Source organism: Boleophthalmus pectinirostris, unplaced genomic scaffold, assembly GCF_026225935.1.
Source record: "Boleophthalmus pectinirostris isolate CB_2022bp ecotype Guang Dong unplaced genomic scaffold, ASM2622593v1 HiC_scaffold_8, whole genome shotgun sequence".
Taxonomy (NCBI): domain Eukaryota; kingdom Metazoa; phylum Chordata; class Actinopteri; order Gobiiformes; family Gobiidae; genus Boleophthalmus; species Boleophthalmus pectinirostris.
Genome location: NW_026571515.1, coordinates 6,912,557 through 6,966,486, shown reverse-complemented (window position 1 = coordinate 6,966,486; position 53,930 = coordinate 6,912,557). Strand labels below are relative to the sequence as shown.

Here is a 53,930-nt window from a genome sequence, read left to right as displayed (position 1 = left end):
TAGAAATAGTTTCCTTTCATTTTGAAGTAATATTAAAGTATTCAGAAGAAAAAAGCGACAAATTATGTAAAATCCTGCACCTTCTACTTGTTTGCACAATTTTCCCTCTGTTACTTTTCCCTCCGTTACCATGAACTTTCTTAATAAAAAATCTCATGACTCAAAAAGTAAGAGGTTTTTCAACCTAATCTTGTACCATATGGTAGAAAACTATATGAAGCAAATATTCAAACCAGTTTGTTAAGGATATGTAAGTGAGAACCAAGAGTTATCACTGTTTGTATTTATTGCCCAAAAAGTGCTGCATATTTCATTCCCTCCGTTACCGACATGAGTTTTTAAATTTTTTGTCAACAACTTGAAAGAATATCACAGGTTTAACTTTACCCTGTTGGAGTGTAACTCTTTCCTACATTCTGATACTTTACTTATTTCAATAGTCCCTCTAGTTTCTGAATAAGAGACATTTGAATGTAAAAAATCTGCCCCTGTTTCCCTCCGTTACCACTTGACCGGATCCAAATGTGTTAAATTAAGCCCTCAGCCTTTTTAGCAGGTCTCAAACTATATTAAAAAAAAATACTTTTACTTTTTAGTCCAGTTCTAAATTGTAGTGGAGTAGAAAGTACAGATACCTGCTCTCAAATGTAGAGAAGTAAAAGTAAAAAGTTTCTACTTCAAAATGTACTCAAACTACAGATACCTATTTATTTATTTTTTTTAACTTAAGTACAGTACTTTATTTTTACTTTGTTATGTCCCACCTCTGCATCTAGGCCAGTCATGATAATTATATTGACTTATCTTTCAATATATGAAAGCTGGTACAGTAATATTTTTGGGTCAATATTTACATTTTCTATGAACTGCTGAGGTCATTTTTTGGCTATACAATAAGATTTAAGCCGTAAATTGTTGAATTAATCACATCTTTGACTCATTACAGATGAAAACTAAGTACGAAAGTTTTTCATTCCGCTGTTTATTTATATATATTTATATTTATAACAATATTGTAGATTTAGAATAGTTTTTGTGGTTGAATTCTGCTTTTTGGTTATTGTGTCAATGGCATAAATTCGTTTCAATATTATTGTTTATCATCTATATTTACTTCAACGATAAATCGAACTTTAAAGGTGCATTGTGTAACTTTTCAGGAGGGTTTGTTAAATGCCTTTCTCCATGGAGATGTTATTGCTTTGCCTGGAATGTTTCACAGTATGGCATTAAACCTTGCTATTTTTATGAAGACCAAACCAGACCAAGTTACAGGTCAGATCTGTGGAGAGGCGACCCCGCTCACCGTCAGAATGTTTGTTTTTCTAGGTATTTTTGAGCTATAAAACCACCTGTAATTGAATAAATGTAATGTAAAGCTGTTTAAAGTCATACTGTGGAACATTCCAGAGCCATGATATATCCATAGAAACAAGCAGAAGATGGACCCACAAACAAAAAGTTACATAGTGCAGCTTTAAAATATGTTGACGCGCTTAATCACATCACACATACAAAAAAAAAACCCAACATCATTATTCAAACATTTCTCATACAGTTTTTATTGCACAGACTTGATTTTGTGTTGCTGGAAAATGGAGTCTTGTCTTGTCTGACACGAAATTCCCGGTTGGCGTTTCCGGATCATAGCAATCCGGGAGAAAACGTGTCATACGAGACAGGGCCCTGATCTGAACCCGCTCGAGTTTACACTGTTCAGAGAGAAACAAAAGTGCAAGAGAACAAACCGGAACATGATGTGTGTCTACTGTAATTAAACAGCGCTGAACATAAACTGAAAGAGTCCATGAGGTTATAGCTTTGCCTGAAATGTCCCACAGCACGGCATTTTGAAACTCTTCTCTTAAATATCTGTAGTAGTTTACTGTTTTATGATGTTGTTACCTCGTCAAAAACATACCTGGAGTTGTGTTTTGTTTCATTCACACTTCAATTCTGTCAACTGGACAAAAGTTTTTAGTTTTTTAGTTGTTTTTTTTTTAATCTAATACGTTTTGCAGCTCATCCACGCTGCTTCTTCTGTTCTGGTTGATGAGCTCCGAAGCGTATTTGATAAAAACTTTTGCCTAGTTGACAGAATTGAATTTCTACTTTGTAATGGATCCTACCTAGTGCCTCTGCTCAGTTTCATTTTTCTCCAGCAACTAGGTCAGCAATTGGAAAACACTAGACCACAGGTGTCAAACATAAGGCCCGGGGGCCAGATCCGGCCCTCCAAGACCTTTAATGTGGCCCTTGGGTCATTTTCTACTAAAATATTTTAATTATATTTTCCATTAAAATATTGTTAATTTTCTGTGGTGTTTATCAGAGCAGCGTCTCCAGCGTCTCTGTACGTGGCCCCTCCCACCAGAGCAGCACAAATGAAGACTTGTCTCTTTCCAAATGCTCTTAAAGGACGATCGTTTTGACTGTTGACCGTGACACCCTCATCAGAAAAATGTCCAACATGAGAAAAGTGGAGCCAAGTGCAGGATTTTCCAAGAAAAACTGACTTATTCCTATTTACATACAAGTTCATGTTAAAACATTATGTTGAAATTGAATTTTTCTCAAAGTTTCAAGTTGTTCATAATATTATAATAAGAAAGAGTTCATTAATTAAAAATGATTTCTGTAATAGATTTGTGTTTCTCTGCACAAATATTTGAACTTATTGTTATTTTTGGGGTTTATATGACATGAGTTTTCTGATCCTGCCCCTTTGGGATCAAAATAGGTTGGATACGGCCCCCGGACCAGTTGACACCCCTGCACTAGACGGTTCGCAAAAACCCTGGAAGTACAAGTTCAGGTACCAGCCAATCAGTGAAGAGCCATACATTCTGTGTTGGCAACGATTCCCAAAATCGAGGATTTAAAGCCAGAACAAAGAGAATGTTTGCTGAATTTCATCAAGGGGAAAGACTTTATTGTCCTCCTTCCTACGGGATTTGGAAAAAGCTTAATATACCAGTTAACCCCGTCAGCGGCGCATTACATACGTCACGACCAAATAGCAGCGATTGGTTAAATAAAAAAATACTCATCTACCGAATTAATCCTAATGCTGCGAGGTCAGACGGATTCCATGAAGTAAAAACAACTAATGAATCAGGCTAGATCAGGGGTGGGCAAACTTTTTGACTCGAGGGCCACAAAGGGTTCTAAAATTTGACAGAAGGGCCGGACCAGGAGCAGATGGATGAAGTTTTTTTGGCAATCCACCTCATAAGCGTATAAATATCCCATGTTATTCAAATATCCCATAACTAAAAATCATTACAAATCATTACAACAAAATATCTGTCTTTCAAGTCCCACGGTACTTGCTATTTACTGAAATTACTTTTAAAACACTGAAAATTATTATTATTATCATTATTATTATTATTTTTCAAGATCGGCGGCCCGGATTTAAAAGATTAAAGGGCCGCGTATGGTCCCCGGGCCTTAGTTTGCCCACCCCTGGGGTAGATCCTACTTGGGCGACGAAGGGATTTCACAAAAATTCATTCACACATGTTTGAGTAATCCTGGTTTAGGAGTCTGTCTACGTCTCCAAAACTCAAATTGCTTTTCATTTTTTTATGTTTATGATTTTCTATTCGCATGATCAATTCTAAAACAGTTCTGTACGTAGTTCTCATCCGTCTTCGTTGATGGATTTGAAAAAGTCATCATCTTCATTACTGATCTCACTCCAGAATTCCTCCACCTCTTCGTCCACTACTTCCTACGTCCTCTTAAAAAGTTCTCTTCATTTTGTTTTAATTGGTTTAATTTCTGTGCATTTAAAGGCCTGTTAAAGCTCGACATTGAACTCATTTCAAATTAGTCTTTAATCTGAGTTTTATTTTAACATAATCTGACCAGAATGCGTTGACTTTTGTGACTTCCTCCTCCTCTTCCCTTCGTTCTCTTCCCGGTTTAAAAACACATTGGAGCAATTTTTGTATTTACCACATGACATTACAAGGTGGAACTGAGTGTTTTCTCCAGGTACAGTATGTTTTTGACCAGGAAACAAGACTATAACAGATCAGAAAATAGCGTAAAATGGGCGCTTTAAACATAGATAAAATATAAAACGTCAATAAAGCCAGAACCACAAAAAATCTGATTCTAAATATCTACAATTTTGATCTTTTAAATTGAATATTGTGATGTTAAATTAGGCTTAAATAGTCTAAAATCCATACTTTACTTCATCTCAAACCAGGGTTCTTGACATATTTGGGTTCTTCTCCTTCTTCTCGCCGATCGGTCCTCCGTCCGCTCCGTCGTCTCTGATTGGCTGCGTTCTCGAGTGGAGCAGTGCACTGTGGGATGGAAACGGAGCTCATAACCAGCCGATGTCTTTCACAGCTGCATTATGGGTTCCGTTACGATCCCACTCACCAGAAAATTACACGAAACGGGGACGACGCGGCGTAGACTTGAGTTAAAAAAACTGTAAAAAAAAAAAACACAAAGAAATACATAAGAAATACAGAAGGGAGAAAATGCAAACTCCACTTCACACAGAGAGAGATTAAGAGTCTAACCCACAACCTCCTGATTCCCTAAAACAACACACATATGTTCACATGTTTAAAAAGCTACACTAACTTTTCTGAGAGCTGATCGGCCACCTGGTCTAGTTACAGGTCAAGTCTGTGGAGAGGCGAATCTGCTGGCAACACAAACATCTATTTTGAAATGCAATATAAATTTAAGTTGGTTTAAAGCTCCGATATTGCACAAAATTGACACAAAATTGAGCTTTAAACCATGTTATAATGTTGTTACCTCCTCAAAAACAGACCTGGAGTTGTCTTTTGTTTTGTTTCATTCACGCAAATTTCAATAAATACTTTAGTCTGTTTATGTTTATGTTCGTCCCACAGTCACCAACCTTGGCGTCACAAGCAGATCAATTGTGTTTTAAAGTCAAGTTTTTATTATCTGTGGCTTTTATCTAAAGTTAAACCATTTTTTATCTTTTAAACTTTGTGAACAGGTCGTGCACGCTTTTATTTCATCACGCCTGGACGACGGTAACGCGCTTTATTCCGGCATTTCACAAAAAGCACTTTACCAATTGAGTCCAAAACTCTGCAGCGCGACTTTTAACAGGAACAAAAAGAAGAGAGCACATCACCCCAATCCAGACATGTCCAAACTGTGGCCCGTGAGCCAAATGCGGCCCTTAGACACATTTTTCTTGGCCCTCAGGCTTCCAGGTGAATTGGCCCAAATGACCTTGCATCAATTAAAAATGAACTTTTTACTGCAAGTTTTTTGAAAATCTACCTCGATACAGCTCATATTTAATATTTAGTGTGTGGTTTTAAGGATCTTAGCAGGAATAAAGACTGATGGTTCATTCTAACGTGTTAAACCTGAACATATTTCAGTTATTCACTGTAATGAGCCCCAGTCTACGGCCCTCGATCGGCCCTCTGCTTTTTCTGTGTTTAGATATGTGGCCCATAATGAAAAAAGTTTGGACACCCCTGCCCCAGTCCTCATGTCTCTGCACTGGCTTCCTGTTAATTTTAGAGTTAATTTTAAAGGGATAGTTTGGAATTTTTGACATAAATCTGTATGTCATCCCCGTGAGCAGTGTCGTGCATCCACACTGACTTACAGCGTCCGGTGAGCCGAGATACTGGCCTTTTTCGGTGCTGACGAAAGTAGTCCGGCAAGTTGGTTGGGGACTGTATAATAAAGCGTTCGCACCATTTTTTTTAGATATATTCATATGGATCTTATACAAGCTTATATACTTATCGCTGTAGCTCTCACGTTAGTTCTCTCACGTCGCGGCGGTCTGCGCGTGTAAACACTGCCGAACAACTGCAGAAAGTGATGGATTCGTGCGCGGCTGTCACCTGGCGGCCATCGCGCAGTGATACGATGGAAAGAAAATAGTGCCAAGCGATAATGAGGTCTGACTTTTTAAGCGACGATGGTTTTGTGATGCAAATGTATCACTCTTTTGAACACAGATTGTTTTGAGAAGAAAAATGCTTTATTATACAGTCCCCAGCCAACTTCAGTGTTGGGGAGTAACAGATTACATGTACCAGAGTTATGTAATCAGAGTACAAATTATGAGTAACTGTATTCAGTTACAGTTACTGTTTCAGTGACTGGTAATTGGATTACAGTTACTTTGTTGAAATAAATGGATTACAAGGCGACATTTTCCCGTTGTCACATTTTGGGCTACATCCCCTTTTTTTGTTTTTTGTTTTCCTCGGTAATTCCACTCATTGCCAGATACTAAACCAGGTCTAAACCTGGTCTGAACCAGGTCTAAAACCAGGTCTAAACCTGGTCTGAACAATTACTAAACCAGGACTAAACCAGGTCTAAAGCAGGACTAAAACCAGGTCTAAACCAGGACTAAACCAGGTCTAAAACCAGGTCTAAACCAGGACTAAACCAGGTCTAAAACCAGGACTAAAACCAGGTCTAAACCAGGACTAAAACCAGGTCTAAACCAGGACTAAACCAGGTCTAAAACCAGGTCTAAACCAGGACTAAACCAGGACTAAAACCAGGTCTAAACTAGGACTAAACCAGGACTAAAACCAGGTCTAAACCAGGACTAAACCAGGACTAAAACCAGGTCTAAACCAGGACTAAACCAGGTCTAAAACAGGATTTAACAGGACTAAATCATGCTGCATGGACGCGTCTCCTCTTCTGTCAATAATATTTTTAATACAGTTAAGTACAAACTGGGCTTTTTATTTTCTTTTAACAGACAAAACTTCTTATGTGAAGATTTCCCAGTCTTTGCTTCTCTACAGCAAATCAAGTAATCCAAAGTATTCAGATTACATTATTCACCTAAAGTAATTTAATGGATTACGTTACAAAGTACGTTTTGGTGAGTGTAATCTGTAATCTGTAGGGGAATTACATTTTAAAAGTCACCTTCCCAACACTGGCCAACTTGCCGGACGACTTTCATCAGCACCGAAAACGGCCAGTATCTCGGCTCACCGGACGCTGTAAGTCAGTGTGGACGCACGACACTGCTCACGGGGATGACATACAGATTCATGTCAAAAATCCCGAACTATCCCTTTAAGATTTTATTGTTTGTTTTTAAAGCTTTGAATGGACTGGCCCCACAGTACGTCTCAGACCTCATCCACGTGCTCTGAGGTCTGAGGTCCAGCTCCAGCTCTTGGTGCCTAAAACTTCAAACCAGGAGGGACAGAACCTTCACTGTGACCCTCCCTCAGCTCTGAAACACTCTGCCCCTTCACCTCCGAACAGCCCCCCTCAGTGGAGAGTTTTAAATCTCGTCTTAAAGGTTGTATGGGAGGATTTTTTGTTTGAAATTGTCATTGAAAGTTTAAAATACCATTACAGAGATGCAGCAGCCTTTTAATTATGATGACCGAAAAAAAAAAAGAAAGAATGAAAATCTATCAGTAGTGGACGTAGTGAGGCCAGATAAACATCAGCCAATAGAAAACGAGGCTCCCTCTTTTTCTATTGGCTGTTAGGTTGTCAGTCAAACTCCCTACATTTTTAGTGTAACTGACTCGCCGGCGCTCGGGGATTATGTGGTTTATGCGGCGGTTCTTTGAAGCTTTTTCAAACTGTAGCTTCCTCGCAATTCGCACAAAGTTTGTTGCGATGGCGGACGAGAATCCGCAAAAGAAAAGTCCGAAGGGTCTAAAAAGTGACGCGTCGGTCGCTAAAATATTTCTAGGCAGGTCACTTCAACAGTAATTCTGAACATGCACTGGATGTAAACAACCTGAGGAAGGTGGTGTCACACATGCACAACATTTGAAAAAGGACGGTCGCTGTATTTCAAAAAATCCTCTATACAAACTTTAAGGCTTTTAAAACCGCGTGAGTTGTGTGGTCCTCTGTGTTTTTTTTATTATTTATTTTTATGTGTTTTTATTGGTTTTATTGATTTAATTAATTTTTTGGTTTATTTATTTGTATTCTATGATTTTGTTTTTATTTTATTTCACTGGTTTTATTATTTTAACACTAGTATGATTATTTTAGTTGTTTATTTTATCATCTTATTATTATTGTTGTTATTATTATGTATTTGTGCAGCACTTTGGAACCTGTTTTATTTGTGAAATGTGCTATAGAAATAAAGTGGATTGGATTGGATTGTTTACATCTCCAAATCTCTAAATGCTCTGTTCTACCTTCGTGATGTCATGAAGTGGTAGTTTCCATATTAACTTAACTTCCTTTTACCTTTAGTTCAGTAGAGATTAGAGCAATTCCAGGGATGAAATGATCTAAATCAGACACGTCAGAATGTGTATTAGAGCTGGTCCACTGCCAGTTTGGCTCATGCACCACCACTACTACTACTACTACTACTACTACTACTACTACTACTACTACTACTACTACTACTACTACTACTACTACTACTACTACTACTACTACTACTACTACTACTACTACTACTACCACTACTACTACTACTCAGTGTTGGGAAGGTTATTTTTAAAATGTATTCCCCTACAGATTACAGATTACATACCCCAAAATGTAGTTTGTAACGGAATCCATGAAGTTATTTAAAGGGAGTAACGTAATCTGAATACTTTGGATTACTTGATTTGCTGTAGAGAAGCAAAGACTAGGATGGTTTAGTCCTGGTTTAGACCTCGTTTTAGACCTGTTTTAGATCTGGTTTAGACCTGGTTTAGGGTTTAGACCTGGTTTAGTCCTGGTTTAGATCTGGTTTAGACCTGGTTTAGCCTGGTTTAGACCTGGTTTAGATGGTTTAGAGGTCCTGGTTTAGACCTGGTTTAGACCTGGTTTAGACCTGGTTTAGAGGTTTAGACCTGGTTCCTGGTTTAGACCTGGTTTAGACCTGGTTTAGTCCTGGTTTAGGGTTTAGACCTGGTTTAGTCCTGGTTTAGTCCTGGTTTAGACCTGGTTTAGATCCTGGTTTAGTCTTTAGTTTCCTGGTTTAGACCTGGTTTAGTCCTGGTTTAGATGGTTTAGATCTGGTTTAGATTTTAGAATTGGTTTAAGAAAAAAAAAAAGAAAGAAAAAAAAAAGAGGGATATAGCCCAAAATGTGAAAACAGGAAAATCTCGCCGTGTAATCCATTTATTTCAACAAAGTAACTGTAATCTAATTACCACTCACTGAAACAGTAACTGTAACTGAATACAGTTACTCATAATTTGTACTCTGATTACGTAACTCCAGTACATGTAATCTGTTACTCCCCAACACTGCTACTACTACTACTTCTACTACTACTACTACTACTACTACTACTACTACTACTAGTACTACTTCGATGAACTTGTATCTAAGAAGAGATGCCAAGTATATGTATCTGCTTTGGACCCGTGTGCATCAGAGTAAATCACAATCTAACAAACTGAGCTTGGATGAATGTTTTTTTTATGATTTTTGAAGTAAGTTGTTATTTTTGACTGGTTGTTGGCTTGTGGAAAAAAAACAAAAAAAAAAAGTTAAAAAGCTACAGATATTAGACATTATTTATTTAAAATGTTGTTATTATTTTATATTCTGCTTGTTCTGGATTCAATGCTCTATTATTAAGCATTTATTTTAATAAGAAAAGGTTTAACATTACATATCTCGAAGAGAAAACATGCAGATGTTGTTGAAATGTTTCAATAAATATTTAGTTTGACCCAAGATTTCCCAGTTTTTAATTTTGTCCCTCTGTGAATTTGAGTTTGACGCCCCTGATCTAAATGATTCTTGTGAAGCGTCTGGAGTTTAAAATAAAAACACAGTGCAGCGCTTCCTGACACATGACATCACAAGGTGGAGCAGAGTGTTTCTGTTTGAGAGAAGAACTCACTATAAAAGTGAAAAAAAGCATAGCACAGTCAACAAAAAAGCCTTCGTCAGATCATTTTTCTTGCTTTGGATCAAAGTCCACTGGAAAAAAACAATATGTAGGTAAGTTAAAATGACTTAAATTAACAACATTTTACTTTATTTGAGTCGATTCAACTTGACAAGTAAAATTATCTACCAGTGGAATAAGTTTGGTTTACTTAATTAAAGCAACATTAGATTTTATTTATTATTTTAAGTGTGTTTTTAGTTTAAGTGTAGCAGGATTTTCATATTTATGTATAAAAAGTCTTAAACCACTGGCAGATAATTTTACTTGTCAAGTTAAATTTACTCAAATCATGATAAAACTTTCTTAATTCAAGTCATTTTAACTTGACCAGATTTTGTTTTTGTCTCATTAAAGAGAAGAACTCAGCTTAAACATGCAGGATTTGTGTGAATGAAACAAAACTCCTGTATGTTTTCTGATGAGGAAACAACTTTATAACTGAACATAAGACAGATTCCTTAATGCAAAACAATAACACCTCCATGGAGACAATCTCTTATCTCGTTTGACTGTAAAAAGGCGTGGCTCCCCCGTGTGTTGTTGTAGTTTACCCAGTGGTGCACGACTGGCGACTCGGAGCAGGTTTTTCCAGGTTTGATTCAGTTTAATTTATGTGCACTCAGTCAGTTGCGATGATGTAAGTGCGAACGGTTGGATAGATAAAGGGAATGCCGTTGTGCCGCGTCATGTTGCCCCATCGCTTTACAGAATCATTCACGCTCATACCAGGCAGCGCAGGAGAAGTGTTGCCTAAAGTCAAAGCCGGAATCGATCTCCTGACCTTTGTGTTGTGGAAACTACCGCTCTAATTACCGAGTCGCTTTTTGTTTAGTTCCAAACATTCACTCCAGACTCAGAAGGTGGAGCTAAACCTGGTCTGTAGCCTCACCTGCCCTGGGGTAAATGACGAAAGTGAGGCTGCCAATCTGCCCCATCGTCTCCTCTGACCAACACCAACACTCACAAACACACACTACATCTGTAACTGGGCAAGGAACACTACAGTTGTACTTTAAAATCCAAATAAATCTAAATTTTTTAAGCTAAATTCTGCAATTTTATTCAATTTTTTCATATATACTGTTTATGTAGGGCCTATATCTCCTCTATACATATTATATCTAATTCTCTTCTGTTCATACTGTTATATTTATTTATTTATTAATATTTATTTGTATATATTCACTACAATCTAAACTAGGGACGTGCAGAAATATCAAAATATCGCTATATCGTACTATTTAATGTGATCATACAGTATCGATATCGTGGGCTGCTGTATCGATATATCGCCAAGAGTATTTTTTTGGTTTATTTTGTTAAATCAATTTTGTTTCAGTGCTACAGTTTTGCTGCTTGTTTACTGGAACAAAACTCGTTTATGCGACACATTTGACGTTTTCACTGTTTTGATGATTTACATGTTACATCTTTGCACAAGAAGTGGTTTAACAAAGACTTTTAACATCACAGACATGATTTAACCAATATTTTTTACGGAACTGTATCGAATAGATTTGAAATATCGAAAATCGAAAGATCACTGTATCGAGACAGAGAGGCCTATGTATCGAGGTATGTATCGTATCGGCAACTTCTTAATAATACTCAAATTTACACTGTAATATACTGTATAATGTCTATATCTGACATGTCAAACTCCAAATTTGGCCAGCAACATAATTATATTTGGCTTGTGAGATTATATGCCGATATGAGCTCAGAGGCACGACCATGTTTATTAAAAAGAAAAACAGAACAAACATTATGAAATTTTGTAAATCTGTTAAAGGGCTGGAGCTCTGGAACAACTGTACAGAAAACCTAAAATTGTGCACCACTTTCTTTCACTTCATAAAGAAGTTTAAATGTTTAACTCTGGACAGATACATGAAATATGAGACTTAGTTTGTGCTGTAGAACTTTGTTGTTCTGTTACTGATTAGTTTGTTTCTTCCTGCTGTATTTATGAAGATGAACTGGTGTCAAGATGAAGCTCTGACAAAGGAATAAAGCGTAAAGGCAGAATAAGCTTAAGCTTCAGCCTGCACCTTTTCGGTCTGTGTATGTTAAATATGACTGTTTATGAATTAATGTCAAAATATACCTGTGACCGAAATAAATAAATAAATAAAAATAAATAAATATATAAAATATGTATCGGAGCTGCCCACCGGCTACAGATAAACTATAGAAACATTATTTATTTAAAATGTTGTAATTCTTTTATATTATGCTTGCTCTGGATTCAATGTTTAAACTATTGTTAAACATTTACTTTAATAAGACAAGGTTCAACATTACATATCTCGAAAGAAGAGAATACATGCAGATGTTGTTAAAAATGTTCAATAAATATTTAGTTTGGACCAAGGCTTAGTCCCAGTTTTTAATTTTGGCCCTTTGTGAATTTGAGTTTGACACCGCTGGTCTATTATATTGTATATTCTGCACGTTCTGTACATGTCGCACTTGCACTTCTGATTAGACGCTGAACCACATTTCGTTGCCTTGTATTCGTACGTGTGTAATGACAATAAAGTTGAATCTAATCTAATTTTTTTATTGATTTATTTTTTCACTAGTAGACGTTAAATGTAAAACCTGTTCCCCCTCGACTCTGGCCTTCGTTCGGACTCTGCTCTGCTCTGCGGTCTTCTTCAGTCAGACCAAACCTGACAGCAGTAACGTAGACAGCCTCTAGTGGTCACACGTGAGAATGCAACAGGAGTGGGTCCGCTAATGTAAGCACAAATGGCAGCTTTAAAGGTGAACTGAGAAAGGCATTTTTAAGTCAAGAGTTTGGACACACCTTTTTCAATTTTTTTTCCTTTGTGCCTACCTCTTTGTACGTTTGACACACGCACAGAAGAAATCAAACAAATGAGGTAAGACGTGTGTAAATATGTCGCAAAGAAAACAGTTAAATTCCTCAACTAAGTATTATTCTTAAGACACAACGGATTCCAGGCACCAGTAGAAAAAATTAACCCATCGCACGAGGAAAAATATAATTAAAAGGCCTTTATTTGAATGGCCAAAGCCGACATGTTTCGACCTTAACTGGTCTTCATCAGGGCCAGTTAAGGTCGAAACATGTTGGCTTTGGTTAATTGGTTAATTTTTTCTACTGTTTTGGAGTGCTGTCAGAATAATTTTATTATCCCATATTTGCTAAATACTTGTGTGATATTCTAGGCCTATGAGTTAACCATTTATGTAACTACAATTCTTTGATTTATAATGTACCAATCACTTGTCACTTGTTGAATAACCTCTGTGTGTTTGACAACTGTGTGCAGTGTCCTATCGCTCTAGTGAACCTCGAGATGATTCCTCACGTGAAGCCAACTCCCACTGTCACACATGCAAGAGTTATGATGGTGTCTGACCAAACCTAAGGCACCTCCTGTTTGTACTATGTATAGCTGCACCAGTTTCTTATTATGTCTTTGCTGGTTTCCCCTTCCCCTTGAGAATTATCGTTCTGTAACTAGGGCCTCCTAATGAAATAAAAAGAGGAGAACGGCCTTGAGTCATCAGAACGTGTGGAGACTGTTGGTTTTGATGCCCACTCTCTGCCCGTTCTCCTCATGAGTAAAACTGAATTAATCTCTTGTCTTTCTTCTTGTTTTTAATGTTTAGATAAACCTAACAAGTGCCTGGAATCCGTTGTGTCTTGAGTTTTGATCCTTTTTTCCAAGAGCGCCTCTATTTGCTCCTACGGATTGGAACACCTGCAGCAAACAGCCACATTTTTGTTCTTTCTGCATAAGTATTATTCTTATTTTAGTTTCACGTCCTCAAAGTATCCGCCCTTTTCTTTGTTGACAGAGCTACGAACGCTCGCGGTGCTCTTCACGGTGAATTATCCTGAAATGGTTCACTTCGCTGCTGTCGAGAAATGCCAAAAGCGCAAGCACGAGAGTTTAAAGCAAAGAGTTGGAGTTATTATGAGTTTATTTTCACATGTGTGATTCATGTCATAGTTGTGATGCCTTCAGTGAGAATTTACAATGCAAATAAACGTGGAAATAAAGACTACAAACTTTAAAAGGTAGTGTACATCACGAGCTACTTCCTTGTTATTCCAATTCAGTATTCTTTTATCTACTGAAATGTGAGTATTTTTACATTTTTTACTTGAGTTACAATAGATTATAACCCTATGTCAATCACTATTCTCCTTATGACTCCTTAAAATATATTTACTATGTTTTTATATTTTTATTTCTACTTGTACATAAACATTTATAGATTTATGCTTTATTTGACGCCAGTTTCTTGATATTTTTTCTTTTTTATTATATTATATTGTGATGTGTGAGCTACTGTGTCCAAATAATTTCACTTTTGGATCAGTAAAGTTTGTCAAAGTTAAAAGCTGCTTTGTGTAACTTTACCGGTGGAGGGTTTGTCAAATTTTCTCCACGGACATGTTCTTGCTTTGTCTGAAATGTTTAACAGTATCGTTTTGTAAATAGGGATGTAATAATAACCCAAAAATCGTCAAATTTCTCACAATAATATCATGAACCAACCTAATATATCGAATTACAAGCCTCTTTGCTTCAATTAAGAGTGAAAATAATGTATTTCTATATATTTTTGACTCATAAAAATACCCGTGATATAACAGACTCTCATTCTAGTCAAAGCAGTAACATTATGAGACACGCAGTTGGCAGATTTCCCCCATCGGAAAAGTTACATAGTGCATCTTTAAGTCTTGGTCTAACCAGGACTAACGCAGAAATGCACCAATATTTTTAAACGAAATGATTCATTATGTGTAAGATGCTTCAGACTCTTCCCACTGACTGTTAAATGTGCTTTATTTTTGGCCATTTTAAACTCTCAGCAGCAATAAATATAGTTCTTCGTCAGAGGGAACTACATAGACCATGATCCTTTGCTCCATTTCAGTGCAGACTACAAGAAAGAAATAACAGTTCTAACACTTTTAAGTCTTCGTTTTTTGGATTAAGTCTTGTCATTTTAAGAGCGAAATCGTTTACCCCCCTAGAATTAAACCTTTCAGTCATCGTGGAGATCAAACCTAACGTTACAGGTAAGATCTGTGGAGAGGCAACCCCGCCCGCAGTCACAATATCTGTTTTTCTAGGTATTTCTGAGCACCTGTAATTGAATAAATGTAAAGTAAAGCTGTTTAATGTCATACTGTGGCACATTCTAAGCCAAGCAATGACATATCCATAAAAACAAGAACACGACCGACCCCCAGCCGGTTAGTTTTAGCGACAGTGCGAGTGTCTTGATGTTATAAGTATCGTACGTGTGCAGGTAGTCAGATAACACAGTGGAGAGGAGGACACACTACCAGTTTTTCATACCAGAGCCTTATCACTGTTCCGATGTGGCCGCAGATACGCGCTGTCTCCTGCCTCACATACCTGACTATTATCAAACTGTCACTTCCTGGAACAATAAAGTTTAACACAATACCTGATTTTACACCTCTACTATCCTCTCTGTTCAATAATTCTTCAGTTTAGATCATTTTAACCCAAGTTTTGTGTGAAAGTTTACGTTTAAATCAAAAGCCACACCTGATTTTAAGGACTTTTCTCGTGGAGTGTCCGTCAAATGCTTTTCTTTTTGACGATGTTATTGCTTTGTCTGGAATGTTTCTCAGCACGGCATTAGAAATTTCCGTTTTTCTATCATAGCGACGAAACCAGATCAGATTACAAGCCAGATCTGCGGAAAGGCGACACCGCTCACAGTCAGAATACCTGTTTTTCTAGGTATTTTTGGGCTATAAAACCCACATGTAATTAAATAAATGTAACGTAGAGCTGTTTAATGTCATACTGTGGGACATTTCAGGCATAGTAATGACATCTCCATAGAAACAAGCAGCTGACAGACCCCCAACCACAAAGTTACACAGTAGAGCTTTAACCGTACCTTTGTTTAAGTTCAGTTTGAGCTCATATTACAATATTTCATTCACGTTTATTTAGTATAGATTTATGTTATTTTAATTAAAGCACAGTAATTATCTTTGCTTATAACTTAATTTAATTCATTGTGTTAATAAAAATCCTGATTAAACAAAATACAATGATCAGAAAACACAATTTTAAACCAGTTCTGTCTTTCCTAGAACCTACGCCTCTTCCTTTGCCGTTTCAAGTTTTGTTTTCATTTTCACTCATGTTTTTAGTGAACATTTTCCAAGCGTCTGTTCGCGTTAAAACCCAAAAAAAAAAAAAGTGAAATAAAATAACAACCTGAGCCATTTCGTAGAACTAAATCCACTTCAGTTCAAACGTGTCGTGCCGTGTTATGGTTTAATCCACGTTTCATTGAACAAAAGTTGGCCAAAAAAACTACTCTGTACAGTTTCAGACAACAAATACGATCGTGTTTTGACAAATTAAAGTAAATACAAGTAAAATGAAGTCTTACCTGTCGTTGAGGAAGTCTGCGGTGAGGGAGAGAGAGAGTCTGGTTCCAGGACTGAGGCTGGTGTCTGTGCGTCTGTTGTCCTGAAATGCCCTGGAGTCACTTCCTTATATGCACGGTCACATTTTGTTTCACTTTCTCTTCAGCTCAGCCTCCACCCCCTCTCTCTTTCTTTCTGTCATTCATAAACTTTGAGCAAGGTTCAATAACGCACACACTTGAGTCTACACACCTCTTTACAGTTTATTTAGGATTCACGCTTATTTTTTTGGGAGAAATTACAAAAATCTGCATCTCAAAAAAACAAAAAACTGTGTTGATATATGACATTTATACCCAGTTAAAGTTGAATTTCAAGCTTTTGCAAAACAATGTGTCGTGAGAAATGTATATTTTGCTTTGACTTAATAGTAAAAAAGGACAGAAATTGAATCAGTAATAAGATTTAACACAGAATTCAGGCTCTCTCACATTACGAAAAGAAAAAAGAAACATGCTTACACAAATGTTCCCTCAGCAAAACACTTTTCTCTGCACAGTTGATACAAACGGCAATTAATTTTCCAGGAACAAACTGAAACATGTTCCTCAAACACTATATCTATTTGTAACTAGGAAAAGGAACAATGACTGTGATGTCTTAAAAGGACATTTGGGGCTGTCACATTAAATTGAATTACGAGTTTTCTTGCTTAAGTGCATTCCTTTGTTACAGCAACAGCTAAAACACAGAGGGACTACGTAGACCATGATCCTTTGCCAGACGAAATAAATCTTAAATCTGAATCTTGATACTTTGGGTTATAACTGTAATGATCAGTGTTGGGAAGGTGACTTTTAAAATGTATTCCCCTACAGATTACAGATTACATACACCAAAATGTAGTTTGTAACATAATCCATTAAATTACTTAAAGTAAGTAATGTAATCTGAATACTTTGGATTACTTGATTTGCTGTAGAGAGAGGAAATCTTCACGTAAGATGTTTTGTCTGATAAAAGAAAATAAAAAGCCCAGACTTAACTTAACCAAATTAAAAATATTATTGCAGGAAGAGGAGGAAACACGGTCCACGCGGCATCATTTAGTCCTGTTAAATCCTGTTTTTAGTCCTAATTTAGACCTGTTTTAGTCCTGTCCAGTCAGATTTGGTTCAGTCCTGGTTTAGTGCTGGTTTAGACCTGGTTTAGACCTGATTTAGTCCTGGTTTAGACCTGGTTTAGACCTGGTTTAGACCTGATTTAGTCCTGGTTTAGACCTGCTTCAGTCCTGGTTTAGTCCTGGTTTAGACCTGGTTCAGTCCTGGTTCAGTCCTGGTTTAGTCCTGGTTTAGTCCTGGTTTAGTCCTGCTTCAGTCCTGGTTCAGTCCTGTTTAGACCTGGTTCAGTCCTGGTTTAGTCCTGGTTTAGTCCTGGTTTAGTCCTGCTTCAGTCCTGGTTCAGTCCTGGTTTAGACCTGGTTCAGTCCTGGGTCAGTCCTGGTTTAGTCCTGGTTTAGACCCGATTTAGTGTCTGGCTATGAGTGGAATTACCAAAAAAAAAAAAAAAAAAGAAAAAAGGGATATAGCTCAAAATGTGAAAACAGGAAAATACCGCCATGTAATCCATTTATTTCAACAAAGTAACTGTAATCCAATTACCACTCACTGAAACAGTAACTGTAACTGAATACAGTTACTCATAATTTGTACTCTGATTACATAACTCCAGTACATGTAATCTGTTACTCCCCAACACTGGTAATGATTCACATTTATTTCGGATACATACGTTTTTCTTTGCCTTATTTCACGTTCAAAGAATATTTTATTTATTTTATGTTTTATACATCGCAAAACTGCTCTAAGGTTCATATTTGTAGTTTATATTTATTTTCAGTTTGAAAGTTTTGCATAAATTATCAATAACAAAGTGTTTTTTTGAGAGAGAAATGCTGAATAAATGCATCGTGTAAATAAAAAAATTATCATTTGAATAATCATGATTTCAATATTGACCAAAATAATCGTGATAATGTTTTTTTTTTTTACATAATTGAGCAGCCCTAGAAAGTACTATGACTTAATGTTTTTTTTTGTTTTTTTTAATAATCATTGTGATATCAGAGTCTTGAGTGTTGAGTCTATTCCCTAGTTTTTTGTTTTTTTTTACTTGTACATTTACATTTATATAATTATGCCTCATTTAACACCAGTCTCTTGCTATTTTTGCTACTTATTTTGAGTTTACCATTTATATTTTTTTCTCTTTGTTATTATATTTATTGTGATGAGCTACTGCGTTCAAATAATCTCCCTTGCGGATCAGTAAAGTTTGTCAAAGTCCAAGTCTAATATAACTTTCAATTATATTGTCCTCTCGTCAAGGACAAAGTACTTAAAAAAGAACAAGTAGCATATTTACAATTCTGTTAGTTCCAAAATATAATAATAATAATAATAATAAGTAATAAATAAGTATTGTACCGTGAGATTTGAATATTGTTATATCTATTTGATACCATGACATTTAAAAGTACAATTTAGTGTAAAAAGCATGTAAATTGCAAAAATATGAGCTGTATTTGGTACTTCGGGTTAATGACTTCAAATGACTTGGTAACACTTTATAATAACTACACCTTACTTAGCCTTAATAAAGCATGAACAAAGATTTAATTAATAATGATTCACGCTTAGTAACTACTTAATAAAGGATAATTTGTCTTCACTTTAGAAAAGCTCTCAAAAAGACTTAACTAACAGATAACAGCTGCCTGAATCATCATTGTTTGCATTATTAGTAAATCATTCTCTCATAGTTTACTAATGATTAATAAATGCTCAAATGGTTAGTTCATGAGTAATTAAGTATGAAATAATTATGAGTAACTATTTACAGCACAGGCAAATTAAGTGCAAGTGCGAATTAAGGTAGAAATTAAGTAGTTACTAAGCGTGAATCATTATTAATTAAGTCTTTGTTCATTATTAATTAAGTCTTTGTTCATGCTTTATTAAGGCTAAATAAGGTGTAGTTATTATAAAGTGTTACCAATGACTTGAAGCTCAAAACAGAGAAACACTTGGACTTGTCTGTCTGTGACTTGGGACTTGACTTGGACTTGAAGCCAAACACTTCTGAGACTTACTTGAGACTTTCAAAACAACAACTTAGTCCCACCTCTGCCTGTATGACTTCTGGGAAATACAGTAAACACAATGCAAATGATCTGTATAACATTACATTATATAGTTTTATTATAAATATCCAGATGAAATAAGAATGTCTCAAAGTCACTGTTTCTATCTGGTGATGAAAGTCCAGACCTGGACTCAAAACAAGAATCATTAGTTTTCAGATAAATTCTTGTTCATGAAATTTTTATTCTTTCTAATGTTAATTAGTAAAATGACTTCAGTATTTTAAGGGACCCTAACCCATATTTGTTATTTACCGTATTTTCCACACTATAGAGCGCTCTGGATTATAAAACGCACTGTCATTGAATGGTCTATTTTCACACTTTTTTCACAAATAAACCGCACCGGACTATAAGACTCGTTAAAGGAAACACAACAGTTGGACGGGTGAGTGGTTTTGTTTGTTTGTGGCGTGTAGGGAGGGTGCTGTCTGGGATCGCTGGATTGTCGGCGTGTTCGCAGTGACTCAGTTGTTCAGTCGTGTCTAGAAGCGGCACATTGCGCTCGCTTTTTCGGTTCGTTCCTCCGTTCCGTTCCTCGTCGGCGTGTAGTGATGAGTGTGTCTGCGGGTGTGTTTCGCTGTGCGGTCGCTGTCTGCTCTAGGGGTGTGCAAAAATATCGGAACATCGTTATATCGTATCGTTTAATGTGATGATACAGTATCGATATCGTGGGCTACTGTATCGATATTCCACCAAGAGTATTTCTAGGTGTGTTTTACTAAATTATTTTGTTACAGAGCTACAGTTTTTTTGCTTGTGGAGTGAACGGAAACTCATTTATTCATCACATTTGACATTTTTACTGGTTTGAGGATTAAAATGTTTGTGTTTCATATGAACTTTTAACAAGAAGTGGTTTAACAAAGCCTTTTAGTATCACAGCCACGATTTAGCCTTTATTTTTTATTGAACCGTATCGAATCGATTTGAAATATATCATATCGAATCGAAAGTGCACTGTATCGAGATAGTCGTCTTTTAACTGTCCCAAGAGTCCAAACTAAAACTCACGGTGAGGCGTCATTCAGCTTTTACGTTTGTGGAACAGTCGACCTGAGGATCTGAGGTCCGCTGCGAGTTTTCATATTTTTAAAAGTAAACTCAAAACGTATCTTTTTAATTTAGCTTTTAATTGAAACTTTTACTTGTTTTATCATTATTATTATTATTATTATTTGCTTTTAATTAAATTACCCTTAATATTGTATTTAGTCTCCATCTGTTTTTAGCTCTCTTATTTATATATTTACTATAACCTTTAGGAGCTTTATGTTTATGTTTTATTGTTGGATTATATGCATGAAATAATGGGGTGGGGGGGTTGCTGTTATTTTTTAATATTGTAAAAAAAAATGTATGAAAAGTGCTATACAAATAAAGTTTGACTGATTGATTGAGATATGTATCGTATCGTGGCCTGTGTATCGAGGTATGTATCGTATCGGCAACTCCTAGTCTGCTCCGTGTGTGTTTGCGTGTTCTGCGGGTGGTGTGGCTTTGTAGTTTACTGAAGTCGTGCTGGGACCTGAGTGGATTCGTGAATCGGGCTCTGGATTGTGGCGCGCAGTCGTTTTTTGATGGGGTTGGAGGCTTAAAAGCGTCTAATAACCCGGAAAATACGGTATTTGGTATTTTGGTTTAAGGACTTCAGACGACTTGAAGCTAAAAGCAGACGACTTGGACTTGACTGACTGTGACTTGGGACTTGAAGCCAAAGATTTGAGACTAACTTGAGACTTTCAAAACAACAACTTAGTCCCACCTCTGCCTGTATGACTTCTGGGAAATACAGTAAACACCGTGTAAAAAAAACTACATAATATTACATTATAGTTTTTTTATAAATATCCAAAAGAAATCATCATGTCTCAAAGTCACTGTTTCCGTCTGGTGATAAAAATGTAACATCCAGACCTGAACTTAAAACAACAAATCGTCAGTCCTCAGATAAATGCTTGATTTCTACAGATTTTACAGATTTCTAACGTTAATTTGTAAAATGATCTCAGTATTTTAAGTGACCATAACCCACATTTCTTATGAATTAATATGAGCAAATGTGTAACAGTAGAAATATTCAACTCCACTGCAAACCCCTAAATGTAGTTATAAGTTAGAGAGCAGTGAATAGATCCTGTCAGATCCTCTCAGTCTGTAACGCAGTTTAAGACGAGACTGAAAACTCACCTCTTCTCTGTGGCATTTAGTACGAGTCAGGTTCACTTCCTGTTTTTATTGCAGTTTTCACATGTTTTCTGTATACAGTGTCGGGAAGGTGGGAAGTTTAGACCTGGTTTTAGTCCCTGGTTTTAGATCTAGTTTAGACCTGGTTTAAGACCTGGTTTTAGTCCTGGTTTTAGATCTAGTTTTTAGACCTGGTTTTAGACCTGGTTTTAGTCCTGGTTTAGATCTGCTTTAGATCTGGTTTAGACCTGGTTTTAGTCCTGTTTAGACCTGTTTTAGACCTGGTTTAGATCTAGTTTAGACCTGATTTTAGTCCTGGTTTAGACCTGTTTTAGACCTGTTTTAGACCTGGTTTAGATCTAGTTTAGACCTGGTTTTAGTCCTGGTTTAGATCTAGTTTAGGCCTGGTTTTAGTCCTGGTTTAGATCTAGTTTAGCCTGGTTTAGTCCTGGTTTAGTCCTGGTTTAGATCTAGTTTAGCCCTGGTTTAGTCCTGGTTTTAGTCCTGGTTTAGATCTAGTTTAGCCCTGGTTTAGTCCTGGTTTTAGTTCTGGTTTAGACCTGTTTTAGACCTGTTTTAGACTGGTTTAGATCTGTTTAGCCCTGGTTTTAGTCCTGGTTTTAGTCCTGGTTTAGATCTAGTTTAGCCCTGGTTTAGTCCTGGTTTTAGTCCTGGTTTAGATCTAGTTTAGCCCTGGTTTAGTCCTGGTTTTAGTCCTGGTTTAGTTTCCAGCAATGAGTGGAATTACCGAAAAAATTAAATAAAAAAAATAAAAAATAATAATAATGTGAAAACTTGAAAATACCTCTGTGTAATCCATTTATTTCAACAAAGTAACTGTAATCCAATTACCACTCACTGAAACAGTAACTGTAACTGAATACAGTTACTCATAATTTGTACTCTGATTACATAACTCTGGTACATGTAATCTGTTACTCCCCAACACTGTCTGTATATATGTTTATGTAACTGTTTCTTTTATTTTGTTGACGTTTATGTGAAGCTCTTTGGTCAGATGTTGTGTTAAATGTGCTTCATAAATAAACTTGAACTGAATTGATTAGGGCTGCAACAATAAATGGACTAATTGTGATTATAATCAGCTCTAAAAAAAAATAAAATCCTATTTTGATAGTTGTAATCATTATCTGGACTCTACAAACTAGAGGCTGACGAAGCGCTTTGTGTTGCATTTTTTTGTATGGAAAAAACTCTATAAATAAAGTTTGATTGATTGATATATCGCTTGGCCCATATATTGAGTCGATATTTGCACTTTTTAATCAATCTGCTATCGGCCTTAAATCTCCCGCACAGATCGATATTCCGTTCCGCCTAAAAATACACTTAATGCTTCATTTTTTTCCCCAGATGAAAAAAAACAATTTTCCCCAAAGCTGTCACCAAACTGAATGAGAACTGTTCATTTGTTTTATTTATTATTAATTCTTACACTTTGACGGAGCAGCTCTGAATGTCATTATACTGTATAATGACATTAAAGGCTTTCTATTTTATTTTATTCTATTCTATTTGAACACTTCATTTCATTTAAACCAGGCATGTCCAAACTATGGCCCGGGGGCCAAATCCGGCCCTCAGACACATTTTTCTTGGCCCTCAGACTTCCAGGTGATTTGGCCCAAATTACCTTGCATCAATTAAAAAAATATTTTTTTACTGCAAGTTTTTTGAAAATCTACCTTGATAAAGCCAGTGTTGAATATTTAGTGTGTGATTTTAAGGAGCATGAATAAAGACTGATGGCTCATTCTAACGTGTTAAACATGCACATATTTCAATTATTAACTGTACTGAGCACCAGTCTACGGCTCTCGATCGGCCCTCTGCTTTGTCTGTGTTTAGATATGTGGCCCTTGATGAAAAAAGTTTAGACACCCCTGATTTAAACACATTGTGATAACTGCACAAAATGTGACTAAACTTTAATAAAAAAGTGCTGTGAATTTGTAGCAATTTAATACGATTTGCTGAAAATGATCAAAATTGACGCCTCATATCAGCCCACAAACATCTGCAGAGTGGATCAGCCTTTAGCTTCTCTAGTGTCTATAAACAATCGTCCATAAAAAAATAATAAAACACTAAAATCATAACTGGTTGATCTAAACTTGAATCTACTACAAACTCATGCCAAAAAATAATTAATATTCTCAAATTCAAAGCCTTTAGTCGCCGTATTTCAACCTAGATTTTTAAAGACATTTCTAAGCGAATATTACAACAAAATTAACAATAAAATAAAAATTAAAAAGAGCTGATTTTAGAGTATTGAATAATCGTGAGCTTTAGTCGCAGCAGTAACATAAATTTTAACAGAAGTTTACAGCTGCATGGGTCTGATTCCTTTGGGGAGTGGTTCTTTCCCACGTGAAGTCCCCTAATCGCCCCGTCGGTGTAAAGTAACACTGAACTTTAATGAGCAGATCTTTGTGGCGAAGACTCAGGCAGGTGAAGCAAACGGACCAGAACCAACCCGATTATCTCATGACCTGGTCACCGCTCGCTGGAAAGTCCGGAAAAATCAAGCCTCGTTAACGCACAAAATGGAAGAAACCGCGTAAACACACACACACACACACACACACACACACATACACATACAGGTGAAGTGTCTCTAAACTAATGCGGTTACGATACTAAAATTTCAAACCCAATTTCGATACTAAGGAATAAACTCGATACTCAATACTGATTCTCTTTCTTTAGACAATAGAATGTGATTTCCAACATTAACGATGCACTATGTAACTTTCCTTGTACAAGTCCAGCACCGTTTTGTCCAGTGTGGCATTAAAGTTGCTTATTATTTAATTATAGATATTTTATTTTATTTTTACAATAAAAGAAAACCTTGAAAAATATGTATTCTTCTATAAATAAGCCCACCTCTCCACAAATCGAACTTGTAAATTGGCTTGGTGCTTGCTTCCATAGAAATAGACAAGTTTAATACTATATTCTGTGAAAAAAATCAAGGCAAAGCAACAATGTCTCCATGGTGACAGACTCCGGAAAGTTACACAGTGCACCTTTAACTCATAGTACTTTCTTTTATATTTCCATGTGGTCTTTTATCTGTGTAAACCCCCAGTGCTCTTAAACTTGTTCTGATAAAACTCAAGATCATTCTAAAACTATTCAGGAAAGTTTCAGTTTAGTGATATCGTATCATCAGAACTCTCAGAATAGTATCGTGGTGCATCACTATAGCTTTTTAATTATTTTATTTAATTTTAATCTCTGTAAAGCACTTTGTGTTACATTTTTGTATGAAAAGTGCTTTATAAATAAAGTTTAATTTGATTTGATTATAATATATTGAATTGCAAGAGGGAACTGCATAGGCCATGATCCCTTGCTTACTTTACTACATAATAAAATTACTGTTATTAAGCACTTCAAATCTTATTTCTTTCACTCTGAAGACTAGTCACAGTATTTAAAAAGGGAAAAAATAAAGTATGTACAATTCTGTTCTGAATCCGTCTAAAATATCACAACAATTATCGTACCGTGAGATTTGGATACCGTTACATCCCTAGTTCATTTCTGTCTTTTTAGTATCAATACCTGCTCAAAGTGTCTAGTTTTGATGCTAGTGTTGGTATTAATTAGCAGAAGTGGGACCAAGTCTTCGTTTTGCGGGTCTCAAGTAAATCTCAAGTCTTCGACCTAAAGTCCGAGTCAAGTCCCAAGTCAAATACAGGCAAGTCCAAGTCGAGTCTCAAGTCACTGGTCCATAAATTCAAGTGAAATTCCAAGTCGTCTGATTTGAGCTTTAAGTCTTTTCAAATCTTTAAACCAAAGTAGCAAATACAGCTTAGATTTTTGCAATTTACATGAATTTTAAGATAAATTGTACTCATAAATCATAGTATATTTATATATGAGTATTTATAGAGTATATAAGAGTTGTAGAAACGCACATTTTTTCTTTTTAAATGTCTTGACAAGAAGAGTGAATCATTACGGTCAGAATTGAGTAAAATTCAGATTTAAAAGTGCTTCTCAAGTCTTCTCAAGTCACAGGCCTCAAGTCCGAGTCTAGTCCCAAGTCAAATACAGGCAAGTCCAAGTCGAGTCTTGAGTCACTGGCCCATAAGTCCAAGTCAAGTCCAAGTCGTCTGCTCTGAGCTTCAAGACGTTTCAAGTCTTTAAACCAAAGTATCAAATACAGTTTAGACTTTTGCAGTTAATATGAATTTTAAGCTAAATTGTACTTACAAAAATCATAGTATATTTATATTTGAGTATTTTGAGAGTATATAAGAAAGAAAATAGAAATTAATGTGGTAAATTTTTCCTTTTTCAATGTCTTGGAGTGAATCATTAAGAGTCAGAATAGAACAAATTCAGATTTAAAAGTGCTTCTCAAGTCACAGGCCTCAAGTCCGAGTCAAGTCCCAAGTCACTGACCTTCGAGTCCCAAGGTTTAGTCCATTTTATCAAGTCAAGTCTCAAGTCCTAAAAATAGTGAGTCAAGTCTGAATCGAGTCCAAATCACAACTTCCAAGTCCCCACCTCTGCCATTTAGTATCTGACTTTACAAAATGTGCCTAGTTTTAGAAATTGTGCATTGGAAAAAAATCATATGAACTAAACTAGAATGAAACAGAAACTTGAGAGAAAGTAGAAAATATGGAAAAACATGATCTTTATTATTCGGACATACGTTATGATATTAGACACCACACAGACAGCAGAGACGTGTCACACAGCTGAGCCCTGGTTTACACTTTTACACGTTTGGATGCATAGATGGAGCAGGAGGAAGACTCAAGTTCAGTTCAGTAGTTTCTCGTGGAGTTTTTGCATATCGTTCAGTTTGGACAGAAATGGTGTTTCAATAAAGGCGCTTCTCGTAACTGAAAGAGAAGAGAAATATGGTTAGATAGAAAAAACAAAATGAAAGTGAATTTTTTGAAGATGTTAGAGGTGACGCAATATGATTTCTTCCTAATTTCCTGTTTTTAAAGGTGAAAAATTGACTCTTATGAGCTTTAAGTCATGCTATAAAGTTTCCTCATCAAAAACAGACCTGGAGTTGTGTTTTCTTTCATGCACATACCTCATCCTCTCTCATTCAGTGTTTTTTTTAACTAAATATATATGTTTTGCTACTTTCTACATTTGATATACAGTATTTTCCGTACTATAGGGCACATTTAAAAGACTTTAATTTCATCAAAATCGACTGTGCGCCTTATAATCCAGAGCGTCTTTATCTGAATTTATTGGGGTGTCTTAGTACGACTTTAGTAAACTACAAAGCCGCACCACTTGCAGCATTACAGCTACTGTAATCAGGAGCATCGAGGAGTAATACACACTGATTCCTTTTAATATCAAACGCACCTGTCAAGAGACACGCTCACAACGCCCACTTTAAACTCAAGGCTGTTATAAAGTGAAAGTGCGAGCTGCGTGGGAGCAGTGGATGAGAGAAGGAGAACACACATTCACCAAGACAGAGAGACAGCGCCGAGCCACTTACGCCACGATCTGCCGAACGGATCGTGGACGCCCGGGCTAAAGATCAGTATCAACTGTGGTCCGAGCTTTCACCAAGACCAGAATCATCACTGAACTGAACTCCAGGGAACAATAACCACACTGACTCGGATCATGACGAGAGGGATGTGGACGTGCTGGACGCCGTAATCACCCAACTGTTTGAACAATTATGAGTTATTGTGAATACACCAACAATTTAGCGTCTCAGACAGTATTTTTTTTACGCATTACAACTGAACAAAGTTGAGAGTTATTGTGAACACATTAAATAAAGTTTGACTGACTTATCTAACTGTTGTGTTTCGTTTAATGCGCCTTATAGTCCGGTGCGGTTTATATGTGAAAAAAGTTTAAAAATAGACCATTCAATGACAGTGAGTCTAATAATCCAGAGCACCTATAGTGCGGAAAATACGGTATTCATACAGAAGACACCAAATACATGAAGTAAGATGTACAAAGTTATGTAGCAAAGAAAAAAACTTAAATAGATCTACTAAATGTTTTTTTTATAACCAAATCCTCCAATTTGCTACTCTTTGCTTCGCTTTTTTCTAGTGGAGGATTTGTCAAAAGCCTTTATAACTTCATAGAAACCAAACCAGACTAAGTTATAGGTCAGATCTGCGGCGAGGCCACCTTGCTCACAGTCAGAATTCATGTTTTTCTAGGTATTTTTGAGCTCTAAAACGAGCTATAACTGAATAAATACAAGGTAGAGCTGTTTAATGTCATACTGTGGAAAATTCCAGGCAGAGCAATGACATTTCCACAGAAACCCCCAACCACAAAGTTACATAATGCACGTTTTACTTTTGCGTCTTTACTAAATAATTCCATAAATCTTGCTTTATATATTTGATGTCTTCTGTATTTATTTATAATGCAGAAAGTACCAGAGTAAAAAAAAAAAAAAAACACTGAATAAGAGGGTGAGTCCAGAGTTTTGACGGGTAGTGTTCATGTGACTCTTACCTAAACCCATGTGCGTTGAGTGAATGTGTGGGAATACATGTTAGTCAGGATATAAATTGCTGAGTTCGCATTGCTGCCCCGATTTGCACTGATCCAGACCAATACGAGAGTCATTAAACGCACCACAACAGCAGACTGATGTGAGAAGGGCACAGACTAAACTTTCCTGGTGTGGGAAGTCACGTTGAAAACCAGACTGTGGTGAGAACTGAAACTGCGAATGCCAGACAGGCTGGTACAGACGACAGTGCCCTTTTAATGATAAAGAAAAAGGCAGAAATTGTCTATGTGATCTACCCAGAGACTGTTTATATAAACAGACATAACCCAGTGTCCGCCACGTTCCAGATTGTCAGTGAACATGACTGCGCTAAGAACCGGTGTGAGACGGTATTTTGACCCCGGGATCAACATACCCCCCCCATAGGATTTTAACTGCCCTTACTTTTTCTTTAGTAGTTACTTATATGATCATTATTTCTCATGTAATGTATTTTTATATTCACTTTCTTTTAAGGTATTTTAAGGAATGTTTTGATGGATAACGACTTGGTATTTTGTGTAAATATAACGTATTGTTAAAATTGCATATACAGAGCAATCTTGTCACTTTTTATATTGTATTTCACATTGTTATGTTTTTTAGTTTGCTATGCTTCAGATAATCCTTAATCATAATGTCAATTTAGGCAATGGTTTGTAAGGATAATGAACCTTGAATTTAGTCATGTTGTGTTATTAAATCTTCTCATATCCCCTATTTAACTACTCAAATGATCAGCCCTGTCTGTTTTAACAAGATTCCAAGTCATTATACATCACTTTGATTATCTAACTAATTAATAACTATTTATCTCATTTTCAGTAAAATATGTGTTTAAACAACCAAGTCATTTTTAACATTCAAAAGTTATAATAATAAGACATAAAAAATGCATGTGAGTTCTTCAAAAAACACTTTTAAATATGTCAGAATGATTTAATTTGCAGATATAGTATTAATATTCTAAGTTTTTCTATAGAATTCAGGTTCTTTACTAATAAAATATAGATTTTCAAAGGGGGGTGAACATACCATAATAGGATTCTGACCCCAAAATCCTATATTGTATGTTGGCCCTGGGGTCACCTCACCGCGGGGTCAAAATCCTGTACCACACCAGCTCTATCAACTCTGGCTGGTAAATTTGCTGTTGTGTCCCTGATGCACTGAGGTTTGAATGTATGGAGTTTGTTTTTATTTTTATTTTATTATTTATAGATTGTGCACGACCAGAGATGTGCGATCTGAATTGCCCTTTGGGATTAATAAAGTTGTTGAGTGATTAATTCATTGGCCAAATTTACTTTACATTGAAAAACTGTCCCCCCTCTCTGTATCTGCTGCTGTGAGCCTCGACATTTTGCTCTTAAATGTTTGTACATCTTTGCACATGGTCCTGGTGTTTTTATTTAACTATTTTGTCTAAATAAATTCCTATTCCTAACATGGACCTCTGCTCCAAATTCACTTTTATAAACTGCTTGCCTCGTGAGCTTCATTTTGACTCCACCCTCATCACCACATCTCTACTAGTGTGGTCACAACACTAAAATTTCCAACTCGATTTCCTTTAGGAGTGTGCAAAAATAATGAAATATCGATATATCGTACTGTTTAATGTGATGATACAGTATCGGTATCGTGAGCTGCTGTATCGATACACTGGCAAGAGTATTTTTGGTATATTTTACAAAATTATTTTGTTACAGCGCTACAGTTTTGTTGCTTGTTTAGAGGAAGGAAACTCATTTACACAACACGTTTGACATTTTCAGTGGTTTGATGAAATAAAATGAGCACATCAAGTGGTTTAACAAAGACTTTTAGCATCACAGCCATGATTTAGCCTTTATTTTTTACTGAAGTGTATCAAATTGATTTGAAATATATCATATCGAATCGTACTGAAAGCTCACTGTATCGAGATATGTATCGTATTGTGGCCTAAGTATCGAAGTATGTACCGTATCGGCAACTTCTTAATGATACCCAGACCTAATTTCCATCCTAAAGAACAGACTTGACACTCAGTACTCAATAAAAGGCGCGTATATTAGTCTATGTGCTCTCATATTTGCTCAAGATCATTCTAAACCGATTCAAGAACGTTTCATTTCTGTATCTAGTTTTGATACTAGTTTTAGTTTCAATTATTATCAGATTTTTTATATTTTTAACAACCCTAGTATCTACTTATTTTTATTTATTTACAAAAACCACTAAATTGTGTATAATGGCGAAATATAAATGGACATACCATATTTTTCAGGCTATTAGTGCTCTGGATTATAAGACGCACTGTCATTAAATGGTCTATTTTCGAACTTTTTTCACAAATAAACCACACTGGACGTTAAATGAAACACAACAGTTGGATGGTGAGTGGCTTTGTTTGTTTGTGGCGTTCACGGTGACTCTGGGCTTTGTTCAGTTGTGGCGTGTAGGGAGGGTGCTGTCTGGGACCAGCGGATTGTCGGCGTGTTCGCAGTGACTCAGTTGTTCAGTTGTGGCTCAGAAAGGCACATTGGAGTGGTGCGGCTTTGTAGTTTACTGAAGTCGTGCTGGGACACCCGAGTGGATTCGTGTATGGGGCGCTCTGGATTGCGGGGCGCGCGGTCGTTTTCTGATGCGGTTAGAGGCTTAACTCTTTCCCCCCTGGACGCCGACTAGGAACAACCCATACATATGTTACTAGTTCTGCCCATAGAGCATAATTGCATAAAAGAAAACAGACTTCCACGAGTGATTATAAATGATTTTTACACTAATGAACTTAATTGTAACACAGACATATTTGTATCTCTGGAAACCTTAGACTCTGAACTCTTCATTTATGGATGTTTAAATGTGATTCAACTCATTTATAGGTGTATAACAGCTCACTGAAAATGAGAGTTTACCTGGTCAGGTGCAAAATCGAAAACAAAAAACTACATTCAGCATCTGATATCTGCATGTTCTGAGTACTATATTCATAAAAAACTAAAAAATATACTTTGTCAAAGTATTTAAACAGATTTCATATCACCAGATACAGTATAGCCAAGTGTGCACCTGTTTTTACCTGTTGTTCACCTGTGTGCACCTAATTCATTTTTTCCATTTAGCTTATTCAACTTATTTTATTTATTCAACTAATTTAGCTTATTATAATATAATAATATAATAATAAAACTCTTCCCCGTCAGTGTGTGTCCAGTATTTGTCATCTTGGCTATTTTCTCGTGTGCAGAGCTCCGCATAAGCGTTTTTTCTGTAGCGATTCTGTTATACATTGCATCTTGGGAAAAAAACCTGAAATATTTTAAAGGACTCGGCCTGAGGCAACATCCAGATTTCAGGGCAATTTTGGTTCATAATCGAGTATAAAGCTCAGATAGTTTGTTCGGATATCGCAGGACTCCACACAGACGCATCAGCGGCATTCTCATCTTCTCCCCGAAAGTCCGTCGCTATCGCTGTTTTCCACTTTATAATCAACTTCAACATCATCACTTTGAAATCTATAAAAGTCACTTTCTCTAAACTTATCCATAAAATACGTCTGCTCCTCATTATTTCTAAAACTGTGCGCCGCAGCGCCGCGATCTTTCCATTGCACGTGTTTCGTGTTGTGTTTTTTCCGGAAGCTACCATCGTCACTATTTCGATTAACTTCGGAAAAAATTTGGCGAAAAACATATCCTTGAATCCTATTGGTCAGTCTAGTGTCGGTTGTAGTGGCCCCCACCTATCACAGTCTCTGTTTAAATGTGAAAACCCGAGCCGTTTCTAAAGGTCGTCAAATCACGTCTTTAGTGATACAGCGGAGGAGTCAAAAGTCGTCATTAAGGGTTCAGGGGGGTCGTCAAATGTCGTCTTCATGGGGGAAAGAGTTAAGAGCGCGTCTAATGGCCCGGAAAATACGGTAACATAAAAAGAGAGAAGAGATTGAACCTGTGCAAGCTGTGGACTCCTCCCTCGACTTGTGCTGATGTGGTCCTCTTCTCGAACTTCAGGTCTCCGGAATACATCATGGAGCTGAACCCAAGACAAATATACAAAGTTAATATTACAGCATTTGAACACCGTGTCCCTGAAGGAAAAATTTACTTGGGGCTGAAACTTGTGTGGATCTGAAGTTATAAATGTCACTATTATCTAAGCCTGTGACCATAGCAAATTGTGTGAAATAAATATAGAGTAACAAAGAAAAGAGAACTATTGTGAGCCAGAGTTTTTTTTTTTTATTAGATGATGTTAGAGGTGGTTTCAGCATTTATAATATCCAATAATGGTCTTCCTGATTTTCTAATTTTAAAAGCTTTAGTGTTTTGTTCCATTCACACACGTTTACGTAACCCTTTATAAATGTAAGATATTGTTAAATATTGTTGAGCTGCACATATAAATAATAGAAAGCAACACCTACGTAACTAATCTGTGTAATTTTAGTTCATAATTTAGTCTCAACACAGCTCAAATCTATCATATTGCAGAAAAAATAACCAAACATTTCCCACTATTACAAAGAAAAAGTACCACGATAAATATTGACTCCAGAAATTATAGTTTAATTTATAATATATTGAACAATAAGTCGATATAGTAATTATTGTGACTCTATGATTCTAAATAACACTAGGATTATTGAAGAATAAAACGTCAAATACTGAGGCAGGTGGGAAAAAAAAATGGAAAAAAGTACGTAACAGTTATAGGGTAGCTGGGTACTTTTAAGCGCTTTTTTTTTTTTTTTTTTGCTCCTAAAATCGCTCTTTATTTGATCATTAAGGCCTAACTCTACTGCAGTATTCACTCACTGTTGTCCTGCTTTGACTTGGACATGTTTTTCTCTGTATCTGGGACCAGGTTTTGAAAAAAAAAAAGAACTCCAAATAATATCTGAAGGCACAGTAGTGGTCTATTTTTTTGTTTTTGTTATTTAACCTTTTGAAACTGAAACTATTTTTTCAATTCAAAAAAAGCCTCTGTTCACGAATGAGGCTAATAAAAGGCTGGTACAGTCCTGGTTTAGTCTTGCTTTAGTTCTGATTCAGGTCTGTCTTTCTGTTTAGTCCTTGTTTAGTCCCTGTTTAGTCCCGGTTTAGTCCCGGTTTAGTCCCGGTTTAGTCCCGGTTTAGTCCCGGTTTAGTCCCGGTTTAGTCCTTTTAGTCCAGTTTAGTCCGGTTTAGTCTTGTTAGTCCCTGGTTTAGTCCTTGTTAGTCCTTGTTTAGCCTTGCTTAGTCCATGTTTAGTCCATGTTAGTCCATGTTTAGTCCATGTTTAGTCCATGTTTAGCCCTTGCTTAGTCCTTTGCTTAGTCCTTGTTAGTCCTTGTTTAGTCCTTGTTTAGCTTTGTTTAGTCCTGTTTATCCCCTGGTTCAGCCCTGATTCAGTCCTGGTTCAATAACGCTTTAGTCCCGCTTCAGTCCTGGTTTATCCCTGGTTTAGTCCTGGTTTAGTTCTTGTTAAGCCCTTGTTTAGTCCATGTTTAGTCCTGGTTTAGTCCTTGTTAAGCCCTTGTTTAGTCCATGTTTAGTCCTGGTTTAGTCCTGGTTCAGACCTAGTTTTGTTTTGCCCTGGTTCAGCCCTGATTCAGTCCTGGTTCAGTAACGCTTTAGTCCCTGCTTCAGTCCTGGTTTATCCCTGGTTTAGTCCTGGTTTAGTTCTTGTTAAGCCCTTGTTTAGTCCATGTTTAGTCCATGTTTAGTCCATGTTTAGCCCTTGCTTAGTCCTTGCTTAGTCCTTGCTTAGTCCTGGTTTAGTTCTTGTTAAGTCCTTGTTTAGTCCTTGTTTAGCTCTTGTTTAGTCCTTGCTTAGTCCTTGCTTAGTCCTTGTTTATCCCTGGTTTAGTCCTGGTTCAGACCTAGTTTTGTTTTGCCCTGGTTCAGCCCTGATTCAGTCCTGGTTCAGTAACGCTTTAGTCCCCGCTTCAGTCCTGGTTTATCCCTGGTTTGTCCCTGGTTTAGTTCTTGTTAAGCCCTTGTTTAGTCCATGTTTAGTCCATGTTTAGTCCTGGTTTAGTCCTGGTTTAGTCCTTGTTAAGCCCTTGCTTAGTCCATGTTTAGTCCATGTTTAGCCCTTGCTTAGTCCTTGCTTAGTCCTGGTTTAGTTCTTGTTAAGTCCTTGTTTAGTCCTTGTTTAGCTCTTGTTTATCCCTGGTTTAGTCCTGGTTCAGACCTAGTTTTGTTTTGCTCTGGTTCAGCCCTGATTCAGTCCTGGTTCAGTAACGCTTTAGTCCCTGCTTCAGTCCTGGTTTATCCCTGGTTTAGTCCTGGTTTAGTCCTTGTTTAGTCCTGGTTTAGTCCTGGTTTAGTCCTGGTTTAGTCCTGGTTTAGTCCTGGTTTAGTCCTGGTTTAGTCCTGGCTCAAACCAGCTCTCTCATGAATATCTGCGTAGTTTAAATAAATGATTGGCAAGAGCAGAAAACCCCAAGGACACAACAGAGTGAAAGATTAACACTCTAACCACCGAGAAACTGCCGCGTGTAGACTGTGGTCCGACAGAAACTGAAACAGGTTTGTGTGTGAAAACATGAGGCGGATGCTGACGGTGAATCTGCTGAATCGAGCTTTTCCACTGAGGAAGTTCATTTCTGTAACATCCGCCTACTACAGGATCAACTAACAACATCCCCTGGTATTAATTTCACCCAATAAAATATTTCTGTCATAGTTTTCATCGACGTTTTGCTGAAGTAACCATGATGACTAAAACTCCTTTTTTTTGGACTAAATGTGTAAAAGTAGATATATTTGTCTACTAAAAGCGTATAACATAAACTAAAATTAAATGAATGAAAGAGAAAAGTGGAAACCAATATTCACTTTTCCAAATCAGAACATGTACAAACTTAATGTCCAAGAACACGTGTGTACATGTCCCATAAAGCAATCACATTCAAATTAGTGTGGTTATAATAAAAACATTCTGGGTAAATACAACTATTGATGGAATAAAACTGGACAAAAAAGTAAAAAGAATAAGGTTACATTTATATGATGACGGTCTGAACAGAAGACGCAAAAGTGGCGTCGCATCGTCACTTTTTATTCCGCGTTTAGACGAGTGTTTTCGGGAGGAAATCTGCAAAAGTGTGTGGAATTCGATTGGGTATGTTTGTACTTAAAGCAACATTTTTGGACATACGGAAGCCACACATTTTTATCATCTACTCCTTCCACAAAGTTGTTCCACCATTGACTTGTTCTCCCAGGTCTCGTCCATAGCGTCTGACTCGCCTGCGATTAATTTGTGCATCCAGAATTTGACAGAGGTGATTGCAGATCCTTCTCTGTTCATCACTAATAGTATCTCTGCATATTCTGTACATTTGTTGGGATGAATCCTGAATCAAGAGCCGCTTGACACGTTGAAATGATCCGACATGTTTGTTTCTGTGTACTGTATGTACGTGACGTAAACGTGTATGCGATATGAACAGATCTGACCAGAGTTTTGCGTCTTGGGCAGTGTCGACGGAAACACTACGGTGGAGCGTAACTTTTCCACTCTGGAGGGTGGTTTCAGATTTTGTATTTTTAAGCCCGAAAAACGCTGCCACCGTCTAAACGAAAGGCACTTCCGATAAAATATTTTGTCGTTTTTACCCGCAAGCGTTCTCATGTAAACAGGCCCTTAGAGAAGACATACTGTGCTTGTGTTTGCTTTATAATTATAAATTATGACACCTGTAGCTCAGTATGTTAGAATTTGTACATTTTAAATCGAAATATTCATTTTTTAAATAGCTTAATAAAAGAAATAAATCCACTGAGAAAATTGCAGTGCCCAATGTCATCAAAATGCCAGGATTTTTTTTGAAATGTTTCGAAATGACAACGCCACATTCCCGAATCCAAGTGTATCACTGATTAAAAAAATAAAATTGGAGAATGGAGCAAGTACTGAGCAGTGGGTGTGTACCGGTGGTGAGAATGACGTCTTGAAAGATTAAAGATGAGTAAATGGTGAGGGGAAAGGACTACTACGAAAAGAAAAGTAAATTTTGCATAATAGGTCTGCTTTAATTAACTAAAATGTGAATAAAAAAAGATATTTGCAGAAGACAAAGACACTGATCATCCATAACATTTCCATCACTGCAGACCTGAGTACACCCCACCCCAAATCACTTCACTGTCATCATCATTATTGCAGTTCTAACTTGAGTTTGCTGCCCCCTGCTGGTGAAAGCGTGTCCTTACCGTAGTTGTGTCAGACTCTTGGCACCGATGTCCTGACAGGAGTGTTGGATTCCAGCGAGAAGATACGGAATAAACTTATGGATGGATCCTTTGTCCTGAACGGCCCCAGACACGCCCTGGGCCACTTTAATCTTATCACACTCACTGGGAAAACAAGAGAAGAAATATCATAACATCTACACTTTAGATAAATATTAATTGACCAGTCAGTTAGTAATCAAAGTTTGATCTAAAATCAAACAGAAAAACTACCGTAGAAAACAAAAATGGAGATTTATAGAGCTATGTTATAATGTTTCATTTAATTAATTGTGTTTTGTTTCATTCACACATTTAACACACAAAACCTGCATCTTTAGGATAAGTTCTGAAAACACTCTGTTCCATTTTGTGATGTCGTGTGGTAATACAGGAAGAGCTTCACTGTGTTTTTAAACTCCATACACCATCCTAGGATTATTTGGATGATTTCAGCCTTGAAATGGTCAATCTCTACTACATAAAAGGTAAAAAAAGAGCTGTTGACTTGGAAACTAACAGAGCATTTTGAGCTTTGGAGATGTACACAATCTAATAATAAAGGGTTACATGTACACAAACTTGTGTGAATGAAATAAAACACAACTCAAGGTCTGTTTTGTTGAGGTAACAGCATTATAACATGGCTTAAAGCTCACAAGAGTTAACTTTAATATAGGAGCTTTAATCTTAAAATGAAGATTGTAAGGCTATGTACACTCGATTTGACATTTCAGCACGTGATCATGTGTTATAGTGATGTAGTACCAGCAGTATTAATATAAGTAACGGCAATACCTGAAGTATCTGGTCTGAGATCCCAGGTTCTTGTCCATTGCGTCCAGTGAGCCCATGCCTCTGTATTTCTTGAGCCGGATTCCATCGGAGAAGAAATATTCTCCTGGAGCTTCACTGGTGGCAGCGAGAAGACCCCATCATAACTGAAGGGAGAGAGAGATGTGTAATTACAGAGATATTAACCATAAACAAGGTCAACAAATCTTACAGCCAAAAACAGCCAATCCTACCATAGTTTTGTGACCTGCAATCTAGATCTATTTTAAACTATAGACATTGTAGAACCAGTCTGGGCTAAACCAGCTTAATACATAGACTGAAGTGTTACCCGTGGATGCTCCCAGGGCCAGAGCTTTGGCGATGTGTCCTACAGTCTGGATGCCTCCGTCTGCGATCACCGGGACCCCAAACCTGCGAGCGTATTCTGACACTTTATAGACCGCAGTGGCCTGGGGACGACCACACGCCAGCACTGAGGACAGAGAACAGAGAGGAGACGTTTACTGGAGAGGTCAGAACATTTCCTAATAAACTACATTATTTTTAAATAGAGTAAAATTATGATTATTTATTCTTCAAAATCTATCTATCTAAAGTACGTTTTCCGTTTAAGTCATGCAAGTTTATAAAGTCATATTTTTTCCAGTGTGTTAGACGAGGTGTGTCCAAACCTTTTTCACTGAGGACCACATCTTGAAACATATTTGAAGTGAAGGGCCAAAGAGCAGTGGTCAAAACAGCGGATTATTCAGATGATGCATTTTACAGACAGAACCACCATCCCTTTAGTGAAGCAACTGCAAAACTGCAATTTCAGGTCTGTATCACAATGCACTGTGATGATATTGGAGGATATAGTGATAGACTTCAATTTGTTGTGATAATTACTGCCAATGATCAATTGTGCAGAAGATCTGAGGGTCAATAAAAATTGGTTTGAGGGCTGCATTTGGCCCCCAGGCCATAGTTTGGACACTTCAGTGTTAGACTTCAAAAAGAAAGTCTACAGATGTTTAAACATAAAACATGTTGGCATCATCATAGCCATGCTGCTATGAAATAATTTAAACAAGGTCAAAAAGACATATTATAAGGACTTTTTTGTCACTTTGTACAGAAAGTAACTAACTTTAGTTTGTGAACATTTGGCAAAATAAATTTGAAAAAAAAAAAAAGTGCTCAAAGTTTGTTTAGTTTCCAATTCTAATTTTTTGAAATCTTCAGTTCAGGATAACAGTTTTATTTTAAATGACGATGGGCTTTGGTCATACGACAGGTCAGTGGGACTCGGTGGATGTCGGTCTGACATTAGTTTAAAAACAGAACAGGCACAACCCCAAAACCTCCAAGTCCTTACACACCAGAGGCAATTGCACAAAGTGGATTCACCATAACGTTTTTGGTCACTGCATTTCAATTCTTATTTGTCACTTTTCATCAGTAACTTTAAAACAGTTTATTGTTTTTTGGGGGTTTTTTTTGCTGATTTTTATTGCATTCTATAATTTGAAACACCATTTTTTGACCGGAACCCAAGCCCATTTACTGTGACTTTTGTTCTGGTGTGTAAGGCCCCTGACACAACCACTACTGATGCAAAGCTGTTAACCAATCAGTGCAGCAGGCTGTGAGGTGGGCGGGCACTCTCTGTAAGTACAGCCAATAGGAGCCCAGCGCAGGCCAGAGTGGGTGGGACTTACTGGAGTATCCTGTAACAGTGGTTGGGGTTTTGGGGCTGTGGAGCTTTATGGCAGGAGGGACAGAGGGAGGAGCTAAAGACGACATGAAGGACGGACACAGACACAACGCCACAAAAAGTATTTCAGTATGAACACGAACGAATGAAGGGAAAGAATGAACTGAAGAAAAGACAGAGACAGACTTCAGACTATGAACATAAAGCTCCCCTGAGTCGCCCCCTGCTGGTGTAAATTTTTTCATACACAAAACTATTTTGTCAAGTATATATTCTCATCTACTTGCATACTGTAGGTTCAGTTGTACAAAAAAATTAGAAAGGTGGAAAATAAGCAAGTGGTGGTGTCGGATATCGGCACCAATACTGGGAGGTCAGATATCGGCTTCAGACGATATCCTGGTTGGACATATGAATGATAAGAGTATTTACCGGTCGTAGATGGAACAGAAAGTCTCAGTGTTTGAACTTTTTTTTTTTGTTTTAATACAGAGCTCCCAATTGGACTGTTTAGAAATAATCATTATCCTCTAATAACTAATAACTAATATATATGCAACTGTAATATTAGACTCTAGTGCAGGCAGTGAAATTTTGATTTTTCTGGTGGTACTTTTTTTTTTTTTTAATTAAACACATTTTCAGCATGTATGCTTTAGGCGGTATCCACACAACAAAGATTTTTGGTCAAAACTGTGAAGTCTGTATTAGTTTTGGACTTGGAGCTGGCATTTTGGGCAGGTGAAATCTGAGAATGTCGGCGTTGCGTTGTTGTGTGGACAAGCAAACCGCAGCTTTTGGAAAATGATGACATCACGACCCCGGCTTTCGTGCATTCGCCATCATGTGTTTGGTTGTTGTGTTTGTTTGTTGCAGAAGAGGACGGACTTTATGTGCATACACTCTTTGTAGTGTTGTGTGTCCAGTGTCTCTTGCTGTAATTACCACATACACGTGTGGCATACGTATTACATCATCTTCTCTCAGTGCTCCGTCGTCGTCTGGACGTGAATATTTATTTATTCGACACGTGTGCGGACGCAAATTTTTTTCAACCCACAAAAAAATCCAGGAGCGTTATCGTAATAACAAAGAGTAAAAAATATAAATGGTAATAATAAATTCTAAGTAACAAAAAAGGTAGCAAGAGACTGGTGTCTTGCTGTTTTGAACCAGTTCTAATATTGCCTGGCCTAAAACACTCAAACATGCATGGATGACGACTTAAAACCTCTTCATACATATTTTACAACATGATAGAAAGAAAAAACTAAAACTTAAGTGTAATACCATTTACACATTTGGAGAGTGTAACCTTTTGAAACAAGTTGTATGTTTTTCAGGAAGCATTATTTATTAATTCAATCTTTATTTTACCCAGCAAAATATTAAGAGCAAATTCTTATTCTATAGAAAACTGTAGTAAAATAGTGTAACTTCTTTCATATTATTTTCTGTTGAGCGTGAGACTGACCTTCTTGTGTGATGCAGATGGAGCCAGAGCCCATCCCGACCCTGAGCGCGTCCACTCCAGCATCGATCAGATTCTTGGCCTGAGCCGCCGTCACCACTGAACACAAACACAAGAGAGTATTATAACAGAGAAAGAAAGGCCATATCTGCCCCCTGGTGGTCCGAGCGAGTACTGACCGTTTCCTCCGATCACCTGCAGATCTGGGTACTTCTCCTTGATGTATTTGATCATGTTAATCTGAAAAACTGAGTTTCCTTGAGAGGAGTCCTGAAGAGAAGAGAAAAGCATAAGGCATGAGAATAGTACATAAATTTTGTTATCTAAAGGTAAATTATAATGAGGTTAGGTCAAGTTTGCAATTACAACAATAAATAATGTAGAATTTATATTTCAACCTTATAATTGAATAATGTTTAAATACTAGTAATCTATCCACCTAATTCTAGGAGTTGCCGTGGAAGCCTCTATCATTATTGGGGTTGTATTATTTGTTGCCGATATAGACACCAAATAAGAGGTCTGAATTTGAGGACAGAATTTTCAGTCCCACTCCGACCCACATCTGCGATATTTTGTCCCGCTCCCGCCTGCAAAAAGAAGCGGAAATGAATTGTCTAAAATGTGCGTGAGATTAGACCACATATGCAAGTTTAGGCTGCTTAAAATGTTTTTATTAATGCCAAATAAAATATCCAGCACAAATTACATACGTAGGCTTACATTAATCATTGTGTATTTTACTTCACACTCATGTTTAGTTTACGGGACTGCGACGGGAGTGCAAAGCTCTATTCCACAAAGCCATTTTAATCTAGAGAATCAGTGCAGTATTGATGTTTCCTTACATTTTTTCATTCACATTGTGGTTTATTTTGTAAGATCATAAACGATAAGCCTTTTGTGCCTTCGTTAACATTAGTATTAGTTTGTATGACCATAAACGAGGGGGAAAAAATGGCATCTTTAAAAAAATGAAGATAAGAACTAAGAAAAAACCTACTGTATTTCTGTTAGAGGGGTTAGTGTAAAAACCTGAGTGATGATTTAAAAAAAAAAAAAGAAAAGTCTAACGTTATGTTTTGATAAGATATAGAGATTTGCAATGAATGAACAATGCATTAAATTTGTTTGTTTTAATTTATATTTTGTCTCTTATATACAGTAAGTTGTAAGTGAAATTGTAAATGCAAACTTGCTGTTCATACGCTGCTTTTCTTTCTTGGAATTGTATCATTGTTTAAAAGGGTTTGGCATTATAAATATTTTTATTTCAGCCTAAACCCTTTCGGTCATGATCCATGGGGTTGTAGTCTGTTTTGTAGTGCTGCAAAAACTACTCACACTCCTACTCCTACTCCTCCTACTACTAAAGTGAAGATAGTAGTACTGTAGTGTGAACCCATTAGACCCTCTCACCAGGACCACCACGTCCACACCGCTCTGCACCAGCAGGTCCAGTCTGTATTTGTCATCGTTGTGTGTGCCGATGGCTGCTCCACACAGTAGCTGCTTCCTGGGGTCTTTAGAGGCCAAAGGGAAGTCTCTGTTCTTCTTCAGGTCTGTGCGTGCGATAATGGCCACCAGGTTTCCCTCCTCGTTCACTATGGGTAGTTTCCCTGGACAAAAAGACCACAAATATTATTATTTTATTTGACATTGGGTTTTCCTTTAGAAGAGTGTTCAAATAAATTACCTTTTTTACTCCTCTGCAGGATCCCGTTGGCCTCTTTTAGTGTGATTCCTGCTGGAGCCACCACCAGGTCTTCCCTCTTTGTCATCACCTGGATTTAACAATAAGATTAAATGTTAAACTAAAAATGATTAACTAAATAAATTTAACTCTGAAGGGCATATTACACTATTTTCTGATATGTGTTATAATGTAATTTCCTCATCACAAACAGACCTGGAATTGTGTTTTGTTTCATTCACACATGTTTAACACACAAACCTGCATTTTTAGGCTGAGTTCTTCTCTCTAACAGAAAACTATGTTCCACCTTGTGATGTCATGTGGTAATACTGAAGTGCTCCACTGTGTTTTTAACTCCGTACACCGTCACTAGAATAATTTGGATGATTTCAGCTCTAGAATTGCCAATGGGCTCTATTCACGCTGACGTCACAAAAACCAAAACACGTTTGGAAACATGTGGATGAAGACTTCTGGCAGGTGTTGGTGGTAGTAACTCTTGAGATAATCTGGGAAAACTGAGAAAATGGCCCGGTTTTCTTCATGTCATTGTCTTCTTTCTGTTTTCCTCTTATAAACTCCCTATTATTGTAGCGTTCTGTTATGTTCAGCACGTCAACAGTTACAACCAGCTGCCTGTGAGTGACACTGGAGCTGCGATTAGAGTCACATCCCCCATGGAAAGGTTTGGCAGGCTATGAAGACCGCTGCAACTGAATCCGCTGAAAGCTGAAAGCACTTTCTGTTGCATTTTTGTATGAAAAGCGTTCTATAAATAAAGTCTGATTGATTAGGAGTGACACTTAAAGGTTTATGCACATGGACATGTCTCTGTGGTAGCGGTAGCGGATGCGTGCACATGAAATTATCAGTCCTATCAACACAAAATAAAAACTGAAGTCTACACTAGGGATGGGCATGATTAATTGATAATTGATCATTAAGAATTTCATCGATTACGTTAATTTTAAATCGACAAAACCGAATGATATGTTGCTGTGTGTGTAGTGTGACCAAACAGGTCTGTACATGTGTCTCTGCACTCAGAAGGAGCGAGACACAAACAGTGGGTCAGTCTGCAGCGTACCGAAGCACAAATGTGTATTTAACGATGATTTGTACAAGAAATTCCACACTTTCCGTTGCGTTCGGGACAAGTGTGAGTCCATGTGCACAGTGTATAAAGCAGCACATATGTTTCTGTGTCCAGTGGGAAAAAGTTTTTCCAGGTGAGAGTCGCTCAATGTCGATGACGAGTCCCCACCTCCCTCCCCCCGTACGGTGTCCTGGTTTTGACAAACGCAAATATGGTCACACTAACCTGTATTCACCTGAGTCATGTCTTTAAATCCGACAGAAATTGACCGCATCAGCGACACAAGAGCTGTAGTTTTATCGTCGCTGAGTTTATGCAAATTAGCGATGTGGTTTTAAGTTTTGTTTCTGTGAGAGTTGCACAAAACTGAATTAAACACATTATAATGTCAAACGGGCTGATGTGGCTCTAGAGTCGTTACGGTTTATATGTGGTAAAGTTGAATTTATTTATGCAGATTAGTAGTGCAGATAGTAATAATAATGATGATCATTTTAATATAAAAACGTTAATGATTAATCGATAATCGATCGTTAATTCTTCCGACGATCGATTAAGAAAATTTCATCGAATGCCCATCCCTAGTCTACATGTCCATGTTTTTAATAAGATGGTTAAAGAGCGAAATTGAAAATAGAGGATCGATCAACATGAGGAAAAAAATCTTGATTATTTTTTTTTTACTCATGTCTCCCAGCGGTAATGCCCAGTGTCCATAACTAGACCAGAAGTCGTTATCCACATGTTTCCAGATGTCTTTTTGGTAAGCGTGAGTAGGGCCTATCTCTACTGAACTAAAGGTAAAAATTAGCTGCCACTAACTACCACTACATGACATCACAAGGTAGAACAGATCATTTTGAGCTTTGTAGATGTAGACGGACGAATAATAAGGGGTTGGTCAAACATGTGAATGAAACAAAACATAACTGCAGGTCTGTTTTTGAGGAGGTAACAACATTTCAACATGGTTTAGAGCTCCCAAGAGTAACAACTAAACTAAACCTATAACTAAACCTCTCCTCACCTCGCTGAGTGGCAGGTCGTGGTCCTCCTCCTTCAGGAAGTCGATGTCTCTGGATGAGATGATTCCCACCAGTTTTCCTCCCATCTTGCCGTTGTCGGTGATGGGAATGCCGCAGAATCCGTGCCGAGCTTTGGCCTGGAACACGTCTCTCACCTGTTCGTTCGGACTCATGACCACGGGGTCGGTGATGAAGCCCTGCTCGTACCTCTGCAGTACACACACAGGACACAAGGGGGAGGCATGAGGCAGGAGGCTACGGGTGCTACTGGCTATTTGTAAGATACAGGTACAGCAAGGAATAGAAGGACAAAAAAGTACAAAATAGTTCATTGTTAAAATAATAAAAACATCTTATGTCTTAGGGGAGAGGGATATCAACAACATTGTGCCAACAGCAGTGGTGGAAAATAAAGTAAAAGTAGTAAAATATGTAAAAAATGTAGGCATCTGTACTTTACTTGAGTACATTTAAGTTGATACTTTTTACTTTTACTACATTTGAGAGCAGGTATCTGTACTTTCTAATCTACTACATTTATAAACAGGATTGAAAAGTAAAAGTATTTTTATAATAGTTCGACAGCTGCTGAAAAGGCTGAGGGTTTATTTTTTTAACACATTCATAATTTGAGCAAACAAAAATATAACAAATAAAAATATCTAGAATAAAAAGATTGATTCAGTTGTTTCTACTGAACAAAATTTAGCAAAAATCTGCATCAAAATCTGCCTTGTTAGATCTAAAAATCATTCCAAACTAGTTTTACTTTTTACTCTTTAAGTACATTTTTAAACGAGTAAGTAGATTTTTTTCATTCACTAGTATTTTTTGCGTCAGTATCTGTACTTTTACTGAGTACTTCATCGCTCCTGTGTGATGGTAACAGTACCTTGACTTTGCGGACTTCGTTGGCCTGGAACTCTGGAGTGCAGTTGTGGTGGATGAAGCCGATTCCACCGGTCAGCTAGAGATAAAAATATGCAAAGATGTGTCACTCTAAGGTCCATTAGAAATCCAAAACCAAATATAAATACTCATAGCAATAATTGAACCTAGAGTTTAACAGAGGTGAATGCAAACACCGCATACAAAAGTCTGTCTGAGAATTGAACCCAGGACCTACAACCACTACTATATAGTCTTAGTGTTCAATTAAGTACTTAAGCGTTTCATTCTCCAACATCCACATTGCATCTCACGCTTTTAACAATACTGCACATTTTAAAATATTTTACAAGGATTACTGGGATCCTGGGTTTGTAATAATATATTTCTATACATCACACATGTTGTTATTATTGTGTTACTCTATAATCAGAACAGACACGGTCTTGGTTCATACAGGTCTTGGTCAGAGCTCTTCAGTGTTCGGTTACTGTCAGGAGGAGGACACACACAGATCTGGGAGTATATTTGTTTGTACTCACTGCCATAGCGATGGCCATGCTGGCCTCTGAGACTGTGTCCATGGGAGAAGACACAAAAGGAGTTTTCATTGTGATGCGTTTGGTCAGTGCTGATGTCAGGTCCTGAATAATACAAAAACATAACACAACATTTGATTATTAGTTATTATAAATATAAAGTCAAACAGTCACTTAAAATGTGGCTGGTGAGTTAATGCCGGTGTGAGGTAGTATTTTGGCCCCGGGGTCAACATACCGCTATAGTAAAGTGACCCCCCCACAGAGGATTTTGACTCCCCTTTGAACTCCTTTATATATAACTGATCATTGTCAATAGTCAACTAACATTACTTCTTACTTTATATCATAATAACTACAATAAACATATTGGGGGGTCAGATTACTATAATCATAGGATTTTAGGGGGGGCAACATACCAGAATAGGATCTGACCCCGGGGGTCAAAATACTATATGGTATGTTGACCCCGGAGTCACCTCACAGTGGGGTCAAAATCCTATACCACACCGGTGTTTGACTACAGCAATTGGTGGTTTTCAGATTCTAAAATGTGACGACACTCAGAGACAGATTCTTCTTTTGATGACATTGGACTTTGCCATAAAATATCGAAAAATATGGAACCTGATCATTTCTATTATTGACTAAACCCAAGATCATGCTGTATTACAACAAAAATGTGGATTTGAACAACATTTATGTTAGCTGTACCCCGTCTGTATTATAGTAGTATTATAATATTGGCCTAATGCAGGGTTTCAGACCTCACAACATTCTCTAAGTCAATAATATTTCATACCGATAGAGGCAGCTAAAATTATTATTGTGATAATGTTTTGGGTTTTTTTTGCTGTAAAATAAAAAGTTAATGGGTTTAGTCACCAATAGAGATCATCAGTACAAGACTTGTGAACATATCTTTAAGATATTTCATGGCAAAGTACAAAGTAATCAACAGGGGGATCAGGCGCTGGCCCCCATCTGAGAGTCTGACATTATATAATCTGAAAACCACCCCTAGAATTTGGCAATCTGAAGCCATCATACCTAAACATTAAAAAACAAGATGAAAAATTAACTATTTTCTAGAAGTGGTCCAATACCTGTATTAATCTTCTAAAATTCCTAACAAATATACAAATGTATCTTCACAAATTGGTATTTTTACACAAGTGAAAAGTGAACAAAATGTATCTGAAATATAAAATTATTTGTTATGTGTGTAAATGTACAACACTGAGGACAAACTGGGAATGACATGGGCACACACAGACTGGGGAAGTGCAGAAAAAAATAAAAACTGGTGCATAATATCAGCGATTTTTCCCCCTACAGATACAGATATTGCAACTGATTCATCGCCCATCACTTCTATTTTCTATGGACTATGAGAACAGCAATCGGCATTTCCAAACTTCCATTTAAAAATAATCCTTCTCATGTTATGGTTCATTTATTCAAATTATATGCGTTCACATTTTAAGGACAATCTTGTCTATAAAAACTAAATTTCCCCGCAGTGCCAGATGGTGTGCCTGGTGAGTAGATGTGTTAAATTGACAGTTTTAACAGTCAAATTCTCACCACTTGGTCTGCTGTGAAGTCGATGTACCCAGGAAGAATCAGGAAGTCACTGAAGAGAGAAAGAGACAAGTTCAGTCTAAAACTTGGTTCAAAATAAGACTAACAAGACTGCTGATTCATAAAAATACAACTGTAAAGTAGGAAATATAGTAGAATTTAACGGTAGCACCAAATAATGAGATACTATACAAGGAATTGTGATGGGTGCAGCGTTTTGAAACATGATTTGCAAAAAGTCTGATTATATTTAGATACAGGAACAGAAACGTGTGAGTCAATTAAAAGGTCTCACATTCTCTTACGTTGTTTCTTCATCAAAAACACACCTGGAGTTGTGTTTTGTTTCATTTACACATGTTTAGTCTGAGTTCTGGTCTCAAACAAAAAAAAAACAACAACACTGTTCCACCTTGTGATATTATGTGGTAATACAGGAAATACAGGTTAAAGTCCACCCACATCTTCACTAGAATCATTTGGATGATTTCAGATCTGGAATGGCCGATCTCTACAGAAGTAAAAGTAAAAGCCTTTAACGTGAAAACTACAACGACATGAACTCACAAGGTGGAACAAATCCATGTATCACTCGTTCATTAGTTTTTCAATTAAGAAAAAACAAAAATAAGAAAACGAAAAATTATTTGTTAATCATTATTTGTTTCGGAAAACCAAAATTTTTCAGTTTTCGATTTTGTGCTTAAATGAAGAACGGAAAAAACGTTTCCCGTTTACGTGACTTCCGTGCCTGCGATGCCGGACTTTTGCGCTGCATATGGACTGAACCAGGACGGATCCAGGTCCGGGACCAGAGTGGGACCAGAGCAGATTCCGAGCTTTGACTCTGAGCCTCTGCAAGGTCCGAGCCACAGCTTCGAGTTCTGGCCCTGCCCGGTCTCAGTCCCGGTCTCAGTCCCGGTCTCAGTCCCGGTCTCAGTTCCGGTCTCAGTCCCGGTCTCAGTCCCGGTCTCAGTCCCGGTCTCAGTCCCGGTCTCAGTCCCGGTCTCAGTCCCGGTCTCAGTCCCGGTCTCAGTCCCGGTCTCAGTCCCGGTCTGGGTCTGATCTCGGTTTCAGTCCTCCTCTGGTCCCGGTCTGGTCTCAGTCCCGGTCTGGCCTTGGTGTGGTCCTGGTCTGGTCTCAGTCCCGCTCTGGTCCCGCTCTGGTCCCGGACCTGGATCAGTCCTACTTCAGTCCGTATGCAGTGCAAAATTCCTGCATCGTAGTCACAGAAGTCACGTAAACGGAAAACTAATTGTTATCTGTTTTTTCATTTTGGTTTTGGAGACAAATAATGAAGAAAATAGTTGTTTTTTTCGTTTTCTTATTTTTGGTTTTATATTGAAAAACGAATGAATGAATGATACACGGATTGGAACAGAGCATTTTGAGCTTTGAAAATGTAAACAGACTAATAATAAAAGGTTATTCAAATGTGTGAACGAAACAGAACAAAACTTTGGACATGTTTTTGATGATTTTCTAACATTATAACTTGGCTTACAAGTCCCAAGAGTAAATTTAGCGTAATACAAGACGTTTTGTTTGTCTAATACATGAACAAATGCTAGTAACTCTGTGTACACCCAACAAGGCCATGTTTTGAAGCGCTGTGTTCTGACTATGTACAGTATGTCTACCCCCCTGAGTCCACCCCTCCCTCAGACTCGGGGGATTTGAAGTCTAAAAATATTGGGGGAGGAGAGTCCGGGCCACCGTCTATTTCTGGATTTGTGCTAAAGTCCTCACGTCTCCACCTGATCCTGTCTTTAACGCTCCTGCTGAGGTCAAAAACGTGTCATAATGTCGATGACGACGATTGGCAAAACAATACAACTTTATAACGAGCTTTGTGTAACTTTTCTGGTGGAGGAGATGTTCTTGTTTTGTCTAAAATGTTTCACAGTATGGCATTAAACCTTTCTGGAGACCAAGCCAGTCTAAGTTACAGGTCAGATCTTTGGAGAGGCGACCCCACTCACAGTCAGAATGCCATAAGGTTTAATGCCATATTGTGAAACATTCCAGACAAAGCAATAATAGTTACACAACACACCTTTAAATCATGGCTCGATCAATTGTTTTTATGACTGGTCCATTTCTCTCTCATCTCCCGATTGTGGATTTGAGTCTTGTGACAGTTCAAAGTTCACAGACAGTTGTAAAAACGAGAGCGGCAGAGTTTGAAGTGAGGAATGTTGTGGGTTCTGGTGTAAGATGAACTCAGTGGAGCTGGAAGAAGATCATGTGCAGTTCAAGGAGGCTAAAAAAAAATATATGGGTGATTCTATAATTAGAGCTACATTTCACTTCAGAAATAAAAAACAGGTTTAGTTTATTTTTGCTAAAGCAATTACATATTTTCAGAACAGACGCTGATGGGAAAATACAGAATTATTTGGCCAGCTTAAACTTTTGTTATTTTGGAATTTTTCATATTTTAAAAGAATTTAAATAACAATTTTGTCAGCTGGGTAACAGGCAACTGAAACTTCATATTGATCAAAGTACCACACTTTTGATACCAAATTAGTTTAAAAGGTCTTTTGTCCTTTCAGTATTGGCTGTAGTGTTTTTTTTGGGGGTTTTTTTGTGACGGGGAATTCTGAGAGTTAATTCTACAAAAACATATGCATGATCCAGTTGATGTTTGAAACGTTTTGAAGCTGGGTTTGAAGTAAAACAGGATGATTCTTCTGATGAAGCAGGTTGAACCTGAGCAATGTCTTTTCAAATCTCACTCCAAAAGGCTTCACTGTGGTGTTGAGTTTGTGAACCATTGCAGTTTTATGAGAAATTATTCGAGGCGTTACACAAGCGTATATGAAAGTATTCAATATACAAGTCATGTAAGCAAAAAGATTTAAATCAGTCTTTTATAACATTTAGGTTGTATAAGCTGAAATGTTCTACTCAGATACAGGTTTTAACGCTTATAAATTAAATGAAACTTTGAAATTTGAAAAGCGGGCAAGCAGAAAATGCGATTTTCACCATATAAACTGAAGGATTCTGCAAAAATCAATAATGCTATCAGGTTCCCTAATTTTGTCCAAAGAGGGGCTGATGGACCAATGTAAAACTATCACTGCTTTGAGGAAATAATTGTATAACTGATAAATACAGTGACTGGACATGAAATGTGCCCCTAATAACAACAGAGTCACCCACATAACTTTATATCTAGTAAACTATGATTTGGTTACTCCTACTAAAATTGAGCATGACATCTTTGTTCAATTAGTGTAAAAGTACAGGTGAGATAACGACTTTTTATGGAACCAATATACAGAAAAACAAGTTGTCTCTCATAAACTTAGTGCAGTAATAGTAGTAGTAGTAGTAGTAGTAGTAGTAGTAGTACCAATAGCAGTACCAGTCATACCAAAAGTAACAGCAGGAGTCAACTGTGAGACACAGCTTGTTTTTCTCTTTGGGTTACTCTCTGGCTAGGTAGCAGATAGTGCTAGTAGCAGCAGTAGTAGTACTTTTGTAGTATTAGTAGTACAGTATATTATTTACGGTCACATCACAAAGGTCAGCTGAGCTCATCCACCAAAACTAGTAAAAGTCAAATAAACTGTACCAGACTCATTCACGTTTGGTCTCATTTGACTCTCATGTGTTTGTATGTGGAAACTGCTCCGTCTGTATTTCAAACGGTGACGGCATCTCAACAAAGGTTAAATGTTTCACTGGACCAAATTTCTACTCGCGCTTCATAAACTCACCGCCTTCCAGTAACAACAAATCACGTTTTTCGTTGAGGTGAGTGAAAATGTACACGACGCCACTGCTGACATTTCATCGAAGATTTAAAGGTTCCATGACGCAGAGTTGGATTGATATAACACCTTTTGTGAATTAATATTATATTATATTGTCTGGAGGAGGGTCCACTACCTGCTTGTCTCCATGGAGATGTTATTACTTTGCCTGAAATGTTCCATGGTATGACATTAAACATTTCCATCTAGCTTTTATTCATCACAATGTGTTTCTGTTGCTCAAAAACATAGTAATTTCTTCTGTGAATAGAACCTGCTCATCCCCCTTGTTATAGATTTAATAGGTTTAATCTATACTGCGGAACATTCTGGACAAAGCAATAACATTTCCATGGAGACAAGCAGGTAGCGAACCCTCCACCAGAAATGTTACGCAGTGCACCTTTAATAATTTTGTTGCCAGTCTTCTTAAAATGCATTCAGTTACAGCGGCACTATGTAACTTTTCTTATGGGGGAGCCTCCATCTGCTTGTCTCCATGGAGATGCTTTTGCTTTGCCAATAATGTTCCGCACTATGGCATTAGACTTATCTCCCATGAATCAGGTGTAATTCCAAGTCAGATCTCTGGATAGGTGAGCTTGCTTACAATAAGAATGTATATTTTTCAAGGTACTTTATTATAGCAATAAAAACTTAAAGCCCCAGTATGTAAGTTTTATGCCAATAAAGACTAAAATTAAATCAATAAAGCATGTTTTTTATTATGTGTATTGCACTGAAAAACATGGGTCCTTACTGTGAGCGGGCTTGCATTTCCACAAACCTAACAAACCTTTAGCCATAATAGGTTCTATTCACGTTTACGTCACAAACCTGGAAGACGTTTGGAAACATGCGATGACGACTTCCGGTGTAGTTCCCGACTCTGGGCTCATCGAACAACTGTGATAAAACCCACTGAAGTAAATGTGATCAGCGGTAAAATAAAGACTGTGTACGTATGTGCTGTTTGGAATCATCTTGCATTTGGCGCCTCATCTCTACTAATCACATGTACCCAGTGAGCTCAGAGTTGAGCGTCAGTGTGGAAATGATAAAAACTGAGGTTGGGTTGTAACTGTTGAGTTGCCGAACATAACGGAACGCTACAACGACATGCAGATGAAGAAAACTGGGCCATTTTCTCATTTTTCCTAGATTTTGTCAGATTTACTACCGTGAACAGAGCCCGCCGGAAGTTGTCATCTCATGTTTCCAAAAGTCTTCCTGGTTGGTGACGTATGTTCCACTGTATGGAATAAAACACACACATCTCTGCGAAAAATGTTCTGAAGTTTGGTTTCAATTTTTCCCCCCCTGAGGAAGTTACATATTATCTCTTTAAGTAAATGAATAATAGTAAAACTTTATTCCACTTACACAGCATAAAGTTTATTATCTAGCCCATCTAAAATCTCCATAGAGACAAGCAGGTGGAAAATGTACTCCCACAGAAAAGTTACAGAGTGGATCTTTAACGTCACCATAAACGGCACAAAGTAGACTATGGCAATTTTGCGCTTTGTCAGGTATAAAACTGCAAGGAAACGCGGATATTTTATCAGTTTTTTTATTTTGAGACCGACTCTAAAACTGGTTTTGATTGAACGATAAATAAACCAGTCTAGACTAATTATTATGATTGCACAATAACGACAAATGAAAAGTTGATTTTGATAGGACTAATTTCAGTTTTGGATTGCATTAAAGACACATTGTGTAACTTTCCAGGTGGAGGATCAATCAAAATGCTTTTCTTCATGGAGATGTTACTGCTTTGTCTGGAATGTTTCACAGTATGGCATTAAACCTTTCTGTTATGACCATGTTACAGGTCAGATTTGTGGAGAGGCGACGCTGCTCACAGTCAGAATACGTTTTATTTTTTTGTTAAGGTATTTTTAAGATATAAAACCCAATGTAATTGAATAAATGTAAGGTAGAGCCGTTTAATGTCACACTGTGGGACATTCCGGGCAGAGCAATGTCATCTCCATAGTAACAAGCAGGTGTCAGACCCCCAGGCAAAAAGTTACACAGTGCAGCTTTACGCTTCTGTACACCATGCAGGTTATATTTGATGCAAAATACGTAAATTATGTAACCGGGACGATGTGTTGCCAGGAGGCCGGTGCGTAGCGGTGCTTTACTTGTACGTGAGGCCGTCTCCTCCGTTGAAGAGCTGCTGTCCGGTGAGCCCGTCGTCCGGTACGTAGCCAGTCTGCCCGCTGATCAGGAGTTCCGCCATGACGCCCCCGAAAACGTCCTTTTTTTTTGTTGTTGTTGTTTTTTTTTTTTAACACACTCGGATACCAAAAACCGGCACGCTTCTACGTAGAAACGAGCCGACGTAAGCGCAGAGATCTCCGGTAACGCGCCAAACGAACCAGCACGCCTCAGGTCTGCGTAACCCTGCGTCGGTCCGAAATGCTGCCCCGAGTGAGTGTTGAGGTTAAAATCGCGTAAATAAAGCCGCTGCTGTCCCGTGTTTCTCTCCGGTGCACGGTGCTCTGCGGGGTGTTGTGCGGGGTTGAGCTCGCATGATCTTCGGCTGTTGCGGAGACACGTGCGGCGTGATGGTACTGACGCCAGCTTCCGACAGACGCGACGTAGCTTCCGCCGCGACACGCCCACTGACCATATGCTAAACGTCAATCAAAAATAATCAATCAATTAAAAAAAATAACCAATATTGAATCAAAAAAATAAAATTAAAATACCTAAAAAAAATAAAAAATAATAATAATAATAATAAATAAAATAATTTAAAAAAATTAACCGCTAGCTGTTGGTGATTTTCAGATTGTAGTTCAGGAGTCTCCAACCTGTAGCTATCCACCCCCTTCCAAGTAACTCGCCAAGGGATTTCTGAATTATATGTATTGTGATAAATAAAAAAAATAAAAAA

General features: G+C 37.4%; 1 protein-coding gene across 1 annotated transcript; it reads right to left on the bottom strand.

Moving 5' to 3' along the window:
* Positions 1–26,357: 26,357 nt before the first annotated feature.
* On the bottom strand, positions 26,358–53,616 carry impdh2 (IMP (inosine 5'-monophosphate) dehydrogenase 2). The gene is given in 15 exon segments (XM_055166052.1): positions 26,358–26,585; positions 32,189–32,272; positions 36,442–36,585; positions 37,258–37,389; positions 37,391–37,400; positions 37,586–37,729; positions 40,428–40,523; positions 40,604–40,694; positions 41,844–42,043; positions 42,121–42,208; positions 44,244–44,450; positions 45,134–45,208; positions 45,672–45,773; positions 47,256–47,304; positions 53,173–53,616. Coding segments are annotated over 15 exon segments (1,542 nt in total). The 5' UTR covers positions 53,271–53,616; the 3' UTR covers positions 26,358–26,563.
* Positions 53,617–53,930: the final 314 nt, after the last annotated feature.